The sequence below is a fragment of the Zea mays genome, chromosome 6 (genome assembly GCF_902167145.1).
Source record: "Zea mays cultivar B73 chromosome 6, Zm-B73-REFERENCE-NAM-5.0, whole genome shotgun sequence".
Classification (NCBI taxonomy): domain Eukaryota; kingdom Viridiplantae; phylum Streptophyta; class Magnoliopsida; order Poales; family Poaceae; genus Zea; species Zea mays.
The window spans coordinates 79,905,652-79,977,740 of NC_050101.1; the positions used below are offsets into that span (position 1 = coordinate 79,905,652).

Consider the following 72,089-nt stretch of genomic DNA (forward strand, 5'->3'; position numbering starts at 1 on the left):
GGTACAAATGAGCATCATATGTTTCCCGAGAAGGGGTATGATGCAGCTTCATATCCTTAGAGGTATGAAGGCAGAAGTCATGTTGCATCTGTAGCCATGTGCATTCATGGGTGAAGTGTGGAACCTATTTTGGTGATGTGGATAAGGTGGATCTTTACTTTGTAATTCATCTTGGCATTGAGTAATTGATTACTTGCTTACTTGCTGCAAATTAATATTTAAGGAAGAAGTGGGGAACCATGTGGTTGCTTATGCACGGTTGGCTTGCATTGTCCAACTGTTGTTTGTTTTTTTTACTTGCTGAGATGTGTCATCTCACTCTTGCATTGTCTGATGCAGGCACCTGATCTTTGCTTTGGGGAAGAAGGGATGTAGCAGCACGGCCACCACACTTTTAAATAAAGGAATAACTGTTTATTAATGATGTTAAACAGGAAGGGTCAAGTCTAGGGAATTATTACATTCTAATCTTTCATGGTAGTTGAACTGTTTAGTTTGGTGGGCTGAGATGTCTATCTTTTGTCTGGTCATGAATGTTTTTCCTACCGTTGCATTTTGATTATACTATGGCAATTATCTTTCTTTTATATCCTGTATAAACTATATGCTTCCCTTGTTATGCTACTTTCAAGGGAGGTGCTGCCGGATTTTGCAGTACTTTCTTTCTCTATGTGTTGCATGAGTCTTGTAGAAAGGTTTTTTTTGGTATCATCCATTGTGTGGGATCAGTGGGGTGTTACATTTTGCTCTCGGGATAACCGGCAGGGTACAAAATGTAACCCTCGTTATCCTGAGGCATGGGAGCCTTGCCCTTTACAAAATTAGACAATCTTTTAGGAGGGGCATTAAGTTCGACATTGTCTCCCCTTTGGAAGCCTATGCCATCCTTGATGCCAGGGCGTCTCCCATTATAAAGCATACTTCTAGCAAATTTAAATTTTTCGTTCTCTAAGTTATGCTCGGCAATTTTAGCATCTAGTTTTGCTATATGATCATTTTGTTGTTTAATTAAAGTCATGTGATCATGAATAGCATTAACATCAATATCTCTACATCTAGTACAAATAGAAGTGTGCTCAACGTTAGATGTAGAGGGTTTGCAAGATTTTAATTCTACAACCTTAGCATGTAATATATCGTTTTCACTTCTAAGGTTAGAAATAGTAACATTGCAATCATCAAAATCTTTAGCCTTAGCAAGCAATTTTTCATTTTCATTTCTAAGGCTAGCAAGAGAAATGTTCAATTCTTCAATCCTAGCAAGTAAATCATCATTATCATCTCTAGAATTTGAAATTGAACCATTACAAGCATGAGAATCAACCTTAGATAATAAATTAGCATTTTCATTTCTAAGGTTGGCAATAGTGTCATGGCATGTGCCTAGCTCACTAGTTAATTTCTCACATTTTTCTACCTCTAGAGCATAAGCATTCTTAACCTTAACATGCTTTTTATTTTCCTTGATTAGGAAGTCCTCTTGGGAGTCCAAGAGATCATCCTTTTCATGGATGGCACTAATTAGCTCATTTAGTTTTTCTTTTTGTTCCATGTTAAGGTTGGCAAAAAGGATACACAAATTATCTTCCTCATCACTAGCATTGTCATCACTAGAGGACTCATATCTAGTGGAGGATTTAGATTTAACCTTCTTCCTTTTGTCGTCCTTTGCCATGAGGCACTTGTGGCCGACGTTGGGGAAGAGGAGTCCCTTGGTGACGGCGATGTTGGCGGCGTCCTCGTCGTCGGAGGAGTCGGTGGAGCTCTCGTCGGAGTCCCACTCGCGGCACACGTGGGCATCGCCGCCCCTCTTCTTGTGGTACCTCTTCTTTTCTCTCCTCTTGCCCTTCTTGTCGTTATCCCTGTCACTGTCACTTGATAATGGACATTTAGCAATAAAGTGACCGGGCTTACCACACTTGTAGCAAACCTTCTTGGAACGGGATTTGTAATCCTTCCCCTTCCGTTGCTTGAGGATTTGGCGAAAGCTTTTGATGATCAAGGCCATCTCCTCGTTGTCGAGCTTTGAAGCGTCGATTGGTTGTCTACTTGGTGTAGACTCCTCCTTCTTTTCCTTCGTTGCCTTGAAAGCCACTGGTTGTGCTTCGGATGTGGAGGGATCATCAAGCTCGTTGATCTTCTTTGAGCCCTTGATCATACATTCAAAGCTCACAAAATTCCCGATAACTTCCTCGGGGGTCATTAGTGTGTATCTAGGATTACCACGAATTAATTGAACTTGCGTAGGGTTAAGGAAAATAAGTGATCTCAAAATAACCTTAACCACCTCGTGGTCATCCCATTTCTTGCTCCCGAGGTTGCGCACTTGGTTCACCAAGGTTTTGAGCCAGTTGTACATATCTTGTGGCTCCTCACCTTGGCGAAGACGAAAACGACCGAGCTCCCCTTCGATCGTTTCCCGCCTGGTGATCTTAGTGAGTTCATCACCCTCGTGCGCGGTCTTGAGTAGGTCCCAAATTTCCTTTGCATTCTTCAACCCTTGCACCTTGTTGTATTCCTCCTTGCTTAGAGAGGCGAGGAGTATGGTTGTAGCTTGGGAGTTGAAGTGCTCGATTTGGGCCACTTCGTCCGTATCATAGTCTTCATCCCCTACGGATGGTACCTGTGCTCCAAACTCAACAACATTCCATATACTTTTGTGGAGTGAGGTTAGATGAAATTTCATTAAATCACTCCACCTAGCATAATCTTCGCCATCAAAGGTTGGCGGTTTGCCTAATGGAACGGAAAGTAATGGAGTAGGTCTAGATGTACGAGGATAGTGTAAGGGGATCTTACTAAACTTCTTGCGCTCTTGGCGCTTAGAAGTTACGGACGGCGCATCGGAGTCGGAGGTCGATGTTGATGAAGTGTCGGTCTCGTAGTAGACCACTTTCCTCATCCTCTTGTGCTTGTCGCCTTTCCGATGCGACTTGTGGGAAGAAGATTTTTCCTTCTTCTCTTTGTGGTGTGAAGAAGATCTCTTCTCCTTCCCTTTGGAGGAGTCCTTCTTCTTCTCCTTCCTCTTGGTGCGGGATGCTTCCGATGAAGTGCTCCCTTGGCTTGTAGTGGGCTTTTCGCCGGTCTCCATCTCCTTCTTGGCATGATCTCCCGACATCACTTCGAGCGGTTAGGCTCTAATGAAGCACCGGGCTCTGATACCAATTGAAAGTCGCCTAGAGGGGGGGGGGGTGAATAGGGCGAAACTGAAATTCTTAAAAATAATCACAACTACAAGCCGGGTTAGCGTTAGAAATATAATGGAGTCCGCGAGAGAGGGTGCAAAACAAATCGCAAGCGAATAATGAAGTGAGACACGTGGATTTGTTTTACCGAGGTTCGGTTCTCTCAAACCTACTCCCCGTTGAGGAGGCCACAAAGGCCGGGTCTCTTTCAACCCTTACCCTCTCTCAAACGGTCACTCAGACCGAGTGAGCTTTCTCTTCTCAATCACTTGGAACACAAAGTTCCTACAAGGACCACCACAAGATTGGTGTCTCTTGCCTCAATTACAAGTGAGTTTTTGATCGCAATGAAGATTGAAAGAAGGCACGATTGCAAAAACCAAGCGACAAGAGCGACAAATAACACACAGATCACTTTCTCTCTCAAGTCACTAATCACTAATGATCTCTTTTCTCAATTGTGAAACTTGGAGAGATGGAGGCTTTGAATGTGTCTTGGAATGGATTGCTAGCTCTTGTATTGAATGTTGAAGGTTGGAATGCTTGGGTGTAGTGAATGGAGGTGGTTGGGGTTGTATTTATAGCCACCAACCACTTCCTAGCCGTTACTCCATTCTGCTGAGCACGGACGGTCCGCCCGCCAGGTCCGGACGGTCCGCCCCTGTAGATCAACGGCTGAAAATGCAACGGTCAGCAGTAACGGCTATATCAACGGCTATATTGCATTTAATGCGTCGTCAGATGTCAGACAGACCCAGTCGCGGACGGTCCGGTCGTGCACCCCGGACGGTCCGCGAGCCCACTATAATTCATTCTTCCGAACCCGTCACCTTCGGGTTTTTCGGATCCTTGCCTACCGGACGGTCCGCGCCTGAGGCCGGACGGTCCGAGCGAGGTCTCAGACGGTCCGCGCTTATCCTCCGGACGGTCCATAGTGCAGACTCGGATTTTTGCATTGGTTCTGTCCGAGGGTCATCCTTGTGTCGCGGACGGTCCGCCGCAAGGGCCCGGACGGTCCGCGCTTGGCCTGTTTTTCCAAAAAGCTTCTTTTGTCCGGAATAATCTACGGTATTCCGGACAGTCGATTTAGTATAGTTGTAGATGAACCTTTGACACCTGTAGAACATATAATCTAGAGCAAACTAGTTAGTCCAATTATTTGTGTTGGGCAATTCAACCACCAAAATCAATTAGGAAGTAGGTGTAAGCCTAATTCCCTTTCAAGCGGCCAAAGGTCGGCCGCGCAATCCACGGGCGACGCGTGGCCCGCAGCAACGGTCGGTTGGGCACACCGGACTGTTCGTGTGCACCGTACAGTGTCCGGTGCGCCAACCGATCCCGAGCACCAACGGTCGGATGCACCAGATATGGAAGGAGATCGCGCACCGGACTGCTACAGTGACTGTCCGGTGGTGCACTACTCGACAGAAGACAAGATTGACCTTCCAAGTTGGCCTCTAACGGCTCCTAGCTGCCTTGGGGCTATAAAAGAGACCCCTAGGCACATGGAGGAGGACACCAAGCTATTAAGAAACATTCTAAGACTTCCAGACTCCGAGTCCACGCATTTGATTCTCTGTGTTAGTGATTTGAGCTCCATTTGAGTTGCAAACTCCGTGTGTTGTGTTTCGAGCTCAAGTCGTGACTTGTGTGCGTGGTTGTGCTGCGGATTTAAGTCTTGCGTGTGTTGCTCTCCCCAACCTTACTCTGTGCTTTCTTTGTGATCTCTATTGTAAGGGCGAGAGACTCCAAACTGTGGAGATTCCTCGCACACGGGAAAATAATCTAAAGGAAAAGACCGTGGTATTCAAGTTGATAATCGGATCACTTGAAAGGGGTTGAGTGCAAACCTCGTCCATTGGGACGCCACAACGTGGAAGTAGGCAAGTGTTACCTGGCCGAACCACGGGATAAAAATCGCGTGTCTCTTGTGTTGCTTTTTCTATGATTGTTGTATTCACAAGAACTCGCTTCAAAGCTACTTAGTCATACTAACACTTTAAACTAAGTTTTGTGGCCATTTAGTGTTTGATTTTACAGGATCACCTATTCACCCCCCTCTAGGTGCTCTCAATTGATATCAGAGCCGTACACTTCATCTAAGGGACTAACCGCCCGAAGAGATGGATCCTAAACGTAAGGGGATGCTGGTCAACGATAAGGAGGAGTCCCTCCTCAACGAGCCAAGAGACGACAAGCCCACTGACTCAGGCTCGAGTCGCAAGAAGAGGGACGGGAAGAAGAAGAGACGCATCAAGAAGATCATCTACTACGACAGTGATGCATCACCCTCTTCACCAAGAGACAACGATGACGACGACTCTTCGTCGAAAAAGAAAACGGTTAATCAGAACTACTCTTTTGACTATTCTCGCATGCCATACAATACAAATGCGCATTTACTATTGATTCCCTTTGGAAAACCTCCACACTTTGATGGAGAAGACTATTCATTTTGGAGCCATAAATTGAAAGGGAAATATGCCCTTAGGCAATTTCTGTAAGTATTTTGGTGATTAGATGCCCAACACATTATTTGAGTACTAATGTGCTAAATGTGTGAAATGTGCAAATCAAAGTAAAAGGTACACTTCTAGACTTAGTACATTGTTTTTGTGAACTAACATTGTTTGTCTAAGTACTAGAAATAGTGCTGAAAAGACAGGAATCAGATTGCAAAAGACTTGGCTGTGAGCAGCCAAACTTTAGCTCGGACTGGCACACCGGACTGTCCGGTGCGCCAAGCTGGTCTCTGGTGAAAAGGCCGCTCTCGGGAGTTGACGACGGTGTATGGCTATAATTCACCGGAATGTCCGGTGGTGCACCGGACTGTTCGGTGAGTCATCCGTGGCGAACTTGTCGCTCTCGGGAAATGGAAAAGGCGATGTGGTTATAATTCACCGGACTGTCCGGTGGTGCACCGGACTGTCCGGTGAGCCAACAGTCACCAGCGGCAACGGCCGGCCGCGAAATCTGCGGGCGACGCGTGGCAGCTCCAACGGTCGGCAGGGGCACCGGACTGTCCGGTGCGCCAACGGGCCCAGAGCTACAATGGTCGACTGTGCCCGATTTGGAAGGAAATCGCGCACCGGACAGGCTACAGTGGTTGTCCGGTGGCGCACCGGACTGTCCGGTGCGCCACTCGACAGAAGGCAGGAATTGCCTTCCAAGTTAGCCTCCAACGGTTCCTAGCTGCCTTGGGGCTATAAAATGGACCCCTAGGCGTATGGAGGAGTCACCTAAGCATTCACTAAGCATTCTAAGACTTCCACACTCCGCCACCGCGCATTTGATCAATTGTATTAGTGATTTGAGCTCCGTTCGAGTTGTGAACTTTATGTGCTTCGTTTCGAGCTCAAGTTTTGGCTTGTGTGTGCGTGTGCTATGGATTTGTGTCTTGTGTGTTGCTCTCGCAACCTTACTCTATGCTTTCTTTGTGATCTCTATTGTAAGGGCAGAGACTCCAAGTTGTGGAGATTCCTCGCAAATGGGAAAATACACTAAAGGAAAAGACCGTGGTATTCAAGTTGATCATCGGATCACTTGAAAGGGGTTTAGTGCAACCCTCATCCATTGGGACGCCACAACGTGGAAGTAGGCAAGTGTTACTTGGCCGAACCACGGGATAAAATCACGTGTCTCTTGTTATTGCTTTCTTTGTGATTGTTTTGTCCACAAGAACTCGCCTCAAAACTACTTAGTTGCACTAATACTTCTATAACTAAGTTTTGTGGCTATTTAGTGTTTAATTTTACAGGATCACCTATTCACCCCCACCCTCTAGGTGCTCTCAATTGGTATCAGAGTCGTACTTTTCATCTAAGGGACTAACCGCCTAAAGAGATGGATCCTAAGGGAAAGGGGATGGTGGTCAACGACAAGGAAAAGGAGTCCGTCTTCAACGAGCCAAGAGACGACAAGCCTACTGACTCAGGCTCGAGTCAAAAGAAGAAAGACGGGAAGAAGAAGAGGCGCATCAAGAAGATCATCTACTACGACAACGATGCCTCATCTTCTTCACCACACGACGAAGATGACGACTCTTCAAAAAGGAAAACGGTTAATCAAAACTATTAATTTGATTATTCCCGTGTTCCATTTGATTCAAATGCTCATTTGCTATCAATTCCACTTGGGAAACCTCCACACTTTGATGGAGAAGACTACTCTTTCTGGAGTCATAAAATGCGTAGTCATTTATTTTCTCTCCATCCTAGTATCTGGGAGATTGTTGAAAATGGAATGCATTTTGATAGTACTGACAATCCCGTTTTCATAAATGAGCAAATTCATAAAGATGCACAAACCACATGATGGGGGAGAAGAAAATGTTCACCTCCTACGTCAAGAACAAGGATTCCCAGGATGCGATTATCTTTGGAGATGGGAACCAAGGCAAAGTCAAAGGATTGGGAAAGATAGCCATTACATCCGAGCATTCTATCTCCAATGTGTTTTTAGTTGAATCACTCGGGTATAACTTATTGTCTGTAAGTCAATTATGTAACATGGGTTATAATTGTCTATTTACATATATAGATGTATATGTCTTTATAAGAAGTGATGGTTCATTAGCATTTAAGGGTGTATTAGATGGCAAACTCTATTTAGTAGATTTTTCGAAAGAGAATGTCGATCTAGATGCATGCTTAATGGCTAAGACTAATATGGGCTGGCTTTGGCATGGCCATCTAGCACATGTTGGGATGAAGAACCTTCATAAACTTCTAAAGGGAGATCATGTGTTAGGACTAACTGATGTCTGCTTTGAGAAAGACAGACCTTGTGCAGCATGTCAGGCAGGGAAACAGGTGGGAAGCACTCATCACAGCAAGAATGTGATGACAACATCAAGACCACTGGAGCTCCTCCACATGGACCTCTTTGGACCCATTGCCTATCTTAGCATCGGGGGAAGTAAGTATGGTCTTGTAATTGTTGATGATTTTTCCCGCTTCACTTGGGTGTTCTTTTTGTAGGATAAATCAGAAACCCAAGGGACCCTAAAGCGCTTTCTAAGGAGGGCTCAAAACGAATTTGAGCTAAAGGTGAAAAAGATAAGGAGTGACAACGGGTCCGAGTTCAAGAATCTGCAAGTTGAGGAGTATCTTGAGGAGGAAGGCGTCAAGCATGAGTTCTCCGCTCCCTACACACCACAGCAAAACGGTGTTGTAGAGAGGAAGAACATGACGCTTATTGACATGGCGAGAATGATGCTTGGAGAGTTCAAGACACTGAGCAGTTTTGGTCGGAAGCTGTGAACACAGCTTGCCACGCCATAAACCGACTCTATCTGCATCGCCTTCTCAAGAAGACCTCCTATGAACTCCTTACCGGTAACAAACCCAACGTCTCCTACTTTCATGTATTTGGAAGCAAATGTTACATTCTAGTGAAGAAAGGTAGACATTCTAAATTTGCTCCCAAGGCAGTAGAAGGGTTTTTACTAGGGTATGACTCAAATACCAAGGCATATAGAGTCTTCAACAAATCATCGAGTTTGGTTGAAGTCTCTAGCGACGTTGTATTTGATGAGACTAATGGCTCTCCAAGAGAGCAAGTTGATCTTGATGACATAGATGAAGATGATGTTCCAACGGCCGCAATGCGCATAATGGTGATTGGTGATGTGCGACCACAGGAACAACATGAGCAAGATCAGCCATCTTCCTCCACAATGGTGCATCCTCCAACTAAAGACGGTAAACAGGTACCTCAAGAAGAGGGACAGAATCATGGGGGAGCACAGGAAGAACAAGTGATGGAGGAAGAAGCACCACGTGCCCCTCCAACTCAAGTCCGAGCAACGATCCAACGACATCACCTCGTTGACCAGAATCTGGGTAACATAAGCAAAGGAGTAACTAATCGATCAAGATTAGCTAACTTTTGTGAGCATTACTCATTTGTCTCTTCTATTGAGCCTTTTAGGATAGAAGAGGCCTTGCAGGATCCGGATTGGGTGTTGGCCATGCAGGAAGAGCTCAACAACTTCAAGAGAAATGAAGTTTGGAGCCTGGTGCCACGTCCAAAGCAAAATGTTGTGGGAACCAAGTGGGTGTTCCGCAACAAGCGAGACGAAGCACGGGGTGGTGACAAGAAACAAGGCTCGACTTGTGGCAAAAGGTTATGCCCAAGTCGCAGGTTTGGATTTCGAGGAGACTTTTGCTCCTGTGGCTAGGCTAGAGTCTATTCGAATTTTATTAGCCTATGCCGCTCACCACTCTTTCAGGCTATTTCAAATGGACGTGAAGAGCACTTTCCTCAATGGGCCAATAAAGGAGGAGGTATACGTTGAACAACCCCCTAGCTTTGAGGATGACAGGTACCCCGACCATGTGTTCAAGCTCTCTAAGGCGCTCTATGGACTTAAGCAAGCCCTAAGAGCATGGTATGAATGCCTTAGAGATTTCTTAATTACTAATGCTTTCAAGGTTTGGAAAGCTGATCCCACTCTTTTTACAAAGACTTGTGATGGAGATCTCTTTGTGTGCCAAATTTATGTCGATGACATAATATTTGGTTCTACTAACCAAAAGTCTTGTGAGGAGTTTAGCAGGGTGATGATGCAGAAATTTGAAATGTCGATGATGGGCGAGTTAACATACTTCCTTGGGTTCCAAGTGAAGCAACTCAAGGACGACACCTTCATCTCCCAAACGAAGTACACACAAGATCTTCTCAAGCGGTTTGGGATCAAGGACGCCAAGCTCGCAAAGACACCTATGGGAACCGACGGGCATGTCGACCTCAACAAAGGAGGCAAGTCCGTTGATCAAAAGGCATACTGGTCCATGATAGATTCATTGCTTTATTTATGTGCTAGTAGACCGGACATTATGCTAAGTGTATGCATGTGTTCTAGATATCAATTCGACCCCAAGGAATGTCACCTTGTGGCCATTAAGCGAATTCTTAGATATTTAGTTTCTACGTCTTGCTTCGGGATTTGGTATCCAAAGGGGTTTACCTTTGACTTGATTGGATACTCAGACTCCGATTATGCCGGGTGCAAGGTTGATAGCACATCGGGGACATGCCAATTTCTAAGAAGGTCCCTGGTGTCCTGGAGTTCTAAGAAACAAATATCCGTTGCCCTATCCACCGCTGAGGCCGAGTATGTTGCTGCAGGACAGTGCTGCGCACAACTACTTTGGATGAGGCAAACCCTCCGGGACTTTGGCTACAATCTGAGCAAAGTCCCACTCCTATGTGACAATGAGAGTGCAATCCGCATGCATGGCGGATAATCCTGTTGAACACAGCCGCACTAAGCACATAGACATCCGGCATCACTTCCCGAGAGACCACCAGCAAAAGGGAGATATCGAGGTGTACCATATTAGCACCGAGAACCAACTAGCTGATATCTTCACTAAGCCTTTAGATGAGAAAAGGTTTTGGCAGGTTGCGTAGTGAGCTAAATGTCTTAGATTCACGTAACTTGGATTGATCTATAGCATACATGTGTTCTATGCCTTTGATCATGTTACTCTATGCATTTAAATCCATTATTGTTGTGCTCAAGTTGTACACGTGATCCCCGAACCTCACAAGTCCATTTGCAAGTGATGCACACATTAAGGGGGAGATGTGCTACAACTTGACCTTTTGAGACTAACCTGGTTGTTTGAGTATACTTGATGTAGTCTAAAAGGCGCATTGAAAGGGAAATGTGGACTTGGACGATGCAAAGACTTCCACTGCACTCCGGTATTAGTGGAATTAATTCCAAGTTCATTCTTATGCTCTAATTGCCTTTTGCTCTGAATTAACATTTTTGGTGAGGCAATGGGGTTACAGGGCCAACAATGATCCCATTTTTGGTGCTTAATGCCAAAGGGGGAGAAATTAAGGACAAAGCAAATGGAACAGCCAACCACTTGTGATTTTTGAAAATAATAGAGTTTTTTTATTTGTCCAAAATACTCTTATTGCAAAATTTGGTCTCTTGTGGGGGAGAATTTTGATTATGGGAAAAGGGGGAGTTTTTGGCACTTGATCAATTTTACTCTTGGAATAACTCTATATGTGCCCAAACAAGTGTGTTTGACTTAGAGATAGGAAAAAGAATTAGATTTGCAAAAACAAACCAAGTGGTGGCAAAGAGTGATCCAAATATGCCAAACCATAAGCAAAAACAATTTGGTCTTCAATTTCAATCGATATTGCACTTCTTTTGTTGTTTTTTGATGTGTTGGCATAAATCACCAAAAAGGGGGAGATTGGAAGGGAAATGTGCCCTTAGGAAATTTCTATAAGTATTTTGGTGATTAGATGCCCAACACATTATTTGAGTACTAATGTGCTAAATGTGTGAAAGGTGCAAATCAAAGTAAAAGGTACGTTTCTAGACTTAGTACATTGTTTTTATGAACTAACATTGTTTGTCTAAGTGCTAGAAATAGTGCCGAAAAGAGAGGAATCGGATTGCAAAAAACTTGGCTGTGAGCAGCCAAACTTCAGCTCGGACTAGCACACCGGACAGTGTCCGGTGCGCCAGGCTGGTCTCCGGTGAAAAGGCCGCTATCGGGAGTTGACGATGATGTACGTCTATAATTCATCGGACTGTCCGGTGGTGCACCGTACTGTCCGGTGAGTCATCCGCGGTGAACTCGTCGCTCTCGGGAAACGGAAAAGGCGACGTGGCTATAATTCACCGGACTGTCCGGTGGTGCACCGGACTGTCCAGTGAGCCAACGGTCACCAGCGCCAACGGTCGGCCGCGAAATCTGCGGGCGGCGCGTGGCAGCTCCAACGGTCGGCAGGGAGCACCAGACTGTCCGGTGTACACCGGACAGTGTCCGGTGCGCCAACGGGACCAGAGCTGCAACGGTCGACTGTGCCCGATTTGGAAGGAAATCGCGCACCGGACAGGCTAAAGTGGCTGTCCGGTGGCGCACCAGACTGTCCGGTGCGCCACTCGACAGAAGGCAGGAATTGCCTTCCAAGTTGGCCTCCAACGGCTCCTAGCTGCCTTGGAGCTATAAAAGGGACCCCTAGGCGTATGGAGGAGTCACCTAAGCATTCACTAAGCATTCTAAGACTTCCACACTCCGCCACCGCGCATTTGATCGATTGTGTTAGTGATTTGAGCTCCGTTCAAGTTGTGAACTCTCTGTGCTTCATTTCGAGCTCAAGTTTTGGTTTGTGTGTGTGTGTGTGTGTGCTGTGGATTTGTGTCTTGTATGTGTTGCTCTCCCAACCTTACTCTACGCTTTCTTTGTGATCTCTATTGTAAGGGCGAGAGACTCCAAGTTGTGGAGATTCCTCGCAAACGGGAAAATACACTAAAGGAAAAGACCGTGGTATTCAAGTTGATCATCGGATCACTTGAAAGGGGTTTAGTGCAACCCTCGTCCATTGGGACGCCACAACGTGGAAGTAGGCAAGTGTTACTTGGTCGAACCACAGGATAAAATCGCGTGTCTCTTGTGATTGCTTTCTCTGTGATTGTTTTGTCCACAAGAACTCGCCTTAAAACTACTTAGTTGCACTAACACTTCTATAACTAAGTTTTGTGGCTATTTAGTGTTTAATTTTACAGGATCACCTATTCACCCCCCTCTAGGTGCTCTCAAAAATGCGTAGTCATCTATTTTCTCTCCATCCTAGTATTTGGGAAATTGTAGAGAATGGGATGCATTTTGATAGTACTGATAACCCTATGATTATAAATGAACAAATTCACAAAAATGCCCAAGCCACTACTGTTTTGCTAGCATCTCTTTGCTGGGATGAATATAATAAGGTGAGCGGCTTGGACAACGCCAAGCAAATCTGGGACACCCTCAAGATATCTCATGAGGGAAACGACGCCACCATGATTACCAAAATGGAGCTGGTGGAAGGCGAGCTGGGGAGATTTGCAATGATCAGGGGAGAGGAGCCAACTCAGACCTACAACAGGCTCAAGACCCTAGTCAACAAGATCTGAAGCTACGGAAGCACAAGATGGACGGATCATGATGTCGTCTGACTCATGCTAAGGTCATTTACTGTAATTGACCCCCATCTTATCAATCTTATTCGTGAAAACCCCAGGTACACCAAGATGACGCCCGAGGAGATCCTTAGAAAATTTATGAGCGGGCATATGATGGTGAAGGAGGCTCGATATGTGGACGATGCACTAAACGGTCCACTTCCCGTCTACAAGCCACAACCCGTTGCTCTCAAAGCAACCAGCAGCACGGAGGCACTACCAAGCAAGGTGGCACAAGTAGAGGCTGCCAGGCTCAATGAAGATGAGATGGCGCTTATCATCAAGCGCTTCAAGACCACGCTTAAAGGACGCAAGGAGTACCCCAACAAGAACAAAACAAGGGGAAAGCGCTCCTGCTTCAAATGCGGTAAGACTAGTCATTTTATTGCTCAATGTCTCGATAATGAAAATGACCAGGCACAAGAAAGACATGGGAAGAAGGAGGAGAAGAAGAACTACAGGAAGGCGAAGGGCGAGGCGCATCTTGGAAAGGAATGGGACTCTAATTGCTCGTCATCAGACTCCGACGATGAAGGATTGGCTGCCTCGGCCTTCGACAAGTCTTCGCTCTTCCCCAACGAACGCCACACTTGCCTCATGGCCAAGGAGAAGAAGGTACGTATTCGAGATTCCCCTAAGTATTCTTCTTCTAGTGATGAGGAATCCTCTGATGATGAAGTAGATTACTCTGGTTTATTTAAAGGCTTAGATAGAGCCAAAGTAGAGAAAATTAATGAATTAATTGATGCTCTAAATGAAAAAGATAGACTGCTAGAAAAGCAAGAGGACATTTTGTATGAGGAACATGACAAATTTGTTATTGTACAAAAATCTCTTGCTTTAGAAACTAAGAGAAATGAAATGCTATCTTCTGAGTTATCTGCTTGCCATGAATCTATCTCTAGTTTAAAGAGTTTAAATGATGAATTAAATGCTAAACTAGAGGAAGTAAATAAAACTAGTTCATGTGTAGAGCATGCTAGTACTTGTAATAGATGTAAGAACTTTGATGTTAATGCCTGTAATGAACATCTTATTTCTATTACTAAATTAAATGATAAGGTGGCAAGTCTTAATGCTCAACTTAAGACTTGCAAAATTGATTTTGATAAACTAAAATTTGCTAGGGATGCTTACACTGTTGGTAGACACCCCTCAATTAAGGATGGACTTGGTTTTCGAAAGGAAACTAAGAACTTAACAAGCCAAAGGATTCCCGTTCTTGACAAGGAGAAATGGAAGGCCCCAATGGCTAGTAGTCCTCAAAGGAACCATGCCTTTATTTATGATAGGAAAACTGCTAGTCGTCCTCATTACAATAGGAGTTATGTTCATACTGCTTATAATGATTCACATGCTATGTTTGCATCTAGCTCTACTTTTGTTCATGGTAGAATTAGGCCTAGGAGAAATAATGTTGTGTCTCAGGTGCCTAGGAAAATGTGCAATGAATCTACTACTGTTTTTCATGCCTGCAACACTTCTTTTGTTCTTTCATGTAAAAATGCAAAAGTAGTTGCTAGGAAGTTGGGATCTAAATGCAAGGGAGACAAAACTTGCATATGGGTTCCAAAAACTATTTTGACTAACCTTGTAGGACCCAACAAGAGTTGGGTACCTAAAACCCATGCTTAAATTCCTTGCAGGTTTATGCATCCGGGGGCTCTAGCTGGATAATCGACAGCGGATGCACAAACCACATGACAGGGGAGAAGAAGATGTTCACCTCCTACGTCAAGAACAAGGATTTCCAAGATACAATCATCTTTGGAGATGGGAACCAAGGCAAGGTCAAAGGCTTGGGCAAGATAGCCATCACTAACGAGCACTCCATATCGAATGTATTTCTAGTAGAGTCGCTTGGGTACAACCTTCTGTCTCTAAGTCAATTATGTCACATGGGTTACGATTGTCTTTTTACAAACATTGATGTATCTGTCTTTAGAAGGAGTGATGGTTCATTAGCTTTTAAGGGTGTATTAGACGACAAACTCTACTTAGTTGATTTTTCGAAAGAGGAGGCCGATCTAGATGCATGCTTAATAGCTAAGACTAATATGGGCTGGCTTTGGCATCGCCGTCTAGCACATGTTGGGATGAAGAACCTTCATAAACTTCTAAAGGGAGATCATGTGTTAGGACTAACCAATGTCTGTTTTGAGAAAGACAGACCTTGTGCAGCATGTCAGGCAGGGAAACAGGTGGGAAGTACTCATCACAGCAACAATGTGATGACAACATCAAGACCACTGGAGCTTCTTCACATGGACCTCTTTGGAGCCATTGCCTACCTTAGCATCGGGGAAGTAAGTATGGTCTTGTAATTGTTGATGACTTTTCCCGCTTCACTTGGGTGTTCTTTTTGCAGGACAAATCAGAAACCCAAGGGACCCTAAAGCGCTTTCTAAGGAGGGCTCAAAATGAATTTGAGCTAAAGGTGAAGAAGATAAGGAGCGACAATGGGTCCAAGTTCAAGAATCTGCAAGTTGAAGAGTTTCTTGAGGAGAAGGCATCAAGCATGAGTTCTCCGCTCCCTACACACCACAGCAAAATGGTGTGGTAGAGAGGAAGAACAGGACGCTAATTGACATGGCGTGAACAATGCTTGGAGAGTACAAGACACCTGAGCGGTTTTGGTCGGAAGCTGTGAACACAACTTGCCACGCCATAAACCGGCTCTATCTGCATCGCCTCCTCAAGAAGACCTCCTACGAACTCCTTGCTGGTAACAAACCCAATGTCTCTTACTTTAGTGTATTTGGGAGCAAATGCTACATTCTGGTGAAGAAAGGTAGACACTCTAAATTTGCTCCCAAGACAGTAGAAGGGTTTTTACTAGGGTATGAATCAAATACAAAGGCGTATAGGGTCTTCAACAAATCATCAGGATTAGTTGAAGTCTCTAGCGACCTTGTATTTGATGAGACTAATGGCTCTCCAAGAGAGCAAGTTGATCTTGATGACATAGATGAGGATGAAGTTCCAATGGCCGCAATGCGCACAATGGCGATAGGTGATGTGCGACCACAGGAACAACAGGAGCAAGATCAACCATCTTTCTCTACAATGGTGTATCCCCCAACTCAAGATGATGGACAGGTACCTCAAGAAGAGGAGCGGTATCAAGGGGGAGCACAGGAAGATCAAGTGATGGAGGAAGAAGCACCATGGGTCCCTCCAACTCAAGCCCGAGCGTCGATCCAAAGACATCACCCCGTCGATAAAATTCTAGGTGACATCAGCAAGGGAGTAACCACTCGCTCACGCCTAGCTAATTTTTGTGAGCATTACTCGTTTGTCTCTTCTATTGAGCCTTTTAGGGTAGAAGAGGCCTTGTAGGATCCGGACTAGGTGTTGGCCATGCAGGAAGAGCTCAACAACTTCAAGAGAAACGAAGTCTGGAGCCTAGTGCCACGTCCAAAGCAAAACGTTGTGGGAACCAAGTGGGTGTTCCGCAACAAGCAAGATGAACATGGAGTGGCGACAAGAAACAAGGCTCGACTTGTGGCAAAAGGTTATGCCCAAGTCGCAGGTTTGGATTTCGAGGAGACTTTTGCTCCTGTGGCTAGGTTAGAGTCAATTCGAATTTTGTTAGCTTGTGCCGCTCACCATTCTTTTAGGCTGTTCCAAATGGACGTGAAGAGCGCTTTCCTCAACGGGCCAATCAAGGAGGTATACGTGGAACAACCCCCTGGCTTCAAGGACGACACGTATCCTAACCACGTGTATAAGCTATCTAAGGCGCTCTATGGACTTAAGCAAGCCCCAAGAGCATGGTATGAATGCCTTAGAGATTTCTTAACTGCTAATGCTTTCAAGGTTGGGAAAGCCGATCCCACTCTTTTTACAAAGACTTGTGATGGTGATCTCTTTGTGTGCCAAATTTATGTTGATGACATAATATTTGGTTCTACTAACCAAAAGTCTTGTGAGGAGTTTAGCAGGGTGATGATGCAAAAATTCGAAATGTCGATGATGGGCAAGTTGTCATACTTCCTTGGATTCTAAGTGAAGCAACTCGAGGATGACACTTTCCTCTCCCAAACGAAGTACACTCAGGATCTTCTCAAGAGGTTTGGGATGAAGGACGCCAAGCCCGCAAAGACACCAATAGGAACCGATGGGCATGTTGACCTCAACAAAGGAGGTAAGTCAGTTGATCAAAAGGCATACCGGTCCATGATAGGTTCATTACTTTATCTTTGTGCTAGTAGACCGAACATTATGCTTAGTGTATGCATGTGTGCTAGATATCAATCCGACACCAAGGAATGTCACCTTGTGGCCGTTAAGCGAATTCTTCGATATTTAGTTGCTACGCTGTGCTTCGGGATCTCGTATCCAAAGGGTTCTACCTTTGACTTAATTGGATACGCATACTCCGATTATGCCGGGTGCAAGGTTGATAGGAAGAGTACATTAGGGACGTGCCAATTTCTAGGAAGGTCCCTGGTGTCCTGGAGTTCCAAGAAATAGACATCCGTTGCCCTATCCACCGCTGTGGCCGAGTATGTTGCCACAGGACAGTGTTGCGCGCAACTACTTTGGATGAGGCAAACCCTCCAGGACTTTGGCTATAATCTGAGCAAAGTCCCACTCCTATGTGACAATGAGAGTGCAATCCGCTTGGTGGATAATCCTGTTGAAAATAGCCGCACTAAGCACATAGACATCCGGCATCACTTCCTGAGGGATCACCAACAAAAGGGAGATATCGATATTTATCATATTAGCACCGAGAACCAGCTAGCCGATATCTTCACCAAGCCGTTGGATGAGAAAACTCTTTGCAGGTTGCGTAGCGAGTTAAATGTCTTATATTCGTGTAACTTGGATTGATCTATAGCATACATGTGTTCTATGCTCTTGATCATGTTCGTTTGTGCATCATTGTTTATTTATGGTGCTCAAGTTGTACAAGTGATCCCTGGACCTCACAAGTCCATATGCAAATGATGCACATATTAAGGGGGAGAAGTGCTACAACTTGACCTTTTGAGACTAACGTATTTGTTTGAGTACACTTGAAGTAGCCTCAAAGGTGCATTGAAAGGGAAAAAGTGAACTTAGACGATGAAAAGACTTCCACTGCACTCCGGTATTTGTGTACTTACTTCCAAGTTCATACTTGCAATCTCATTGCATTTTTGCTCTTAATTGACATTTTTGGTGAGGCAATGGGGTTAAAGGGCCAAAAATGATCCCGTTTTGGTGCTTAATGCCAAAGGGGGATAAATTAAGGCCAAAGCAACTGGATCAGCAAACCACTTGAGAATTTTGAAAATAGTAGAGTTAGAATTTGTGATTTGTCCCAAATACTATTATTGCAAAATTTGGTCTCTTATGAGGGAGAATTTTGATTATGGGAAAAAGGGGGAGTTTATGTCACTTGATCAATTTTTCTCTTGGAATATCTCTCGATTTGCCCAAACAAGTGTGTTTGACTTAGAGATAGGAAAAAGAATTTGATTTGCAAAAACAAACCAAGTGGTGGCAAAGAGTGATCCAAATATGCCAAATCATAAGCAAAAATAATTTGGTCTTCAATTGCATTGATGTTGCACTTCATTTGGTTGCTTTTGGATGTGTTGGCATAAATCACCAAAAAGGGGGAGATTGAAAGGGAAATGTGTCCTTGGGCAATTTCTAGTATTTTGGTGATTACATGCCCAACACATTAATTGAATACTTATGTGCAAAATGGGTGAAGAGTGCAAATCAAAGTGTAAGGTATGTTTCTAGACTTAGTATATTATTTTGTATACTATTGTGTTTGTCTAAGTGCTAGAAACAGTGACAAAAGAATGAGAACAGAAATGGAAAAGAGTTGGCTCCAGCTCGGCCTGACACACCAGACTGTCCGGTGCGCCAGGCTGGCCGACGGAGAACCGGCTGCTCTCGGGAAAACGATAGAGGCGTGCAGCTCTAATTCACCGGACTGTCCGGTGGTGCACTGGACTGTCCGGTGAGCCTATGACGCCAGCGGCCAACGGTCGGCCGCGCAATCCGCGGGTGACGTGTGGCCCGCAGCAACGGTCGGTTGGGCACACCGGACTGTCCGGTGTGCACCGGACAGTGTCCGGTGTGCCAACCGATACCGAGGACCAACAGTCGGATGCGCCAGATATGGAAGGAGATCGCGCACCGGACTACTACAGTGACTGTCCGGTGGTGCACCGGACTGTCCGGTGCACCACTCGATAGAAGGCAAGATTGGCCTTCCACGTTGGCCTCCAACGACTCCTAGCTGCCTTGGGGCTATAAAAGAGACCCCTAGGCACATGGAGGAGGACACCAAGCTTTCAAGAAACATTCTAAGACTCCCAGACTCCGACTCCACGCATTTGATTCTCTGTGTTAGTGATTTGAGCTCCATTTGAGTTGCAAACTCCGTGTGTTGTGTTTCGAGCTCAAGTTGTGACTTGTGTGCATGGTTGTGCTGCGGATTTAAGTCTTGCGTGTGTTGCTCTCCCCAACCTTACTCTGTGCTTTCTTTGCGATCTCTATTGTAAGGGCGAGAGACTTCAAACTGTGGAGATTCCTCGCACATAGGAAAAGACTCTAAAGGAAAAGACCGTGGTATTCAAGTTGATCATCGGATCACTTGAAAGGGGTTGAGTGCAACCCTCGTTCATTGGGACACCACAACATGGAAGTAGACAAGTGTTACCTAGCCAAACCACGGGATAAAAATCACGTGTCTCTTGTGTTGCTTTTTCTGTGATTGTTGTGTTCACAAGAACTCGCTTCAAAGCTACTTAGTCATGCTAACACTTTAAACTAAGTTTTGTGGCCATTTAGTGTTTGATTTTATAGGATCACCTATTCACCCCCCTCTAGGTGCTCTCAATTGGTATCAGAGTCGTACTCTTCATCTAAGGGACTAACCGCCCGAAGAGATGGATCCTAAGGGTAAGGGGATGGTGGTTAACGATAAGGAGAAGGAGTCCCTCCTCAACGAGCCAAGTGACGACAAGTCCACTGACTCAGGCTCGAGTCACAAGAAGAGGGACGGGAAGAAGAAGAGACACATCAAGAAGATCATCTACTACGACAGTGATGCATCATCCTCTTCACTAAGAGACGACGACAACGACGACTCTTCGTCGAAAAAGAAAACGGTTAACCAAAACTACTCTTTTGACTATTCTCGCATGCCATACAATACAAATGTGCATTTACTATCAATTCCCCTTGGAAAACCTCCACACTTTGATGGAGAAGACTATTCATTTTGGAGCCATAAAATGAGTAGTCATCTATTTTCTCTCCATCCTAGTATTTGGGAAATTGTAGAGAATGGGATGCATTTTGATAGTACTGATAACCCTATGATTATAAATGAACAAATTCACAAAAATGCCCAAGCCACTACTGTTTTGCTAGCATCTCTTTGCATATAATAAGGTGAGCGGCTTGGACAACGCCAAGCAAATCTGGGACACCCTCCAAAAGCATAAAGAAATCCTCGAGGTCAAGCGCCAACGTGTCACCGTGCAGGCCAAGGTGCGTCAGATGATACAAGACGAGGAGCAGAGAGCTGGAAGCTAGAGCAAGAAATTGCGCTCATGCAGGGCGAGGGCCAGTACAATCCGCAGCATGGACTACCTCTCCAGCAGCGCGTCCAAGCCAGAGATCCATTCATACCACAACGTGGCCCCTTCATTCCGCACGCCGTAGCTTTCCAAGGGATCAACTACCTTGATGAGCGAAGCCCCTTGGCTTCGCAACTCCAAGCATCGCCTTGGCCCGCCAACTTCAGGGCTGGCACCTACCCCAAATACAACGGCAGTACCGACCCGACACAATACATCATGAGCTACCAGGTTGCCGTCGTATCGTCCGGAGGGGACGACGCCACAATGGCCAAATCTTTCATCATCGCGCTCGAAGGCCCGGCCTTGACTTGGTACACCAGGTTACCGCCACTGTCCATTGACTCCTGGAAAGAACTCCACGACAAGTTCCTGCTCAACTTCCAAGGGTACTGACCTGATACTGACGCCCTGGCTGAGTTATCCCTCTGCCAGCAGCAAGAGAAGGAAACCCTTCGCGAGTACTATAGAAAATTCCTGACGCTCAAGTCGCAACTACCATCAGTCGACGACCACATCGCGATCCATTACGCCATCAACAACATTCGGGCTGGCGTCCTGTACAGTCACTACATCAGGGACCCGCCCAAAAATCTACAAGAGCTATATCAACTATTCGAGAAGTATGCCAGGTCCGAAGAGCTGCATCAATGAAAGGTTGAATCTCAAAGGAAGCCTAAGGACCCTCCACAGTCCAACAGAACCTGGACCAGGCCTTCGTAGCCAGACTCCGGACGGGACAGCCGCAGTCACCAACAGGTGCACAACATAGCCAATCAGCACCTAGCCAGAGAAACTAATCGTCGTCAGGAATACCCCCCTCCAAGGACGTGGCAATGGCACCAGAGGGAGAGGCTGAGGACGGACACAGCAGTCACGCAGATTCTACTGTCTGTTTCATGGCGTGGACTACGCGCACCCAACAAGGGATTGTCCAGAAACAAAGGCCACCAGGGACAGAATGTCTAGAGCATAGCCAGCCGACAACCAGAGGGTCGTCGTGCACACATACCACCACCACCAACAAACAACCCTACAACAATGAGCAAGTCCAGCATCCACCCAACCACGCGTACCAGCACCGTCAAGAAGTGCAGGTTCTACCACCCAAATCCACAACACCATAACCACCCACAAGCACCCAAGCAGGAAGACTTCGCCGAACAACCATATCGTGGAGTCATCCACATGTTCACAGGAGGGTCCAGTGTGGACTTCGAAACGAAGCGGCAGAAAAGGGACAACTACCGAAGTGTGAACCATGTCGCCCTCACTGGCCCAGTGGTACAAACAAGGTGGTGTCATGTACCACTCACCTTCGACGCCAGAGACGTTGATTTGCGCAGTGCCCCTCACGTCGATGCTATGGTGATCAACTGCAGTGTAGCAGGCTAGGACCTACATAAAGTCCTGGTCGACAACGGCAGCCAAGCTGATATCATCTTCCTGCATGCCTTCGATCGCATGGGCATAAGCCATAGCTTACTCAAACCTTCGGACAACCCCCTATACGGCTTCGGCGGCAAGGGCACCTTCCCCGTCGGCAAGATAGAGCTACCCCTATCATTTGGTGTAGCACCCAATGCACGAAGTGAGCAGGTCACTTTCGACATCGCCGACATGGTATATCCATACAATGCCATAATGGGTCGGAGCTCCATCAACAAGTTTGAGGTGGCCATTCACAGACTCTACCTCTGCATGAAAATCCCAGGTCCGAAAGGCGTGATCACAGTTTATGGCAACCAGCAGACTGCGCGAAACATTGAGAGGGACTTCGTTCTAGGGCAATGAAAAGTACATTGCCTCACGGCACAACGCGAAGGTTTTGAAGGGACCCGCCCAGTCGCCAACGAAAAAGTGAAGGCACAGCTCCAAAGCAACAACGGAACAAAGGCGGTACCCCTTGACCCGGCTACTCCAAAGCGAATGGTCGTAATAAGTGAAGACCTGACCTCGTGGGGCGAGGAAAAACTCATCTCTTGTCTCTCCCAAAACAAGGATATCTTCGCTTGGTCCGCCCTCGATCTGGTCGGGATTAGCCGCACCATCATAGAGCATGGCCTGGGCATCGACCCTTCGGTGCGCCCAAAAAAGCAACGACTGCGCAAAATGTCCAATGAGAAGACTAAAGCCGCCAAGGCCGAGGTGCACCGCCTGTTGGAAGCCAACTTCATCGATCCAATTGCTTATCCTACATGGTTCGCCAACGTGGTCATGGTGCAAAAGAAAAGCAGCAAGTGGCGCATGTGCATAGACTTCACCAGCCTCAATAAGGCTTGTCCCAAGGACAACTTTCCCCTGACACGGATCGATGAAATAGTCGATAGCGCAGCAGGATGCGAAGTCATGTCCCTCCTCGATTGCTTCTCCGGTTACCACCAGATTTACATGAAAGAGGAAGACAAGGCTAGCACAAGCTTTATCACACCCTTCGGCACGTACTGCTTCATCAGGATGCCAGAAGGCCTAAAAAACGCCGGGTCAACCTTTTCTCGCCTCACCAAGAGGGTCCTCGAAAGTCAAGTCGACTACAACATTTTCACCTACGTAGACGACATCGTCGTCGCGAGCAAAAACAAAGAGGATCACCTGGCCAACCTCGTAGAAACATTTGCTAATATGCGTGATGCACGACTTTGGCTCAACCCTGAGAAGTGTGTCTTCGGAGTTCGCCAGGGGAAGATACTTGGTTACCTAGTGTCGCACCGAGAGATCGAGGCCAACCCAACCAAGATCCAAGCGATCATCAACATGACACCCCCACAGTCAGCCAGGGATGTCCAGCGACTGATAGGCAGATTGGCCGCCTTGAACAGATTCATCTCCAAATCCATAGAGCACAGTCTACCTTTCCTCAAGACATTGCGTGGTGCAAACGACTTCGCTTGGGGACTAGAGCAGCCGGCGGCCTTCGAGTCGCTCAAGCAACACATGTTCGACTTAGCAACCCTTGCTAGCCCCGACCCTTCGCTGCCTCTTCTTCTATACATTGTGGCCTCACCATGTGCAGTCAGCGCAGCGTTAATCCAAGAGCAGGACAGAGAGGGCACGACTCGGCAGTGCCCAGTGTACTATGTCTCCGAAGTCCTTATGGCTTCTAAGTGCAACATGACTGAGCTAGAAAAAATTTCATACGCAGTCGTCATGGCATCGCGCAAGCTGCGCCACTACTTCGAGGCATTCAAAGTACGGGTCACTTCAGACAGGGGTCTGGGAGAATTGTTTAGGAACCCGGAGGCATCCGTCCGAATCGCCAAATGGGAAGCCGAACCCTTCGGGTACCACATCACCTTCGAACCCAGAACAACGATTAAATCACAAGTCCTGGCAGACTTCATCGTTGACTAGACAGGACCAACATGGCAACAAGAAGAGTCCATAGAGAAAGTTTGGACCATCCACTGCGACGGCGTGTGGTGCAATGCGGGGGCAGGCGCCACGACGATTATAACATCACCCATAGGCGTCAAGTACAGATACGCAACACGCCTCAGCTTCGCCTTGGAGTCCGATAGATGCACCAACAATATAGCAGAGTATGAAGTCGTCATCCTTGGACTCCACAAATTATGAGCACTCGGTGTCACATGCATAATCAGGACAGACTCCAAAGTAGTCGCCGGCCAGGTTGAGAAGGAATACTCAGCAAAAGACCCCGCGCTCATGCAGTATCTCACAGTTGTCCGCAGCCTCAAGAGACAATTCAAGGGTATCACCCTGCAGCATGTCGACCGCCCCAAGAACGAAGAGGCTGACACATTGGCCAAAGCAGCGGGCAAGGGCGAGGCCTTGCCCTCCGACGTGTTCTACCACGTCATCGGCACACCAGCCGTCTGCAACCCCGAAGGTCTACAAATAACTCAGGACACCGAAGGCCACCGCATCGTCAACCTCATCATGGCCGAAGACTGGCGGGCCCCAATAACACTGTACCTGCAAGGCCACTACCATCCAAGCGATCACAATGAGGCCAAACAACTAAAGTACAGAAGCCGGGACCTCGCATTAGTCGAGGGTCAGTTGTACAAAAAGGGGGTCAGCCAGCGCATGCTGAAGTGCATAACTAAAACCGAATGCCTAAAAATCCTCCGCGAAGTCCACAGTGGAACTTGCGGCTCCCACTCAGGACCCAGGGCCCTCGCTGCCAAGGTGATTCGTAAGGGATTTTACTGGCCCGCAATAATTTGTACTGCCAATTGAGTCACAAGGTCACACGAAGCATGCCAAAAGTTCTCCCCTCGCTTAGGTAGCCCTTCGCAATTCACCAAGCTCATCGCCCATACATGGCCACTTCAACGTTGGGGCCTGGACATCGTTGGACCACTGCCTACAGCTCAAGGGAACCTCAAGTTCACCTTCGTCGCCGTCAAATATTTCACAAACTGGATTGAGGCCAGGGCAGTATCCACCATAACATCGAAGACCGCTCAAAAATTCTTCTAGCAAAACATTGTCTACCGCTTTGGAATCCCGTCCGAACTCACAGTCGACAACGACAAACAGTTCGACAGCCAAGACTTCAGGGATTTCTGCTTTTCCATCGGCACCAAGCTTGTCTTTGCCTCGGTGTACCACCCACAATCCAATGGTGTTGTTGAGCATGCCAATGGCAAGATTTTTAGTGCCATCAAGAAAAGGCTTCTTGATGACAAAAAGGGCAAATGGGCCGACCAATTACCTGAAGTGGTATGGGCCCTAAACACGACAGAGTGCCGAGCAGCCGGGTTCACACCCTTCCGCCTATTGTATGGATATGAGGCCATGACGCCGCAAGAGTTAATGCATGGGTCTCCCCAAACAAACAAATCAGCCGTCCCCGATGTCGAGGAACCAACTTCCAAAGACCTCATCGACGGAGACCGCGTCTTCGCCCTGTAGGCCCTCGACAAATATCAGGTTCAAACCAAGGCCTGGCGCGACAACGCAGTCATCCCAAGAGAATTCAACAAAGGGGACCTCGTACTCGTAACAACCAGCCGGACAGAGTCACAGGGCAAGCTAGAGCTGAAGTGGGAAGGTCCATTCATAGTCAAGACGAAGGCATTCCCTAGTGCTTACAGGCTGGCAACATCATCAAGTGAAGACTTAGAGCATTCCTGGAACATAGATAATCTCTGGAAATTTTTTGTTTAAGTCTCAAGGCCTACGTGCCTTTGTAATTCTGCAAACATGTTGTTCAGGCCTGCACTCTTTTCCTCCCGGGGGGTCAGGTTTTTAACGAGGCGGAGCCATGCAATATACCAGTGAAAAGCCCCCACAAAAATTTTCAAGTATCACCATGTCGAAAAAGACCGCTTCGACGGCCTTCGGCATTCGACCGATTTGAAGTCACCGCGATAGGTAGCGTAGACTACCCTCGCGTGCGACAAAATCCATGCAAAAGTCGCCTAAGGGTGCAGCCAGACAAGCACAACAAGTGCGCAATACGAAGTCTTTACTAAAAGACAAATCTGTGCAAAAGTCGCCTAAGGGTGCAGCCGGACAAGCACAACAAGTGTGTGATACGAAGTCTTTACTAAAAGAAAAATCCATGCAAAAGTCGCCTAAGGGTGCAGCCGGACAAGCACAACAAGTGCGCGATACGAAGTCTTTACTAAAAGACAAATCCGTGCAAAAGTCGCATAAGGGTGCAGCCGGACAAGCACAACAAGTGCGTGATACGAAGTCTTTACTAAAAGACAACGTGCAAAAGTCGCCTAAGGGTGCAGCTAGACAGTCACAAATTACAGCGAAGGGCCACCAGCCCCACCACACAAATAGATATCAACATTGCACCGGTAAGCGAAGGGTAACAGGCCACATTACATTACAAGTCACAAATTACATACACACAATGAAGGGCCACCAGCCCCACCGCACAAATAAATACAATCGCGCTCTCCCCTCCCTCTGTATTGCGAGCCGGGGGAGGGTAGCGTTTTCACTTACTACCGCACGACAAGTGAGGGCAACACACACACTACATCGGCTAAGCCTTCGGGATAATGCCCGCCTCCCGATAATTAAACATCATTTTCAATTCCTCACCCTCAAATAGATTCCGCAGATCCCCCTCACCAATACTCGTCCCAAACGACGAGGACAACAAATCACGTTGGCCACCCCGATCTACCCGAAGACGGGTTCGCTCTAGCCCCATCCGACGGCGCATACCACTTCGCGACATCTCGTCAACGCTATGCTTCGCCACCACTTTTCGTCGTTGGCGTTCGATCCTCGCGCTAGCCAGGTGTCACACCCGGGCTTTAAGGGACAAAGCCGGGTGCATCTCATACATGCACCAAAGAAGACAACATATATAATAACAGAGTGTATAGAGATAAATGTCACAATATAATCAGAGTATTTATTACATAGCGGAAGTCTTACAAAATAAAAAGATAAATATAAAAGGATCTAAAATCCATCCTTGGCGCGAGAAAGTCAACTGGGAAACGCCACCTAGATCGAATCGAACTCCTCGATACGTGGCTCCACTTGAACCACCTGTTCTTCTCCTGTGGGGGGGTGTGAGACAGCAAGGGTGAGCTCACACATGTTCATGGCTCAACAAGTTGTGGGGAATAATGTGGCATGAACTCACCAAAGGTGGGAGTTCATGTGATGTGTAAGGCTGATCAACAATAGGGGTTAAAGCTGAGCATTGCTTTTAATAAGTTGGTTAAAATTTTATTACCAATTACTAGATGTAAGTAAATACCAAACCATAATAAAATAATAGAACAAAATTAATAATAAACCCATGCAAATGCATATGACAATTTTAGTTTAGGTTCCATAATTTAATCATCAAAGAGTCCTGAGCTGCTCATGACTGTGACGAAACCTCCCAAGAAATTAGGCCCACCTACAATTGTCCTTGTCCAACGGACCTCAGACAACCCTGTAGGTGCCCCTGAATCACTTGACAAGTTTGGTATCTTCTTTCTTACCTTTCCAGGAACGTTTCACCCGTCTTGCAGACATTACAGATCATCGGAGATAAAGAAATGCGGAAGCGATTACATAAACTTACATTTATTTAGAAAGTAAGATCAAGTTACTTATTACAGACCAGAGTTATCCTAGGAGTGCAGAGTAATATTATTACATTACCAAGGGAGGTAAGAACTCCTCCCGATAAGTTCTTTCATAAAAGTTCTATATGGAGGACCAAGTCCTCCCGCGGCTTCACTCTTGTTTTTCTTCCTTGGGAACCACCTTGGAGCAGAAGCAACAAAAATTTGTCGCTTCCTCACCTAAAAACAACGGAGGGATAAACCCTGAGTATGGAATTACTCAGCAAGTCTTACCCGACTAAAGAAAAGACTCTCAAGGGTATGCTGGTTAAGGGAGTCAAGGTAGGGCTTTTCAATATTCAAAGACTCTGTTTTGCAGAAATGCTTACTAAAGTGGATCCTTAAAAATCCAGTTTTATTTGTCAAGTTGAGTAAAATTACCTGTACTAGAGTTCTTTCTACCCTAGTTCAATCACTTGACCTACACTAGCCAATTTCTTAACAAAACCATCATGTTTAGTGGATTGCTATGTATAGGGCAGTGACCAAGTCTTCATAACCGCGAAGGTACGGCGATTCGAATCGATTATACTCAGCTGAGGATCTCCAATCACACGACATATGTAGCACTTAACCCTTGCATATGTCAACCTGCCACCGGGGTTCATAAGACTAGATCTAGTTCACGCAAACCGAGAGCACAGATACACCACCGTCCAGCCTCTTGCCACGGAGGGTACACACTACTCCCGCCACCGCTCCACGCCCATTTCGTGTTATCTTATTCTGGTCTTAGTCTGCCCGAGGCAAGGCTTACCCATGACGAGGCATGTGACCAGTTAAAGGGTCCTCGGTCAGCAAGCCTACATCGACACGGTTCTTAATCGACTCAGACGGAGACACTACACCGAGACTCTCTTCTCGTGCAAGTCACCCGCCCGGTCTCAGCTTAATCATTAAACCCAAAAACTTGGTACCTGGCAGAGGTACATCTTTTCCGATGTTGAATCCATCACGGCCGTGATGGATTCACCATCAAGTTTTATTTTCAAAAACACCCTCCCACTTTGCCAAACATCTTTTTGTAAAACAAATCCTTTTGTTTTTCTAAAAGCAATACTAAGCCTAGAAAAACCTTTTTGTAAAAACAGGGTTTCAAGGAAGGTAATCAAGTTCAAGGAAGGTAATGCAGGAATTGTTTAAGCATTCAACTCCTATCACCTAATGCAGCAAGCAAGTGAGAAAGATTTTAAAGACATCAAGGAAGGTGGCAAATGCACCAGGGCTTGCCTTCGTTAGTAGGTGAGTCAGGCTCGGACCCGCAGATATCGAAGTAGAAACAATTGCCGGCCTGAGAATCCGAAGGTGGTGGTGTCTTTTCTTCGGTCACTTCAATCTCTTCTTCGTTTTCTAAATATAACCATATAGGTATATATAAGAATGAATGCCATGTAATGCTCATGAGAGTGCAAAGATAATAAAGATTTATTATCTAAGTCTTGAATACAACTTTCCTTCATGGAACTCCGAGAACTTAGGGTTTCTGGAGTCAGTAAAGGAGTTCAAAGGGCAGGGGGGTTTTAGGTTCTAAGTATCAAACAAGGTCCAAATCAACCCAAATTCTACCCAAGGCTTCTAAATAATGTATAGAACTCATATAAAAAGTTTGGACATTTTTGTAATTACTATATGTTTTCTAAAAATCCAGAACTAATACTTTAAACTACTTTAAATGCCTTAAAATTCCTTATTAAATCTAAAAATCATGAAACTATTTTTATTAAATTCTATGGAAAATAAGAAGCCTAGGAAAATTGGTTTCACAATTTTAGGATTTCTCTATAATTTTCCATAGATTTTCAAAGCTTTACTGAAAAAGAAAAAGGAAAAGGTTGAACAGGACTGGGCCAGTTCTAGCCCAGTCGGCCCAACCCAGAGGGGAAAGCGCGCGCGCGCCCGCGGGGCAGGTTTACGTAGAGGCCCTCAACGTTTTGGATAACTTGAAGTGGGTTCTGTTACTGTTTTCTTAAGTCGCTGACAGATTGCATAAAAGCCCTCAATCTTCTATTCCTTCGCGCGACGAGGTCCTCGACGGTGCTCCGCACGGGAGGCATAACTCCGGCGAGCTAGACCGGCCGGAGAAGACCAAGACCGATGCTCAGCTTCGGACTAAACCAAATCGATGACCTAAAGAGTATTTCCCCTAACTTAATTGCACTAATGACCAACTAATGAGCTCTGGCCACGGTGACCGAGAGCATGGTGGACGGATGAAGGTGTTCCTGGCGATCTAAGGCTACTCCGTGCAAATTGAGGGTTCGGTAAGCATCACAGAGCTGTGAGAGTGCTCAAACGAGGAAGTAGAGGACAGGGGCTGACCTGTGGAGGGCTGACCACGGTGAACTTAGTTTCACGGTGTTCTTCGACTGATTTGGGGGAAATCTTAAATTCGAGCTCACTGGTGGACGGTTGCTAGTGATTCTCGGTGGCTGGGTGGGTGGTGACCTTGCGGAGCTGGTGGGGGCTTCAATTTATAGGGAGAGCGAGCGGTGGCCGGGAATTTTAAGAAGGCGCGGCGGTCGGAGGTAGAAGAAGGCACTGGCGCACGTGAATCCGTGGCTAACGTCGTGGCAACCTCACCGGCGACGATGGGACGGCGGTAGGGAGTCACAGTGATGCGGTAGATGGACAGAGACACGTGGCGGGCTACGGTGAAGGTTTGACGACGGTGAGAACCTTATCCACGGGCGGTGAGCAAAGGGGAAGGGATTACGGCTGGCCGGAGTGGCTTCCAGGTCACCGGCGGCGAGGATCCCCTTACCCCACGATGCTATGAATCCGCCCTGAGCGTGAATCTTGACGCCGGCGACACGAATCACGGCGGGGAGTCACCGTCGGTGGGATTTTTCTGGCGCTGGCGATCTGATCCACAATAGTCACTGTACCATGGCGATGGTCATTCTGATGAACTGACAGAGCAAGTTTAGGTCACATTTTATCTTAATTTCAAATGGCAACTCATCCAGTGACCTGCAGCAATGTTGTAGAGCTACAATCAGCTATAACTTCGCTACAATGTGCTCCCACAAAAAGTCACTGGATCTTGCTTAAAGTTAAGCCCTAAGTTCATGTCATCCCACTGTTAATCTGAAATTCAGACTGAATCAGCCTGACAGCCTGACTTCAGGCTTAATTATCTCCAATATTTTCTTAACAACTATGCTCACACTCTTAAGCAAAGTTATTCTCCTTTGTTAGGTCTACAAGTTTGATGTGGTGACCTAGGGCAAATTCTTACTGATTTGGAAGTTAATAAGCTCCAAAGTTGAGCTTACAACACTGAAATTCACACTTAACATGAAATCTCAATTAGGGTCCTTTTTGCAAATGAGCCCAAAACTTAGGGTTTGGCTTGTAAATTCACATATGAGTGACCCAATTAACTTAAGATACTTATTTAACTTGGTTTTTGCAATTTAGTCCAAAAGTGGACTAATTTTGCACATAGGTCCCTAGGGTTTGGTTTTAGCGTTTTCCAGGGTTTTAATTAGGGTTTTTGGTATCCCAGGGGTATAAATGTGATTCAAGTTTATTTTTGGGAATATTTCATGATTATTTCTCAAAAGTTTTTGGTTTTTCTCAATTTGGGTTATGTCTTAACCCTTTAATCCCTATTGAGGGTTAAGTTCCCTACCCAGGGTTCTATTTGCAAAACACTAAAACAATACAACTTGTTTGAAATTTTTACCTACTGAATGCACTCTAGGTGTGTCAATCATATGCAATGCCAATGTTTATGATGCCATGCTCAAGTTTTTGTTACAGTAACACCAGGGGTGTTACATCCTTCCCCCCATAAAAGAATCTCGTCCCGAGATTAGAAGTCCTAGGGTAAGTAATGGAAAAGGAAATGTGTCACATTCTTATTTCCTTATTTCTGGTACAAGGCAGGGGTTGTTTGGGAATCACTCCTTTATTACAACAGCTATACATGCTTTACAAATTACAAGAGGCTAAAAAGCCTGGGAAATTTTTATCTAAAAAGTCTTGAGTTTCCCATGTAGCCTCATCTTCGGAATGTTGGTTCCACTGTATCTTGTAAAACTTGAGAGTTTTTCTTCGGGTAATCCTGTCCTTTTGGTCCAAGATTCGAACAGGGTGCTCGGAATATGTCAAGTCTGGTTCAAGGACAACATTTGTCACTTCAATGGTTCGATCGAGAACCCGAAGACACTTCCTCAATTGTGACACGTGGAACACATTATGCACAGCAGACAAAGTTTCGGGTAGTTGGAGTCGGTATGCCACTGGTCCACATTGCTCAAGTATAGGGAATGGACCAATGTACCTGGGTGCAAGCTTTCCTTTAACCCCGAAACGCGATACTCCCTTCATTGGTGAAACCTTCAGGTAGACATAGTCCCCTTCAAGAAAATATAAGGGCATTCGCCGTTTGTCTGCATAACTCTTTTGACGAGCTTGAGCTTTCTTCAAATTATGAATTATCCTTTGAACTCTTTCTTCAGTCTCTTTCACCATATCAGGCCTGAAGAAGTACCTTTCACCAGGTTCAGACTAATTTAGCAGAGTACGACATCGTCGTCCATATAAAGCTTCAAAGGGTGCCATCTTGATACTTTCTTGATAGCTATTATTATATGAAAATTCCGCTAATGGTAAACATTCATCCCATTTTTGTGGAAATTCCAGAACACATGCCCGCAGCATAGCTTCAAGTATTTGGTTCACTCTCTCAGTCTGTCCACTGGTTTGAGGATGATAGGCCGAACTGTGGAGAAGTTTAGTACCCAGGGATCTATGAAGTTCTTCCCAGAATTTGGATACAAATTGTGGTCCACGATCTGACACTATAGTCTTCGAAACACCATGCAAACTGAGAATACAGGCAATGTATAATGCTGCATAAGTGGCCACTGAATACTTTGCCTTAACAGGTAAAAAGTGGGCAATCTTTGTAAGTCGATCGATGATAACCCAAATGGAGTCAAAGCCTTTTGCTGTTCTGGGTAATCCCACAATGAAGTCCATACTAATATCTTCCCATTTCCATGTAGGGATCGGCAAAGATTGTAATGGACCAGCAGTCTTCATGTGTATGGCCTTGACACGTCTGCAAGCGTCACACTTAGCCACATAGCGTGCAATTTCAATCTTCATCTTCGTCCACCAGTAGTGCTGCTTTAGATCATGATACATCTTAGTGCTTCCCGGATGAATAGAATAGCGACTAAGATGTGCTTCATCTAAAATTTGCTGGCGGAGTTCTTCATTCTTCGGCACTACTATGCGGTTATTGAACCATATCACACCTTGATCGTCTTCTTTGAAACATTTGGCTGTTCTAGCCCTTATCTTCTCACGTATGTGCTTCATGCCCTCATCATCTTTTTGTGCGTCAATTATTCTTTGTAAGATGACTGACTCCAGCTTCAAATGATTTGAAGTCCCATGTTGAATCATTCCCAGGTTCAATTTCTCCATCTCCTGGCATAATGTAATGTTAGAAGTCCTCACTGTTAAACAATGGCAGGAAGCCTTGCGACTGAGCGCATCTGCCACTACATTTGCTTTTCCTGGGTGATAATGGATTTTTAATTCATAATCCTTGATCAGCTCGAGCAATCGCCTCTGTCTCATATTCAATTCTGACTGGGTGAAGATGTATTTCAAGCTTTTATGGTCTGTATAAATATGACAGACATTACCCAGTAAATAATGACGCCAGATCTTTAGGGCATGAACCACCGTAGCTAACTCTAGATCATGAGTAGGATAATGTTCCTCATGTCGGCGTAACTGCCTTGAAGCATATGCAATTACTTGGCCTTCTTGCATTAGCACACAGCCGAGGCCACTACCTGATGCATCACAATATACATCAAAGGGCTTATTAATATCCGGTTGAGCCAATACCGGAGCAGTGGTTAATAATGTCTTCAATTGTTCAAAAGCTTCATCACACTTTGAAGACCAATTGAATTTAATATCATTCTTCAATAAACTTGTGATTGGCTTCACAAGCTTAGAAAAATCTGGTATGAATCGGCGGTAATATCCAGCCAGTCCAAGGAAACTTAGGACCTGATGAACAGTGGTCGGGGCTTTCCATTCCAAAATGTCCTTGACTTTGTTGAGATCTACCGCAATCCCCCTGGCAGATAGTACATGTCCCAGAAACTGAATTTCCTCCGGCCAAAACGCGCATTTGCTGAACTTGGCATATAACTGATGTTCTCTCAAGCGCGTTAACACGATCCGTAAATGTTGGGCGTGCTCCTCTTCATTCTTGGAATATATTAAAATATCATCAATGAAGACCACCACAAACTTGTCCAACTCGGGCATGAATACCGAGTTCATCAAATACGTGAAGTAGGCAGGAGCATTTGTCAATCCGAAAGACATTACCAGATATTCAAATAATCCATACCGCGTAGTGAATGCGGTCTTTGGTATATCTTCGGGCCGAATACGGATCTGGTGATAGCCCGATCTGAGATCAATCTTGGAAAATACCCTTGCTCCAGTCAGTTGATCAAATAGAATGTCAATCCTTGGAAGAGGGTACTTGTTTTTGATGGTGACCTCATTCAGGGGTCGATAATCCACACACATCCGTAAAGTTTGATCCTTCTTTTTGACGAATATGGCTGGACAACCCCATGGCGACGAGCTTGGCCGGATAAATCCTTTCTCAAGTAGATCTTGTAATTGGATCTTCAATTTTGCCAACTCATTAGGAGGCATTCGATACGATCTTCTAGATACGGGAGCTGTACCGGGCTTCAACTCAATTACAAACTCTACCTCCCGTTCAGGTGGCAGTCCGGGCAAATCCTCGGGAAAGACCTCGGGAAACTCGCATACTACTGGAATATCCTTGATTTCCGGTATAATAGCTTCATAAGCTCTGCTAGTAGCTTTGGTTGGAATGGGGATAGGCAAAAGAATTTCTTCCTGGTTATGACTCAACCTGATAATTCTCTGATCAGTGTTGAGAGTTGCTTTATGTCTGGCTAACCAATTCATACCCAAAATGACATCTATATCTTGGCCTTTCAGAACGATCATATTAGTAGGAAAGTCTCGTCCGGCCAAAGTTACGGGCACTTGATAGGCCACTTCTCTAGTAAATATTTGTCCCCCTAGTGAGTGAATTTTAAACCCTTCTTTTGATTCATGGCATGATATGCAATGTTGCTCCACAAATTTCTTGCTGATGAATGTATGCGAAGCACCAGAATCAAAGAGAATAACTGCGGGATGATTGGCCACAAGAAACGTACCCATCATTACCAGCTCACCGTCCGGTGTAGTGGCCACTTGCGTATAATATATGCGTCCCGTCTTCTTTGTATTTTTGCCCTTAGTATTTCCCTTGGCTTGAGATGAATTCCCAGATCATTGCTGATTATTTGACTGGTTCTGCTTTGGATAAGGGCAATCCTTGATAAAATGCCCAGACTTCCCACAATTGAAACATCCAGTTGATGAGCTGGGCAAAGCAGGGAATCGAGTGCCTGGGGCACCCGGCTGATTTGATGCAGTGGGGGCATTATTGGGATGAATAAAGACTGGCTGCTTAAAAGGGAAGGAGGGTGGACGAGAGAAAGAACGATTCTGGTTGCAATGCCGGATGACGAACCGTTGCCTCTTCATCGGGCCCTGACTAGGCCGGTCACCTCCAAAACCCTTAGATTTTCCAGCGCCTGCATACTTTGCCTCTACTGCCAGTGCTGTACTGACAGCTCTTCCATAAGTAAGATCTATGCAGGTTACCATCTTTCTTTGCAGTCGATCATTTAAACCTCTCATAAAGCAATTCTTCTTCTTCAAATCTGTGTTCACTTGATCGATTGCATATTGCAACAAATGATTGAATTTATTGAGATACTGATTAACAGTATCCCCTCCTTGTTTTAGCTTCATAAATTCTTCCTGCTTCATGTGAAGAACACCATCTGGTATATAGTGTTCGCGGAAGGCCACCTTGAATTCTTCCTAAGTTATCTGATGATTGGCCGGTTGAACGGCCACAAAATTTCCCCACCAAGTGCTGGCAGGGCCGCACAGTTGCTGGGTTGCGAATAAAGGCTTCTGGGTTTCTGAACATCGCAACAGTCCGAACTTTTGCTCGATCACACGAAGCCATTCGTCTGCCTCTAACGGGTCTTCGGCTTTGACAAACAGCGGTGGTCGCGTCTCTGAGAAGTCCAAGTAAGAGGTTTCACTGGGGCCCTGTTGATAACCCCGCCCGCCTTGCTGTTGAAACTGTTGACCCGCCATCTCTCTCAGAAAACGGGTATTATCCACGGTTGCATTTACCAAGGCGGCAATCGCCTCGGCTAGTGTGGGAGGAATAGGAGGTGGATTTGGGGTAGACTCCCTCCCACTGGAAGTTCCAGCTGCATCCTGTGATCGGGTCTTGGACGGCATCTGTGGCAACAACATTTGGAAACAATATGATATGCCAAAGGAAAAACCATCCATTTTACATTACCAAAAAGAGTAATGTACAGACTCGGATTTTTACAATAGGATACATTACCTATTATACAAATACACTACCTATTATACAATAGTACAACCTGTTATACAATACACTACTTCTATTTCAACTACTACACCACTATTTCTGCTTTCCGTTGCTTTTGGCGGCCTCGTCGTCGGGTGTGGGAGACCATTCGTCGACCAGCCTCATAGAAGGAGGGGGCTGAAAAAGGTCTAACTCACCACCAAGCACGTGTCCCGCTACATGCGAGGGTCCGGCTTCCGACTCAACAGGATTCGTAGGCTCACTGGGATGCAGTTGCGAATATAATACATGAACTTCTTCATGTAAGGTATTGCAATATGTCTGCAGTTCATCAACGGCCAAGTTGAGCTCGGCTACTCGAGCTTGAGCTTTTTGCTCCTTGTCCCATGCAAGCGAACGAGATTGAACAACCCAGTCGAGTGCCAAATCCTGGTCCGCGAGCTGATCTCGCAGATGGTGGACATCTCTTCTTAACTCATTTATGCGGTCGCCATCTACGACCCATATAGCCGTCCTGCGGCGGAGTTCCGCTTGGAGCCGACTTACTTCAGCTTCGAGATCCCCTATAGGATCGTTGCTTCCGCTACTACTATTATCATGCCTTGGGGCCAGCTGGTGACTTGGCACACCAATCGGTCCAGTATGTTTGCGCGATGTTCTCCTTGTGCGCGGCGGCATTTTCTAAGGGGGAAAATTTGATTAGTACAGTTCTTAGCATGGTGCATGTATAATTACAGAATCAACCTTAGTTGATTCACACCTTCTATATGTTGCACTCTTACTACCTGGTCTTTAAGATAAACTCTTCAGAATACTTAGGTAAGAAGGGAAGAGAGTTTCTAGATAAGTCTTTTTAGGAAATCCTTTTGAAGATGCCTCATAATATCTGCAAAGAAGGGCTTCGCTCCGATACAACCTGTGACGGAACCTCCCAAGTAATTAGGCCCACCTACAGTTGTCCTTGTCCAACGGACCTCAGACAACCCTGTAGGTGCCCCTGAATCACTTGACAAGTTCGGTATCTTCTTTCTTACCTTTCCAGGAACGTTTCACCCGTCTTGCAGACATTACAGATCATCGGAGATAAAGAAATGCGGAAGCGATTACATAAACTTACATTTATTTAGAAAGTAAGATCAAGTTACTTATTACAGACCAGAGTTATCCTAGGAGTGCAGAGTAATATTATTACATTACCAAGGGAGGTAAAAACTCCTCCCGATAAGTTCTTTCATAAAAGTTCTATATGGAGGACCAAGTCCTCCCGCGGCTTCACTCTTGTTTTTCTTCCTTGGGAACCACCTTGGAGAAGAAGCAACAAAAATTTGTCGCTTCCTCACCTAAAAACAACGGAGGGATAAACCCTGAGTATGGAATTACTCATCAAGTCTTACCCGACTAAAGAAAAGACTCTCAAGGGTATGCTGGTTAAGGGAGTCAAGGTAGGGCTTTTCAATATTCAAAGACTCTGTTTTGCAGAAATGCTTACTAAAGTGGATCCTTAAAAATCCAGTTTTATTTGTCAAGTTGAGTAAAATTACCTGTACTAGAGTTCTTTCTACCCTAGTTCAATCACTTGACCTACACTAGCCAATTTCTTAACAAAACCATCATCTTTAGTGGATTGCTACGTATAGGGCAGTGACCAAGTCTTCATAACCACGAAGGTACGGCGATTCGAATCGATTATACTCAGCTGAGGATCTCCAATCACACGACATATGTAGCACTTAACCCTTGCATATGTCAACCCGCCACCAGGGTTCTTAAGACCAGATCAGGTTCACGCAAACCGAGAGCACAGATACACCACCGTCCAGCCTCTTGCCACGGAGGGTACACGCTACTCCCGCCACTGCTCCACGCCCATTTCGTGTTATCTTATTCTGGTCTTAGTCTGCCCGAGGCAAGGCTTACCCATGACGAGGCATGTGACTAGTTAAAGGGTCCTCGGTCAGCAAGCCTACATCGACACGGTCCTTAATCGACTCAGACGGGGACACTACACCAAGACTCTCTTCTCGTGCAAGTCACCCGCCCGGTCTCAGCTTAATCATTAAACCCAAAAACTTGGTACCTGGCAGAGGTACATCTTTTCCGATGTTGAATCCATCACGGTCGTGATGGATTCACCATCAAGTTTTATTTTCAAAAACACCCTCCCACTTTGCCAAACATCTTTTTGTAAAACAAATCCTTTTGTTTTTCTAAAAGCAATACTAAGCCTAGAAAAACCTTTTTGTAAAAATAGGGTTTCAAGGAAGGTAATCAAGTTCAAGGAAGGTAATGCAGGAATTGTTTAAGCATTCAACTCCTATCACCTAATGCAGCAAGCAAGTGAGAAAGATTTTAAAAACATCAAGGAAGGTGGCAAATGCACTGGGGCTTGCCTTCGTTAGTAGGTGAGTCAGGCTCGGACCCGCAGATATCGAAGTAGAAACAATTGCTAGCCTGAGAATCCGAAGGTGGTGGTGTCTTTTCTTCAGTCACTTCAATCTCTTCTTTGTTTTCTAAATATAACCATATAGGTATATATAAGAATGAATGCCATGTAATGCTCATGAGAGTGCAAAGATAATAAAGATTTATTATCTAAGTCTTGAATACAACTTTCCTTCACGGAACTCCGAGAACTTAGGGTTTCCGGAGTCAGTAAAGGAGTTCAAAGGGCAGGGGGTTTTAGGTTCTAAGTATCAAACAAGGTCCAAATCAACCCAAATTCTACCCAAGGCTTCTAAATAATGTATAGAACTCATATAAAAAGTTTGGACATTTTTGTAATTACTATATGTTTTCTAAAAATCCAGAACTAATACTTTAAACTACTTTAAATGCCTTAAAATTCCTTATTCAATCTAAAAATCATGAAACTATTTTTATTAAATTCTATGGAAAATAAGAAGCCTAGGAAAATTGGTTTCACAATTTTAGGATTTTTCTATAATTTTCCATAGATTTTCAAAGCTTTACTGAAAAAGAAAAAGGAAAAGGTTGAACAGGACTGGGCCAGTTCTAGCCCAGTCGGCCCAACCCAGAGGGGAAAGCGCGCGCGCGCCCGCGGGGCAGGTTTACGTAGAGGCCCTCAACGTTTTGGATAACTTGAAGTGGGTTCTGTTACTGTTTTCTTAAGTCGCTGACAGATTGCATAAAAGCCCTCAATCTTCTATTCCTTCGCGCGACGAGGTCCTCGACGGTGCTCCGCACGGGAGGCATAACTCCGGCGAGCTAGACCGGCCGGAGAAGACCAAGACCGATGCTCAGCTTCGGACTAAACCAAATCGATGACCTAAAGAGTATTTCCCCTAACTTAATTGCACTAATGACCAACTAATGAGCTCTGGCCACGGTGACCGAGAGCATGGTGGACGGATGAAGGTGTTCCTGGCGATCTAAGGCTACTCCGTGCAAATTGAGGGTTCGGTAAGCATCACAGAGCTGTGAGAGTGCTCAAACGAGGAAGCAGAGGACAGGGGCTGACCTGTGGAGGGCTGACCACGGTGAACTTAGTTTCACGGTGTTCTTCGACTGATTTGGGGGAAATCTTAAATTCGAGCTCACTGGTGGACGATTGCTAGTGATTCTCGATGGCTGGGTGGGTGATGACCTTGCGGAGCTGGTGGGGGCTTCAATTTATAGGGAGAGCGAGCGGTGGCCGGGAATTTTAAGAAGGACGCACTGGCGCACGTGAATCCGTGGCTAACGTCGTGGCAACCTCACCGGCGATGATGGGACGGCGGTAGGGAGTCACGGTGACGTGGTAGATGGACAGAGACACACGGCGGGCTACGGCGAAGGTTTGACGATGGTGAGAACCTTATCCACGGGCGGTGAGCAAAGGGGAAGGGATTACGGCTGGCCGGAGTGGCTTCTAGGTCACCGGCGGCGAGGATCCCCTTACCCCACGATGCTATCAATCCGCCCCGAGCGTGAATCTTGACGCCGGCGACACGAATCACGGTGGGGAGTCACCGGCGGTGGGATTTTTCTGGCGCTGGCGATCAGATCCACAATAGTCACTGTACCATGGCGATGGTCATTCTGATGAACTGACAGAGCAAGTTTAGGTCACATTTTCTCTTAATTTCAAATGGCAACTCATCCAGTGACCTGCAGTAATGTTGTAGTGGTACAATCCAGCTATAACATTGCTACAATGTGCTCCCACAAAAAGTCACTGGATCTTGCTTAAAATTAAGCCCTAAGTTCATGTCATCCCACTGTTAATCTGAAATTCAGACTGAATCAGCCTGACAGCCTGACTTCAGGCTTAATTATCTCCAATATTTTCTTAACAACTATGCTCACACTCTTAAGCAAAGTTATTCTCCTTTGTTAGGTCTACAAGTTTGATGTGGTGACCTAGGGCAAATTCTTACTGATTTGGAAGTTAATAAGCTCCAAAGTTGAGCTTACAACACTGAAATTCAGACTTAACATGAAATCTCAATTAGGGTCCTTTTTGCAAATGAGCCCAAAACTTAGGGTTTGGCTTGTAAATTCACATATGAGTGACCCAATTGACTTAGGATACTTATTTAACTTGGTTTTTCTACTTTAGTCCAAAAGTGGACTAATTTTGCACATAGGTCCCTAGGGTTTGGTTTTAGGGTTTTCCAGGGTTCCAATTAGGATTTTTGATATCCCAGGGGTATAAATGTGATTCAAGTTTATTTTTGGGAATATTTCATGATTATTTCTCAAAAGTTTTTGGGTTTTCTCAATTTGGGTTATGTCTTACCCCTTTAATCCCTATTTAGGGTTAAGTTCCCTACCCAGGGTTCTATTTGCAAAACACTAAAACAATACAACTTGTTTGAAATTTTTACCTAGTGAATGCACTCTAGGTGTGTCAATCATATGCAATGCCAATGTTTATTATGCCATGCTCAAGTTTTTGTTACAGTAACACCAGGGGTGTTACAATGACCGCGAGCATGGCTAGTATACCAGTTTTACACTCTACAGAGGTTGTACCCTATACCCACAAGTCGTGTATCCCATGTCGCCAGGGTTAGCTAGACCCTTAGACACTACCGAGGTGAATGGCTAGGGATCCACTACGAGGCCTTTACAAAGTTCCACTAGCTTCCGAAAACCCGCTACAGTTTATGGGAAGAGCACTTGCAAGAATCCCCCGTCTGACCGCCATTGCAGCAAAATCAACCCGAGAACCTCCGTGCATGCAATCCCCTACTGCCCTTGCCCCTTTCGGGTAAGGTAGTCTTCCACTAGCTTTCCTAGTTAGTTGGCCAAGGGCGACCCATTAAACCCTTGTGGTGGCACGTGTTTCTCAAGTTAAGCTATATGTTCCAATTAACATTAATGATCTTGACATGAACATAAACAGAATAACAAAAGAACTAGAACATGGATATAATGAAATATTAACCCAAAACCATGTAAAGCAATAGCATAACTACCCATATGATTCAGGGGTAAACAAGGTAAAGTGGATAAACAGATTAGGGTGACCTATTGGGTCCCATCAAAATTAAACCTATGCATGGTAAATGATTATAAAGAACATTATTGGGTAACAAAAGTGAATCAAGGAAACAACTTGCCTTGCACTTGAGATTCCAGTTACCAGGGTGATTCTTCAGATCCTCGTGACCTCACTGCTAATCGTAGCAATACAAACAAACACAGTATATAGAGAAAATTAACATCACACCAAACATGTAGACAAAATAAATAATAATAATCTACTCATTAAAATAAAATCCTTGGAACAGGAATCATAATTTTTGGAGTTATAGATCTTAAGATATGAATTTCCAAAGGTTTTATGCGCTTGAAATAGAATTAAATGAGAAATTATTTTTCCTACTGTTTTCATGACAAAACAGAGCCTCTATGTGATAGACAATAATATTACAAAATTTTAGAGACTGGAATGGATTAATTTGGAGTTCATATAAAGTTTCTATGGAATAAACAAGTTCTAGGAAATCTTTTTATACTAAAAATCAATTTCTGTATTTACTTACCTATTTTTATATGCTCTCGGGACTGGGCCTCAAATCCAAAGAAACCTAGGGGGTTCGGGGTAATCTTTCTAAAACACAGGGAACACTGCTAGTTGAACTGCGGGTTTTAATCTATAATTCCAGAGGGGCTCTTATGCAAGTTTTGCACAGCGAAAGGGTACGGGCAGTCATTGGCCATCCGATTAGAATTCGGCCGCCTAGATTAAATTGGTTGCGCGCATGGACCGGTACCGCGCCTCAGCCGTGTGATCGCAGATAAACGTACCAGATTTAAAACCCTCCAGATCTAACCTCGCCCGACCATATTCAGATCAACGCTCAAGTTCAACCTTGCCGAACCGTTACGCGCTAACTAATCACGGTCGCATATTAAAGATCCAATGGCCACAGTGTCTCCCTTCCCCAGCTCTAATCCTGGATGCCCATCGTCAATCGGGCGGCCCTAGTACATCGCCTACCTTCGAGTAGCAGACCACCGGAGCAGAGCCCCCCGCGGTGGTGCTCCGGCCGGAGCAATGTTTCCCCCACGACCGCAATCCATTCCATTGGCTACTGGCTAATGTACTCAACGAACCAGGTTAGAGAACCATACCGGTGAGCGAGGCGACAATGGAGCTTGCCCCCGGGAGTATGCGGATGTATGGCGGAGGAGGGATCGCGACACATCGTCCCGGGTCCGCCGGTCACCAATCCCGCCAGGCGGTTCCACGAAATCTTCCCAGACCTCCCGGTGGAGCCCCCCAGACCTTCCTCGAACGCAGGCGGCAATGAGCTCAAAAGAAAGCTCTGGCGGCTTGGTTCCCGTTGGTTAGGGCGAACGACGACGGCGCTAGCTGGTGTCGTGGTCGCGATGGCTGACGAGGGTGGTGCCAGATTTATACCCCGAAGCCGTCCAACCATATAGCGAGCGCACCGGGTCAGCGCCCGCGTAGTTTGCGCGTAATTCTTTTGTGGCGATTTCATTGTTGTGGACTTGGGGAAGAAGGCGAGTCCGACCGGTTGGGCCCACAGCACGGTGACTAAAGGAGGGCTTCCACGCGCGGTCGAAACCGACCAGAGGGTCCCATAGGACAGGGTGCCGGGTGCCAGTGCTCGTTCCTGAGACCGAGCAGTGGGCCCCGCTCCGCAGTGGCGGCACAAAGAATGGCTCAGGCGCGACTTGGGCTACGCGGCAGGTAAGGGGAACATGGCCTGAAATTGCGATTTTGGGCCCAACAGTGAGACTTCCCCTTTTTCTTTTTATATTTTTATTTTCCTTTTCATTTAAACCTCAAATTTAAATTTGAATCTTGTTATGAGTTTCTTTTTTGAGTAAATTACACAAATCAAACCCTATTTCAGGGATAATATATTTTTATTTTCTTATTTTTATATCCAATTCATACTTGTTTCTTCTCTTTTCTAAATTCCGGAGTTCCTTTTAGAATTTAAATTCCACTATGAGCTTTAATATTTCCTATCTTTTTATGTTGTCACAAAATGCACACAAAAACAAATCCCAGCATGATGCATGTATTATTTTTGGGTATCTCTTGTTAATTATGTGTTTGTGTAAGTAATGTGACCACATGTAATGATAAACATTGGTAACACTTATGGACATAGAGTAATATAATTTCTCTTTTTAGACCTTTCTTACAAAGTGGGTGTTACACCGGGGGATCAAACACTTCGCCCACCTCCAGCCGCGGCGAAGACTCCACCGCGACCACATCTAACGTGGCAAAATAATCCAAATCTTCATCCGAAGACTCTTTAGTCCATGAAAATGGGCTCTCGAACTCACCACCATCAGATGAAAAAGACCTAGATTCAAAACCAGACAAACTATCATTAGTAGGCACTGCGTTCGCGGCCGCCACAAAATTAGTACTATCAGTAGAGGTTGCTTGCATAGGCCCAGACGTCAGAACCTGCGCAGCAATCGATTTTCAGTATCACAAAAATAAAGCCCTACATCCAACGCCCCTAACTCTACCCCGCCACCTGCGAAGGGCCGGTCGGCGCTACAGGGTCTTCGGCAGCCGACGCGGCTGCCACCGAAATGTCTTCAGGCAACGCGACGGCTGCCACAGGGTCATCTTTGCTAGCACCAGTTGGCGGCACCGACTGCTCTCCAATCCCCACCCTCGAACCCTCCGCCAGCGGCACCGTGCTCTCCATGCCTCCCAAGTCGTCAACCTTCTCATCATTCGCCATCTACAATAATAGCACCAAATATATGTACACACTCTTAAAACCAAATAAAATAAAAAAAATTAATAATCATAAAATGAAATAAAATAATAACAATCCGTACCTGCTCCATCGCCCGGTCAGACCTTTCCCGGACAGTATCGTGGCCGTGAGGTCCCCACATCCTATCATAAAGCATCCCAGCAGACCGTTTTAGCACTGCGTCTTCTACCTAGAAGATTTCGTGGTCGAAGTCTTTGTCGGATCGATCAAAGACTTCGAAGTGCCTGCATCCCTCACGGGACAAGGCATTCGCGGCTCCCTCACAGGTGATGAGCAAGGCGAAGGACATGAGACCCGTCACGATCGACGGAAGCACCTCCAGTTCTTCCTGCAACCATCCGAGAAAGCAGATGCCCACCTCCTTACCGGACGCAGCAAAGGGGACCGTGCGCGCAACAAGCTGCCGGTACGCGTCCACGAGCAACGCACGTGCTTGGTCGACCTCTGTGCGGGTACAGGCCTCCGCCTTGTCCAGATAGCCGCGCAGGCTCCTGTGGCTCGCCTCCGCCTCCGTAGCACGTTGGAGAGTGAGGTTAGCCTCGGCACGCGCAAGCTTGGCATCGGCGCGCGCAGCCTAGGCCTCCGCGCAGGCCTTGTCAGCATCCTCCTTTTCCGCTGCCAACCGGCGGCCGAGTTCCTCTTTTTTGGCCTCTGCAGCCGACAGCTTATCCATCAGGTTGCGGCTCTTGTTCTCCGCGACCGACTTGTCCCGCACAGCCTCAGTGTGCTGCATCCAGAGGCGCTCAATCCTCCCCTCGAGTCGTCGCCTATTGGCAGCAAACTCCAAAGTCTGGGCTCCCGACGCAATCCGTTCGGCGAAGGCGGCCGCCTGGCATCAAACACCGTCAAATTCGAAGTCATATAAGAAGAACACACTGCCAAAGAATACTTACATGCTTTAGCTGCTGCGCAACTGAGCCTGCCACGTCCTTAGCGGCGGCGGCCGAAGCAATCTCACCTCTGGCGCAAAACTTGGACCATGGGTCCTGCGAAGACCCCTTCGCCCCAGCCGCCACCGGCGCCAGGACAACAGCCAGTTGCCCAGCCTCTGACCTTGCACCATAGTCTCGTCAAACACCCAGTCCAAAAAAACTCACCGACAGGTCCCCACCCTATATGGGCGTCGAACATCGCGATGCCGCCCACAATATAGTCCTCCACGGAAATATCCATGGAGACCTCGGCCCCACCCACCTTCGCCTCAGCAGTACGCGGCGGGGATGGAGGCCTTTGCTCCTGTGTGAGCACGGCAGGGAGCGGCTTGCTGGGGCCGAGGGCGGTGGACTTCGCGCCTAGCGGAGGCTTGCTGGTGCCGGGGGCGGTAGACTTTGTGGTCCCCTACGCCATCTTGACCTCGCGGCGCGGGTCCCCGACCCTCGCGAACGCCCGGCGTTTCTGCGACACGTCTTGGCGATCCTTTTCCATCACTGTCGATACAACAGCAGCAACATTCCGTCCGTAAGGAAAAATCCTCATCTCACGAGCTAATTGAGACGTACACATGTCCTCACCGGCCGCCTGGGGGATCGGAACATTCCTAGGCCAGCGACCCCCGGTAACCTTCAGCATTCGCGCGGAAGATTCCCGGAGCTCGGGCGAAGACATCCTCTCCCCGGGAGCCGCCCAAGTACCCAATAAATCCACAACAAAACGATCAAAAACCCCCAACCCTCTGCTGTTGTACCTAGTTTCCTCTTCTTAGCGGCCGCTGCCGACACTGCTCCCCGCGAAGGGCCTTCGTCAACCGCTGCCACCGCCCTTTTTCCCCGACGGTGACCAACAACGGCATCGTCGTCTCCTGGGTAGCCGACATATGGCGGATGGTTCAACTCAAAAACACGATTCAACCAAACATTCGAACCACGAATATCCTAGCTCCGCAAGGTCTCAGTCTTTGGCACATATCGCCCTACAATCTTTGCGGCCTCGGCCTCCACTTCACGCACAAACGCGGCCGGGTTCCAGCCCCGTAAATCCACAGCGAAGGAAGGACTTCGCACCAACTGATCGCTCAGGGCCGGCATCCGGCGGGGGCACAATATGCCAAGTACCCAGCCATGTGCCAAGGGCCACACTCCATAGCCGATGAATTCCTCAACCAAATCACGCTTGCTACTCATGCGGGCAGCGTACCGAAGGGCCCCTTCATCCTCATCATCCTCTGCCACCTCAAATCGAGGGAACTCCGCATAGCAGTGAGAGCACAGAATGGTCGGAGGGAGCCCAGACAGATCTTCGACTTCCCCACAAGAAACATAAAACCAAAAGTCCCACCAGTTGCCCCACTTGTTCCTGACACAAGGGACTATCCCCACAACTTCCGTCGAAGTCTTTCCAGTCCTCGGCGTAAAGGTGCACGATCCAAATTGTGCAATCTTATTTCCTATTTTCCTTTTTTTGCCAGTGCAGGCAATAGTTCTTGGCGAAGACCTCAACAGACGGTTGCCCGCCATACGAAGCAACCGCCCAAACATACTTCGCCAGCGCAACCACGACGTTCGGCGTCAACTGGTGGACCTGCACTTTGAATCTCCACAAAACCTCCGCCACAAATCGATGCGCCGGGAGACAAAGGTCAGCCAGGAAAAATGCCTCAAACACAATCAATTCGCCCTCAGGCTCAGGAATCTCCTCTGCACCCAAAACCTGCCCGACACGGTCACCAAAATATCCAAGCTGCTGCATCTCCTGCACATGAACCGAGGAAATCCTCGAAGTACCGAACTCCACGGTGTGGCCCGGTTGCAACTCCATCGCCACCAAATCACTCAAAGTAACCTCGGACGACGGATCGGCCGACAATGCACTCGCAGCAGACGAGGAAGAAGACATTGCTATGTACCGTCAGCGGCGACACGCGGTCTGCTTGACGTGGCCCAGATTTCCGAAACGGGAGAGCAAGGAGGGCAGGCGAGCGGTTTGCAAAAGCTAGGGTTTTCTACGATGCACGCAAGGGTAGGACGCGGCGCTTTGGGAAACACGCAGTCCAACAGTAACACGTCCATCAACGGTCACATTTCAAAAACCCCAGCGAGACCACTTCGAGCGAGAGCAGCGTCTTCCCCATCTAGCGGAGTCTTCGGCACCAGATGAATTAGTCGAACTGGTCCCTCGGAGGGCAAATGTTGGGGCAAAGGCGAACAAGCTACCCTTCGCTCGATGCCTTCGTCTCCTCATCACTCTGACGAAGGCTACATCCATAGAACACGTCCGAAAAAGCCAAAGGCGTTGATTGGATGAAGACCAGCACGGTCCCCCTTCGTCCTCTCTGTTGCAAGGCGAAGGCTCTGTCAAAGTCTATGAGTCTCCCACGTCGTCACCGCCCCGGGAGGCCCATGCGGGATTTGGCCCACGGTAACGGGCCCCGCGAGGATAAGCGCATTACGGGCCGCGTTTGTAATAACCTTTACTGTAATGACTGTCTGTAACCTCCCCTCGTGGGAATATTCTGGGGATAAGCCAGGTACTCGAGGGCATAAACGTCTTTGACAAGGGACGAGCGGCCACTCGAGTGCCTATAAATACCCCCGTACAGTGCCCTCACAGGGGTAGATTAACAAAGCTCTTGCCATCCCACGACAAACTTTGCAAATACTCTTTCCTCTTTCCCGTTGGATCAACTTGCCCGGTAGAGCAAGTTCCAACAGTATTGATCAATGTGGGTTATGGTTGTGATTTGACTTAAGACTATCTTAACAATTCTATGATTACTGTTCAAATGAACCATATCCGTGTGTTTGGTTGGACGTATGTTGGAAGGATGGCCCGCTGCATGTGTTGAATACACATCCGCGTGTGTTAGGTTGCCCTGCATACAAATATTTAGACCTCATGCACCAGTGCATCTCAGTCTTTGCGGGATCTTTTTACCTTGCCATGGTGGATACACATGGAAGTTGCTGGGCCAAGCTCGCGCGAGTCCGGCCGCACGTACCAAGGCATCCAATCACCGCCTGTGTGAATCCTCAAATTCATCACCCCTTGCCCTCCACTCATCTTTTGATGTTTGCTTGATCCAAAATGAGATGGGAGGGTTTTAGTGCATTTTCTTTGGAGTTTTTGCATCTAGCTAGTAGGACTAGTTCATCATCTGGGCTATGGATTTCTTCTTACTCTTGGTGGTTACCACCATCTAGATGGCTTGGAGCACTTGTGGTCATTGAGGAAGAGTTGGTTATTGTCCTTTGCCTCTGACTAGTGATATTGTGAGAGGTCATGATCCCACCTCACATATTGCAAAGGGATACTCTAGTGGAATGCTTGTAGCTACTTGGAGTGAACCATTTGATTGATTCTTGCAGCATCCAAGTTATGGGTCTAGCTTTTCATGCTAATTAGCATGTGAACCATCACTTAGAGACTCACTACAACGAGGACTTAGGTTTCCAGCAAGTAAACAAACCTTATAATATATCTTGTATGTATTCACTTGCCTAGTTTGGTATACCACTTCTACACCTTTTGTTTTCATACATATTACTTGTGTGGTATTTTCTTTTTTCTTGTGGTAGTAGCTAGACAGTGTACTTCATTGTACGTAGTTTTAGTAACCAACCTTAGCTACTCTATTTGGTAAGCTCTAGATCGTTCTTGTTAGTTGTACTTCTTGTGTAGTGCTTCTGGTCATAATAGGATTAAAAGCTACTAGAGTTGTGTAGCAACTTACTTGGGTGTTAGTATAGATGGAGCAAGTAGTGACTATTAGGATAATTTGTTATGCTAATTGGTTTGCTCTTGTGTTATGTTTTGTAGAATTTTTTATAGGCTATTCACCCCGTCTAGCCACCAAGATCCTATGAAGTGGTATTAGAGCAAATTTATCATCCTTTTGAAGCATAACATCCTATGGTGTAACAATGGCTACAAATCATGTTGGCAAGCCACCTCCCTTTGATGGGAAAAGTGACTATTAGAAGAAGAGTATGTGTCTCCATCTCAAGGAAATGAGTTAAAAGATATGGGGTGTTATGGAGGATGACTTTAGTGTGCTTAACATGAAAGACTCAAGACCAAGAGAAGAAAAGTTGCAATTGAATGATCAAGCTCTTAATGTGATATATGAGGCTCTCGATCCCAATGTATTTGAATCAATCAAGGATCTTGAGTTTGCATTCCATGTATGGATGGGACTTGAGGATTCATATGAGGGCACATTGGCAGTCAAAAAGACCAAGTTATAGATCTTTAAGGACAAGTACGCCAGATTTAAGATGTTGGAAGATGTGAGTGTGCCAGAAATGTTCCATGGGCTCAATGTTGTTATAAATGAGCTAACTTGGGGTACAAGGTTGATATGAGGATTTTTGTGTCTATCTTATGTTGTTATTAGTTATTTTCTATGATAGGGTGTGTGATGGGTTTGCCCTAGCACTGTTAAAGAAAAGTTTATAATAAAGTTTCTGGAAATGGATTATGTTAGACAAATTTTGCAAAAAGAGTAATGTTTGGAGAGTCTCTACATATGTTTATCCACAAGAAGGGGTGGGTTTTAGAGTGTAGAAAAGTAGGAAAGAATTTGCCACTTTTAGTAAGAGGGGTTCATGTGTGGTCCTTTGTCGCAACATAACTATAAGCAATAATCAGACCATGAGGAACCTTTGTGTCTGTTTGTTGGGTTCTTTTAGTTATTCTCTTTAACGAGGTGAGTGAAGAGTTTCACCCTACATTGTTATTAAAGAAAAGTTTGTATCGAAGTTTCTATGTAATAGGGAGAGAAATGTTACCAAAAAGAATAATGTTTGTAGTGTGGCTACATATGTTTACACATATGTGGGGGAGGGTTGCAAGGTGTGGGGAAGTTGGGAAGGTGTTTGTTGTCGGAGTAGGTGCATACATACCATACCATTTGTCGTAACATAACCATAAGTAGTAGTTAGTCTAGAGGCACCTTTTGTGCCTGTTTCATGTTCTTTTTGGTCATTTTCTTTTTCTTTGTTAATTCTTGAGGTGAGTGAAGGGTTCTTGCATTGTTAAATAAAAGTTCCTAAGAAAATTTCTAGAAATGGGTTACGTTATGAAGAAGAAACGTAAAAAAATAATCTTTGGAGCGAGGCTAGATATGTCTCCCACTTGTCGGGATGGGTGAGAGGTGTTGGGAAGCAGGGAAGGTATTTGTCGCTTGTTGTTGGGAAGGTGCATGTGTGGCCCTTTGTCGTAATATAACTATAAGCCAAATTAAAGTTGTTCATGAGGCACTTTTTGAGTCTGTTTCGTGTTCATTTTAGTTCATTTTGTTGTTTCCATCGTCTCATGATGGGAAGATTGATGGGTTTGCCTCTACGTCATTAAGGAAACGTTCCTATGGATATACATTATGTCATAAAGAAGAAACGTTACTAAAAAATATTAATGTTTTGAGGCGAGGCTACATACGACATTTCTACGCTTGCAGTTCAGGATGTGTTATAGAGAGTGTATCGAAGTAGGGAAGGTTTTTGTCGTTTGTTGTCGGGGCGGTCTAGGGTGGGTTATAGAGAGTGTACAGAAGGAGGGAAGGTTTTTGTCGCTTGTTGTCGGGGCGGTCTTCTAAGGTGGGTTATAGAGAGTGTACGGAAGGAGGGAAGGTTTTTGTCGCTTGTTGTCGGGGGTGGGTTCATATATGTCCTTTTGTTGTAAGTTCGTAACATAACAACATAACGGTAAGCAATAGATGTCCACACGAGGTATTTTTGTGTCTATTTCATGTTTTTCTTAATTATCTTCTGTGTCTTGTTACTTGATAAGGCGAGTGAAGGGTTTACCCTGAGTTAACAAAGTATTTGTTGTGCAAAAACTTTGGTCGGATGGAGTGTCGTTATTTTTATAGAAGTAGAGCAGTCGTTGAAAGAACGCTAGTTTTTTTTGGTCTGTTTGGTTCAGTTGTAGATTTTTAAAATGTCGATTTTAGTTTTGGCCTATCAGAAAGTTGTTGTGAGCTGATGGTTGTGGAAAGCTAAAATTTGTTTGGTTGAAACAACTGTCAACCGTAGAATCTGTAAGAGTAATGATACCTTGATAACATGGATAACAAGAATTTAGAAAATCTAGGGTAAGTGATTCTGAATTAAATTTAGAGGATTGTGTAAATTTTCATAGCGTTTGGTTGAGATTCCAGTTTTTCTGATTCAGAAAGATGAACCAAACACTTTGTTAGGTCGAGTTGATGTGGAACATGTTGGATGCGCTCGTTTCCAGTCATATAGCACAATAATGCTACATCGACCACACTGATCTGAAGAGGGAAAGGCCTTTTGCTGCCACCATGTTCTTTTTGCGTTCATATATATAGCACAAAGTCGTATGCTTAAACAGGAGGATGATATTATTATATGATAATGGAAGGTAGATACAGTAAACTGGAGCAGAGCACTAAGCCATTACAGTTTCTCCGAGCACATGCATGCACGGATCGCCGGTGCCTACTACTAGCTAGTACACTATATATATGCTAGCAGTAGTTGATATGATCTTGGACGACATGAATCGGCGGCCGCTGACGAACTAGTGCGTCCAGCTAGCTAGGGCGGTAGTTTGATGGTCTCTCGCTCAAGGCCTGAAGAACCCTGGGTGCGGACGGCCGGTGCCCTGGAAGGAGGTGTCCTTGAGGTGCTCCGGCGCGTTCTCGTACGAGTGCTGCCTCGCCAGCGAGAGGATCTTCTTGTCCGCCGCGATGAAGTACGCCATGCCAGCAACTGCACGACGACCCAGTTTTCGTGGAGCAAATTAAAGCAGGCATTCCGCCATTAGTTACACACAGAAAGACATGTGAAGGCATCTTGGTAGTAATAGCTAGCTAGGTCGTCGTAGAGGGATCAGGGAGAGATTCAGAGATCGACCTGTGGAGACGATGAGGGCCTGGCCAGCGGGGTTGATGTTGGCCTTGGCCCATGGCAGCATCCTGACGCTAACCAGCTGAAACAACAACAGGGGAGATCGATCGAATCACATACAGGCGACGAGGATTATTAGAGCGAGGTTTACATGCTGAGACAGATGAAGAACACTGACGGTGGGAACTGCAGAGGCGACGGTCGCGACAGCTGCTGCCTTGAACCCTGCGAGGGCGGCCTCTGCAGCAGGAAGACATGATTAATTATGTGCTCAAGCAAGCATCAGTAAACGGATCGATTGATCTGTATGTATACCTCGCGAGCATTGCTTGGCGAGCTCAAGGTTCTGGTCGAGGGACGCGGAGTTCACGGTGGACGGCATGGTGATCCGAATCCGATCCCTGGAGAGAGCTAGCTTTGTCGCTCTCAGTAGTGCGGATGGAGGAAGAAGATGAGATGCGGGAGACGCTGGCGGAGGGCTCTGCATTTATAGGAGGCGGCAGGGTCCGGCAAACTATCGGCGGGCACGGGAGCCCGTGGGCGCGCCGCCGCCGCGGCGGACGTGGTTTTGGGGCCCAGACGAAACGCGCGTCAGGATGGCCGGATCGCGGCCTGGGAAGGACGCTGGGCGTGAGCTGAGACCGGACGGGCGGCAGGGTTCGCGCGCGGTTCACGTCCCGCGCGCTGCACGCTTTCCTTCGCGCATGCATGCTGTTTGTTTGCATGCTCTGTCTCACACGAACACGAGATTGGTGCTGGGTTACCATTGGGACGGACGTGGTTTTGATTGGGAAAAGGGGAGGGGGTGATGGCGTGATGCTTCTGGGTTCGACCGGCATCTGTGTGCTACTGCTATAGTATCAGAAAAGATAAGCGACATGATCTGTGGGATGTGATAGATGTTACGATGCACGGAACGCCAGCGAGTTGATACTATCACATCCACATAAGCAAGTGAGGTTCGAACAAGCATAATACAGATATTATTACGAAAAAAAAATACAAAAATAAAACCGGACCGTATCATGTCTAGCTCGCCGCCATGCCATGTTTGGCACTGCTTAAAACTGTATCGTGCCACGGGTCATCCAACATGCCCAACCTGTTTTTGACATCTATATACATATAGGACATATTTATAGGTGTAAAATGTTATGGATATTATCCATCGGTGTTCTAATTCGATCCGTCTAAGGGGTATTTAAATGCACTAGAACTTATAATTAGTTGAATTAGCTAGCTAACAGATAACTACCTAACTATTAACTAATTTTCCAAAAATAACTAATAGCTGAACTATTAGATAGGGTGTTTGGATGTTTCAACTAATTTTAGCCACTAACTATTAGTTTTAGTGCATTCAAACACCCCCTAAAATAACTAAGATCCAATTTAATCTGAGTCTAGCTGGGTATTCAATATCCGATCTATATACGTATCCGTATATTCAAAGTTATATATTTAAGATGTCGATATACATTCAAAATCTTGTTCGGCACAACTCGATAATATCCGTATCCGAAGAGAAAAAAATATGAAAATAAACACAAAACAAGTAATATTCGTCCATCCGATTACATTCTAGGCGTAATGTAAAAAGTAAGTGCATGCAAATAAACGCCGTCGAATTATCATCCGCTGTAACTGAACTCATTGAACTGTATAAACAAATTAAACGTGATGAGCAGACTCAAATAATGGAAACGTAAAAAAACATACCCTCCGTTCTAATTTATAATTTATTTAACTTTTTTATCCCAAGTTTGATCGGCTCATCTTATTTTTTTTAAATAATTATTATTAATTTTTGCTACGATATTGTTTATCATATAATATATTTTAAATATGACTTTGAATTTTCCATTTTTTCTAAAAAAAGTTGAATAGGAAGCCAACTTAGACGTGTCAAAAAAAAGTCAAACAAATTATAATTTGAAACTAAGAGAGTATTATGTTTCTCCTGTTCCTTAATAGTAAAGAAACGTGCACTCTTTTTCTGCTGACAACCATTCTTCATATGACATGCACTAATGTCAAGTGATTACTGCTAAAAATATCTTTTCTGCACAAAAGATGAGATAATCCTAGAGCTTCCATGTGATGTGGAGGACTTGATTTTTACATGTAAATTTTCTATATATGTTTTGGATTTTTAGATGCATAAATTACCCTTGATCCGTCAAGGCTGCTATAGCGGTAAGTATTGCCAGCAGGGCATATATATGTTGCAGAAATAGCTTTTACAATAATGGAAAAAAAACTCTGTTATATGATTGATCACTAATAGCGACTTAACAAAGTCCCCAGATTCTGTTAGACACAAGCTAAAAATAAGACGACCCTTTGCCGTTTCATGTTAATTGTATATCACCCATTGTTTTCATTCACGACTTTGTGTCACACCATGATTTAAGCATAAATTTAGATATATCTTAAATATGTGCTACGATCAAGTCACACACATATGATGACTCATAGTACAGAAATCAATGTCACATCTCTATTATATAATAGGATTCCGTATATAAATAGCTAAGTAAAATACATCATATGAGGACAATGATTCTCTGCAAGTACTATAGTTGAGTGGTAGTTGAGTGGGAGATGACGATTTAAAACTCTCCGAACTCATCATAGCATCATTCATACACCTTATCTTACGGTACCTGTTCTTAACCTGGTGTGGTTATAGTAAGGATAAGCTCACATATGTTCATCGCTCAGCAAGTGTGGAGAATAATATGCATGAGATCACTCACCACTATCGGAATTCGGCTCTTTGTCGAGTGTTTTTTTTTTCGGGCACTCGACAAATAAGCTCTTTGCCGAGTGCCAAACAAAAAACCCTCGGTAAAAAAAAACACTCGGCAAAAAACCCTTTGTGGAGTGTTTTATATTTGACACTCGGCAAAGAGTTTCTTTGCCGATTGTTTTTTATGACACTCGGCAAAGAGTCTTTGCCGAGTGTTTTATTTTTGACACTCGGTGTTTATTTTGGACACTAGGCAAAGACAATTTAAAAATCATATTTTAAAAACAGTAAATTAATTCAAATGAAAAAGTTTTCAACTACAAATTTGTATTACTCATCAAGATGTACAATTTATATTTTGATCATTTCTTCATATGAAAAATAAAAATAAATTTGTTCATAAAACATATATCTCCCTCTCGTAGTTTATGAAACTACAAGAGAGATTTACAAGATTTTTGAATAATATTAGAACCATCATGTGAGATGAACAAATGACCAAACAACATAAATAAATTTTGTAGATCTTGAAAAGTTATAGAATTTTGTAGTTCGCAACATTTTCATTTGAAGTCATCTTGTCAACGAAAACTACGTCTGAATTTTAAAAAATTTAAATTTGAATTTTGAAAACGGCGTAGAATGGAAAAACCACCAACAGAAAAGTTGTAGGTCTTAAAAAGTTATGAAACTTTATAGTTGACAATGTTTTATTTTGAAATCATCTTGTCATTCAAAACTATGTTTGAATTTTAAATATTGAATTTTTTAAATTATCTCAGATGGATAAACCACAAAAATAAAAGTTGTAGGTCTTGAAATTTAATGAAACTTTGTAATTGACAATTTTTTGATTTGAAATCATCTTATCATTGATAAAATCATGTGAAGTTTTTCAAATTTGAAATTCAAATTTTGTAAACGACCTCGGATGTAGAAACTATCAAAATAGAACTTGTAGATCTTGAAAAGTTAACAATTTTATAGTCGGTCATATTTTCAAATGAATTCATATAGTCCCTCAAATAATCAAATTACTCTCGGTTTGTTATAATACATGGAGGAATGAAAACGTAATATAGACACAATTGATGTAGTAGTGTAGTGGTAGAGGAGGGTATGTGCGAGAGAGAGATTAAGAGTTTGAATCTCACCATTCACAAAACATGTAAATTTGATTCAAAATAATAGTGAAAATGATAGCCGATGGGTATGGTAATGGGTAGTGGTTGGAGAGTTGTTTCAATAATTTAAAAATGTTTTGGGGTTTTTGCGATTCTTAATTTGCCGAGTGCTTTTCGACACTCGCTAAGTCTTTGTCGAGTGTCCGAAAAAAGTACTCGGCAAAGAACCCTTTGCCGATAAAATGTTTGTCGAGTATTATTTGACGAGTGTAACACTTGGCAAAGGCTTTGCCGAGTGTAAAACGCGAGTCCGGTAGTGTACGGTGGGGACTCATGTGAAGTGTAAGGCTTACCAAGAAAATTGGTTAAGGTTGAGCATTGCTTTTAATAAGTTGGTCAAAAATTTATTAGCAATTGCTAAGTATAAGTGTATACCAACCCAAATAAATAATTGATCACAATTAATAATAAATCCTGCAATGCAATGCAAATGACAGATTAAATTTAATTCCATAATTAATCATGCGAGAGTCCGGGGTCGCTCTTGACCGTGAGCACAGCTGATATACCAGTTTTACATTCTAGAGGTCGTACCCTTTACTCACAAGTCATGTATCCCACCTAGCTAGGGTTTGCAAGGCTCTTAGACACTCCCTAGGTGAAAGGCTAGGGTCCACTATGGGACCTTTACAAAGTTCCACTAGCTTTATAAAACCTGCTATGATATCTGTGAGAATAGGGTGATATAAGAATCCCTCGTTCGAAAAGCCATCACAACATGATCGACCCGAGAACCTCCCTATACTGGCAGCTCCTCACACCACGGTTGCCCCTTTTAGGTAAGGTAGTCCTCCACTAGCTTTCCTGTTTAGTCAGCCAAGGGCGTCCCATTCCACCCTTGTGGTAGCACTGTTTTCTTAGGTTAAGCTCCATGTTCTAATTAACACAACAATCTTATCATGAACAATAAATAATCTAGCATGATCATAATTCAGATATAATATTAATCCCAAAACCCGGTAGAGCAATAGCAAGACTCCCCTATAATTCATTTATTTGCAAGGTGTAGGGTAAACAAATGTCACACCTGGGTTTTACGGGTCCAAAACTCGGGCGCAAAATAATCACCAGGTGTGCTGGGACCAAGTCTCACACATATGATGAATAGTGGTACAGAAACGAATGTCACATCTTTACTAAATAATAGGAGTCCTGTACAAAATGAATAAATAATTACATCATAAGGAGACAACGATCTAGCAACCCAAAGTTGACTGGGAGACAACGACCTAGACCTCTCACGAACTCGTCACAACATCCTCCATGCACCTCATCCTGCGGTACCTGTTCTTGACCTGTGGGGGGATGTGAGACAGTAAGAGTGAGCTCACATACATTCATCGCTCAACAAGTTGTGGGGAATAATGTGCAAGAACTCGCCAAAGGTGGGAGTTCAGGTGAAGTGTAGGGCTTACCAAAGAGGATGGTTAGAGCTGAGCATTGCTTTTAAAGTTGGTCAAAATTTTATTAGCAATTACTAAGTGTAAGTAAATACCAACCCAATTAAGTAGTAGAACAAAAGTAATAACAACACCTGCGATGCAATGCATATGACAAATTGAATTTAGTTCCATAAATTAATCATGTGAGTGTCCGAGCTGCTCATGACCGTGAGCACAGCTAGTATACCAGTTTTACACACTGCAGAGGTTGCACATCTTTACCCACAAGTCATGTTACCCATCTGCCACAGGGTTTTACAGGCCCCATACACCTCTACTAAGGAAGCGAGGCAGGGTAACACTACGAGGCCTTTACAAAGTTCCACTAGCTTCAGAAAACCCGCTACAGTTTCTAGGAAGCTCCAATGCAGGGACCCCTCGCCTGACTGCCATCGCAGCAAAATCAACCTAAGGGCCTCCCTACACTGACCACTCCCCTACTGCCCTTGCCCCTTTCGGGTAAGGTAGTCCTCCACTAGCTTTCCTAATTAGTCAGCCAAGGGCGTCCCATATTACCCTTGTGGTAGCACTGTTTTCCTCGGTGGTTCTCCATGTTCCAATTAACATAATGATCTTATCATGAACAGTAAATAACAAACTAATAATAAAGTGTGATCATAAATAATATATATCTCTATACCCAAAAGCACATAAAGCAATAGCATGTACTACCCAAAAATCCAGTGGTAAACAAGGTATAAAGATAGTCAAACTAGGGTAACCTATTAGGTCCCATCAAAATTAACCTATGCACATCATTATGATTAATAAGAACATGATTGGGTAAAAAGAAGTGATCAACGACACAACTTGCCTGGGACATGAGATTCCAGGTACCAACTTGCTCTTCAGGTGACTTGTAACCTCGCGCTAGTCGTAGCAATACAAACAAACATGGTATAGGCAAAGTTAACATCACACCAAACATAAGAACAAACTGCGTAATAATAATCTACGCGTCGCTACGAGATCGTGGGATCAAGAACCACTAAAATCGGAGTTATGGTTACTGAGTTACGATTTACGGAAGGTCTATGTGATTAAATATTAAACTATTGTATAAATTGGTTATTATACGCCATATGGGATAATATTTTATAAATAATTAACTCAACTTTAATCTAAATTATACCTTGACTAGAGGTCATATTTTTAATCAAATTATAATTATGGATAGGTTAACTTCGATTAGAGGAGTTAATCTATTAAACACAGGCTAAATAAATATCTAACTGTAAAATTATGAGATATGGTATAATCGATGTTGTTACTGCATAGTAAATATTTATATGAAACTAATGCAACTTGAACAGATCAATTTGGAATTAAAACAAGGAAGTTATGGATTTCCAAAGTTTTAATTAAGTGTTCGATAAGAAGAAACTAAGTGTATAATTTCTAATCTATGTTTCATGACTAAACAATGTTACCAGAAGATAAACAATATTAATGTGAGACTAATGCAGCTGGAATGGATTAATTGGGAGTTAAATATGAATTAAATAAGATTCTAGGTTTATTTTTATACTAGAAAACATTTTCTGAATTATTTTATTCCATTTAATCACTTCCTTGGCTGCGACAATGATTTCTGCGAAGCTCAGGGTTGTTTTTACAAAGAAATGGGCCTTTCTGCAACGATTCTTGAATGAGACACGAGTGTGGGTTGATTAATTAAGAAACCGGGGACTCTTTAGCAAAAGGACGCGACCGAAGGGTACGGATCAGTCCTGGCCATAGGATCGGAAATCTGCGGCGCAGATTAGTGCATGCGCTGACCAAAGCGGTATGTGACCCCAGCCGCCTGATCCGGGATCCACGATCCCGATTTTATGGTGGACAGAAGAGATCGCAAGCGCTCAACAGAAATTGAACGGCTCGGATCCAAAGAATGAAACATTTTCCCTCAATCTAATCCCATCCGACCAACGACGATCCAACGGTCATCGTTTCATCTTCTTCCTCCAAACCAACAAACACGATGGCGAGGAAGACCACCGCCGTGGCCACCATGACCGAGCACCTGCCTCGACACCACAGCTCCCCGTTCTTCGCACTGGAAGCATCTACTCACTGCATACGAATTAGTGAGTATCCAAGGAGCACTGTTGGTGGTGAAATCCACCGGCCGGGTGGCGGAACGCACCCGCCCTAAATCCTAAGATGAGGGGGGGGGGGCTAAGCGTTTTGCCTGTCTGCTAGGTGGTCGATGAACATGAGAGAACACGAGGATTTATAGTGGTTCAGGCCGCCGAAGCATAATACCCTACTCCACTGTCTGAGTGTTGTATTGAGTCTGTGAGCTTGAGAGAGCTTGTGAGCCTGTCTGAGGGTCTGTCTTGTAACGTTGTGTGCCTTCCCTTTTATAGCTCAAGGGGGGCACATACAAGGATGCTGAGCCCCGACATGTGGGCCCAGGAGCAAAACGGAAGGAATATATTATAGGAGGAACTGATGCAAGTAACGCCTGGGCAATCTCCGGGCGCCATGATGTCCGCAGTCCATGTAGTATTGATATGCGGCGGCTGCTTCCTTGGTAACGTGCGAGTAATGATGAGCGTAGTGCACGCGGCAGTATGGGCGTGTCGCCTGCCAATGGAATGGACAGGCACGCCGCCTGTGGAATGGACAGGTTCAATAAATGCAGAGGCGGCACACCGCCTGCCAGTGGAATGGACAAGTCGCTGCCTGCTAGCAGCATGGACATGTCTCAATAAATGCAGAGGCGGCACACCGCCTGCCAGTGGGATGGACAGGCGGCGTGCCTTATCCTCATTAAATGCAGAGGCCGCATAGCCCAGAGGCCTTACGTCAGGCTCCGCTCGTTGGCTTACGTCACGTGTAGTAGGCCACGCGGCAGCATCGGGTCTCCGCCTGGGCGGGGAGCAGAAGCGTATACGACATGGTCCAGACACATGTCGGCTCTGGACCCCCGCCTGGCCTTGATTAAGGTCTGGGTATTCTCTATCCTAGAATCCCGGGACCTTGCTGTGAGCGGCCCGGACCCCACACAGAGGGGTCTGGATCCCATACAGAGGGGTCTGGATCCTCTTTGTGCCCGTGGAGGTCCTGGACCTTACCCGGAGGCACGGTCTATACATACAGGGGTCCGGCACCTCCTCACGGGGGTCTGGGCCCGCTGGTGATGCCGCAGAGTGTGCAGCTCTCTGGACACTCGGCGGTACCGGACCTGCCTAGGTGGTGAGGTCGGTGCTGTTGCTGGCCCAGAGTAGTCGCCTGACGCTTGGGCGAGTCATGGCCTAGTCCCACGTACAACCTTTTTACCACGCGACTAAAGGTAGTCGCGTGGGTACTGCGTCTTCATACAGTAGTAAGGGGTACCCTAATTTTAGGGTACCGACAGTGGCCCCCGGGCCCACCTCAGGGGAGGATGCGAGCCTGTAAGTGGGGCCAAAGCTTGTACTTCGCCTCAACATGGCTTGTTTGGTGATTGGCGCGCCGATTGCCATATCTGTCCTCGCGGCTGACCGACCCGTGGCCCCCGCGCCTGGTGGTTTCGCCGAGCCACGCGTGGGGCGCCTCGATATCGTTGCATTGGTTTAAAAAATTTCCTTCTGTCTTCTGCCGCGGCCCCGAGGAGGCGCAGTACTGGCGCGAGCGGCGGTTCTCTCTTTCCGCACCCGGGATCCGGCACCCAAGGAGTATGACTCGTGGGCCTGCGCCCCCGTGTCATAGACTGGGTTGTTGTTTCTTGCAGTAGAGATGAAGAGGCGCGCTACCGCGGGCGGCGGTTCTCTCTTTGAGCACGCGCGGCAGTTCGCTTTTTCCGCACCCGAAGTTCAGCGCACAATGCATATGACTTGTGGACCCGGGCCACCGTGTCATAGACTGGGTTGCCTTGGTGCGCGTCGGGCGAGATTTTCTACGGCGATTGAGGAGCGCGCGGAAGGGTTTCCCTAACAAGGACTCTGGTTTCCTTGAAAAAGGATTCTCCTCCGCGTGCAGTAGCTACCTGAAAGGGAAATAGGCTTACACCTTTTCCTAATTGATTTTGGTGGTTGAATTGCCCAACACAAATAATTGCCCAACAACAAACCAATAAAAAGACCAAGAAAGGGTTCAAACAAAAAGAGCAAAAGACTACCGAAGTGTGCCCTGGTCTGGCGCACCGGACTGTCCGGTGCGCCACCGGACAGTGTCCGGTGCACCAGGGAACCCAACTCCGAACTTGCCACCTTCGGGAATTCTGGGAACCGCTCCGCTATAATTCACCGGACTGTCTAGTGTAGCACCGGACTGTCCGGTGCGCCAACGGAGTAACGGCTACACAGTGCCAACGGTCGTCTGCAACGAACAATAAATGCGCTACAGTGCACGCCTGCGCGCGCAGAAGTCAGGACAGGCGCCAGAAGGCGCACCAGACAGTGAACAGTAACTGTCTGGTGCACCACTGGACTGTCCGGTGGCCCTGCTGTCAGAAGCTCCAACGGTCAGAACCCAACGATCGGGTGACGTGGCTGGCGCACCAGACAGTGTCCGGTGGCGCACCGGACTGTCTGGTGCGCCATGCGACAGCAACCTTCACCAACGGCTATTTTAGTGGTTGGGGTTATAAATACCCCCAACCACCCACCATTCATTGTATCCAAGTTTTCAGCCTTCAAACCTCATACAAGAGCTATAGCATTCAATACAGGACACAAAACAAAGAGATCAAATCCTCTCCCAAGTACGGAATCACTCCAACTAAATTAGTGACTAGAGAGAGAGACATTTGTGTTCATTTGAGCTCTTGCGCTTGGATTGCTTTTCTTCTTCCTTCTTTCTTGTTTCCAACTCAATTGTAATCAAGGCAAGAGACACCAACTGTGTGGTGATCCTTGTGGGGACTTAGTGTCCCGATTGATTGAGAAGAGAAGCTCACTCGGTCTGGGTGATCGTTTGAGAGAGGGAAAGGGTTGAAAGAGACCCGGTCTTTGTGACCACCTCAACGGGGAGTAGGTTTGCAAGAACTGAACCTCGGTAAAACAAATCATCGTGTCATCCACCTTATTTGCTTGTGATTTGTTTTTCGCTCTCTCTTTTGGACTTGCATTTAATTCTAACGCTAACCCGGCTTGTAGTGTGTGCTTAAGTTTGTAAATTTCAGATTTGCCTATTCACCCCCCTCTAGGCGACTTTCATTACCCTTTCGCATTTTCTTCCAATCGACCGTGCCCTTTCACCTTCGTGCTCCTCTGCGCCCCTTTGCCTTCGCGCTCTCCTGCTTTGCACCGCCGTAGTTGCCATGGCTTCACTAGGTCATCCCGAGTTTTTCCAGTCTAAGGGGGCGCTCAACCTGGTGCGCAACCTGCTCGGATGGAGCGCGCCGGTGCTCGCCGAAAGGATCCGTGTCGGCGCCACTCCCCTAGGTGATCTCGTCGCCGGGGAGTTCGTGCTATTCGTCGCCTACCTCTCTTGCGGGTTGGCGCTGTCGATCTCGCCTTTCTTCTTGCTGCTGTTGGAGGAGTTTGGGCTCCAACTTCAGCACCTTACGCCCGACTCCATCCTCCAAGCGGCCATCTTCGTCCACCTCTGTGAGATGTTCGTGGGGGTGGCCCCCTGCACCTCCCTCTTCCACCATTTCTTCGTGTTGGTGAAGTCTGGGAAGGCTAAGGACCGCCTCGGCGCCTACTACTTCCAGACAAGGCCGGATTCGGCCGTAGCCTACATCTCCACCTTTGGCAGCGCAAGGTGGGAAAACTGGCGTGGCGACTGGGTGATCGCTAGCGTCGAGGCCAACGACCGCCTCATGCTGCCGAGCAACGGGTCATCCCTCAATCGCAAGCACTGGAGGACCAAGCCATCCCTGGTGCCGGAGTTCCTGCCCGTACTGGACAGGATCAAGACCTTGACAACCGGTGGTCTGACGTCGATGCACGTGGTCGGCGACTTCCTGAAGCGCCGGATCGTGTCGCTGCAGAGGAGGGCGTGCCTGTGTTGCTCGTTCACTGGCCCGAACGACATCAGCCGAATCCAGAGCGGGCCGGGTACCGACCTATCCTGGGAGGAGCTGGAACTCCTGGTGAAGGGGATTACTGGTGAGTCCTTCGTCCCTGAGTCCCTAATCCTCCCCAGAGCATCACTGCGCTCTGCGACGACCTAGGGTTGAGGACGGCGATCTTGGCCATGCTGCCAACCCAGGGTTGAGAGCGTCGTGGCGGTTCGCCAGACCGGCGGCCGGGACCCCCACTGCGGGATCCGGATCTCCGATGCGCTGGCTGTTGGCCCCTAGCCTGCTAGCGTGGCTCCCAGCGCCCCCACTGCGGCCCCCCGCCCGTTGGACAAGGGCAAAGGGGCTGCATGCAGTTCCTCTGCCTAGGTGGCCCGGGGGGTCGGAGGAAGAGAGGCGACGCCGGCTGTGCCGCGCTGACGAGTCATTTGTTTCGAACCCCCCAGAAGTGTCAGAGGACTGCTGGTGGGGCCGAGGAGTCCGGCTCCCAGGCTCAGGGCACACAGAGGCACTTTAGTCCTCCGCCACCACCACCATCGGGTCCGCCGCCACCACAACCACCACCACCATCGGTCCCGCTGCCACCACCACCTGGGGGTGATCTCCCCCAGGGGCACCACCAGCAGCAACAACAACAGCAGCAGCAGCAATAGCAGCGGTCGCCTCGCTTCTAGGGTCGCTGAAAAGTCCAGGGCCCCAAGTGAGTGTAACCCCTTTTTTCCATTAGTCTATTTATCATGCCAACGGGTCTTAACCCATCATTTGCTTGTCAGGGCTTCCTCCTCCTCTGCTGCCAAGGTCGCGCCTCCTCTGCCAGATACCATGTATGGCGGGTCTAGCTCTCAGCAGCAGGCGTCTGCTGGGAGTGGTGCCGGCGATCCGCCCCCGGCTGCTACAACTGTGCTGACGGCTACCGCAGCCTCAACGACGGCGATGCCGTCGAGTACACCATCGGCAGCGGCGGAGGAGGTCCCAACTTCGCCCACCCTTGCCATCGAGGGTGACGCGGGGGTGCGTCCAGCTCCATCCTGCCTCCCACTCTGGAGGAGATGGAGGTGGTTTTTGGGCGGCGGCTCCAGTCCGGCGCCGAGCCAGAAGCAGAGCCAGTTCCCCTCCCCCGGGTGCTATCTCGTGCCCATTAGGCTCTTCATGAAACTGAAGCGGCAATCCTGTGGGAGTGGGAGGCGCTTGAGGCCGAGCACCAGTGCCTCAGCGACTGGCGCACCCAGCTGGAGGAGCGCACCAAGGCGGCATCTCACCAGTTCGCCTCTGAGCGGTCCGAACTCGCGCGGGACCGCAAAGATTACAAAAGGGACCTCTAAAAGGTGTTCGCCAGGGAGCTGTAGGCATCGCGTCAGGAGAAGAGGCTGGCCAAGAGAGAGGAAGCCCTGAGCGAGAGGGAGGCCCTCACAATAGAGCTCTGGGCCAAGCTGAAGGCCCTGGACCAGACCCTGGAGGCCCAGCGGGTCCAACAAGTGGAGGCCATAGAGAAGATAAAAAATGGGAGCAGGAGCTGGAGGACAAGACCAGCAACATTGCCCTCACCAAGGAGAACCTCAAGGAGAAGGATGCGTCCCTAGATAGGCGGGAGAAGGATCTCGCCTTTAGGGAGGAAATGCTTGAAAAGCGGGAGATGTTGCTGGCCGAGCATGAGCTCTAGGCGGAGGAGAAGGAGCAGAAGCTGAAGGAGCGGGTCCGCCAGTTCGAAGAGGCGCAGGCGACGCTAGGTCCCTAGGCGGCGAAGGCCGCCAAGAAGGACCTGGAAGATCTCTAGGCAGAACACCGCGCTAGGGTCTAGCGGATAGCTGAGTGGGCCAGCGAGGCGAGCACGACGCTGGTGCAACTGGGGATAAGTCCCATCCCAGTGTCGGGGCCGCTAGTGTCGATCTCTGATGCCCTCCCGGTGCTGGACTCCGCCGCCGAATGCCTTTGTTGCCTAGACCAGATCCTCGGCACCCGCTTGAAGGCAGAGGGCAGCAGGCTCTGCCAGGCGGTGGTGGATTATGTGCTGACGTGCTTCCGGAGCCACGACCTGGCCATGTCCTTGGCGCTGGTGCTCGACGGTCCGGTGGCCGCCATAGAAGACGCCGTCCGGGAGAGTGTCCAAGACGTCATAGAGACGGTGGCCGCGCGCTTCCAGCGTGACCCTACCGATGCCGAGTAGTTCATACCTGCAGAAATGAGGCTATGGCTCTGCTTGAAGGCGGATGTAATAACTTTTGGTTTTATACAATACTCTTGAGAACTATTAATTAAACAACACTTATCTGTAAGCTATTTGTCCTCGCTGTGTGTAGCGTTACCAACTTCTCTCTGGTACTTGGCCCCCCTGGGATGTAGGCTCGACGTGTCGAGGCTGGATACCAGTATACCTAAGAAAGAATTGGTGACCCGGCCCCCAGGAGGCAGTCTGGACTGGGACCTAGACCTGTACACAACTTCGGCTAGGAAGTATTAGTAGCACACCCGTAGGACCCATCGTCTGGTATCTTCCATCCTTTGATTCTTGCAATAGGGCCTCCAGGATTTAGTCTGGGAAGCCAAGCCGTATGCATGGATCCCTTGGATCACAGTTACAAATATTAGGACGCCCGTCGCAGAGTGGTAGAGCGTGCAGGCTTAGGGTATGGGACCATGCTAAGCGGCTACACAGCTCTGGACCACCCCAGGAGACGTGTGTCCATTCTCTAGAACTGGACCCTAGGTTGCCAGACCCACATGACTATAGTTCCAAATACTAGGGTGCCCTTCCCAGAGCGGTGGAGCGTGCAGGCTTAGGATACGGAACCAAGCTAAGCGGCTACACAGCTCCAGACCACCCCAGGGAGCGAGCGCCCATTCTCTAGAACTGGCCCCTAGGCTGCCGGACCCCCTGCCTTTGTAGAGGGGTCCTAAACTGCAAACCTGGCTATTCAATTCGGATGTCATCATACCAACAAGGGTGGGAAACTGTATGGGTGGGTTAGATAAAAAGTAACGGTTGTGAACTGAAGCAGAATAAAACCATCACAAAAGCTCCTCTGGGGGTAAATTCTTTCCTTATAACTTGATATACGTGGGTGCAGGCCAACAGGCCGGGCTTACGAGGGCGGACCTCACTGGATTGACGTACACATATGCACAACCTAGTTACGAAGGAAGAAAACTCAACTCCCTAGTTTCACTTTTATGGGAAGAACTTACGGAGATGCTCTATGTTCCAGGGGTTGGGAAGAGGCACTCGTTCAGTTGTGGCAAGGCGGACACACCCGGGTCGGCATACTTCCGTCACCTTGAAGGGTCCTTCCCAACTGGGGGAGAGTTTGTGGAGCCCTTCTCGGTTCAGTACTCGCCTTAGGACTAGGTCCCCGACCCTGAGCTCCCTACTATGCACGAACCGTTGGTGGTAGCGCCTGAGCGCTTGGTTGTACCGTGCATTTCGGATCGCCGCTCGCCATCTGCGCTCGTCGATGAAGTCCACGACCTCACGTCATAGCTGTTCCTGCATAGACTCATCAAATGACTGAACCTATGGGGAGTCCATAATGATTTCCGGGGGAAGACAGGCTTCAGCCCTGTAGACCAGGAAGAACGGGGTCTCCCCGGTAGCTCGGCTGGGTGTGGTCCGGTTCCCCCATAGCACAGACGGAAGCTCGTTGACCCAATTTGCACCATGCTTTTTCAAGCAGTCATAGGTGCGTGTCTTAAGTCCCCTGAGGATTTCTGCATTTGCCCTCTCCGCCTGGCCGTTGCTCATGGGATGAGCCACAGACGCAAAGCAGAGCTAGGTGCCGTTGTCCGTAATGATATGGCTTGGGATCCCGAATCTGCAGACGATCGACTTGAGGAGGCAACAGCAGCACCCTGGGTGATGCTGACCACAGGGGTGGCCTCAGGCCACTTCGTGAACTTGTCGATGGCGACGAAGAGGAAACGATACCCGCCGACGACCCTGGGAATGGTCTATAATGCCCAAAATTTGTATCAGGAAAATATTAATAATAATAATGATAAATAATAATAATAATTATTATGTAGTGTTTTGGGATTATGGAACCATTGGAGATTATTGGTGTTCTTTTCTCTGTGCATACTCAATTATAGAAATCAAAGTAGTCAAATAGCAAGTAAATAAATATGGAATTATGCATAGCATGCTGAAGTTACTGTACTGTTGCACTTCGTATTCAAATTTGTGAGATAAGTTTAAATTCAGAAATTAGATTTTGAAAATGAAAATAGAAAATGGGAATTGGAAAAGAATATACATTACAAAAAAATAGATATAAATAATTATAATTCATCATGCTAGCACTTTATTTATGCACTTGATTTCTGTGACAAATTTGAATTCAAATATCAGATTTTGAAAACAAGAAAATAGAAACAATAAAAAAAAGAAAAGAAAAGAAAACCCCAAAACGCCTCTTGGGCCGAATTTTCCTTCTCAACCCACTTAACCCACGCCAGCGCTGCCCCTTCTCTTCCACTGCCGGGCCGACCCCACCCTTCAGCCAGCGCCATGCGCGTGCTCTGGTGTGTTGGGTCTCTTGCTCGTGGGACCCGCTCGTCAGGGGCGTTTCTTCCCCGCGGATCTCGCCCGCGTGACCCCGATCTCTGCAATGGCTGCGCGCCGCCGTATGACCCCGAAATCCGTTGCTAGCTCTCGGCGCGCATGCAAACCAGCTCCTCTTCCACTGGCATTGGACCACGGGTCTGCGCAGTCTTCTGGATGGCGTAACGGACTGGCGAGATCCCCGTGTTGCATGCCTCCTCGGTAGAATATGAAGACCAGCTCCTTCTCTCCTCCCTCGCCGACGAGCTCGCTGTATTCGACCACTAGTCTGCATCCGCGCCTCCGCGGCTCAAACTGTTAGCCCACTTCCATCGCCGAGCTCGGGAGCCCCCAGCTCGAGCTCTTCTTCACCAACGCTGGTGCCTTGGAGCTTTGAATCGGCCGGGAGCGCCGCCGTAGCCTCTGCGCTGTGTCTAGTGGTTTCGCCGATGCGCAGTGAAGGTGCTGGTGGCCTCGACGCGCGGGATTAGTGGACGGGGACCCCAGAATTGCTCACTGGAGGAAAAACACCACCGTGGACAGCACCTCGCCGTGGCCGTACCCCTGAACTCCATTCCCTCGGTAAGAAATCTGTCCCTCGTGTTCGTCTTGACTTCCACATGGTAAATCTCGATTCAATTTGATGCTTAGCGCCCAGGGAACACCGATTCGACCTCACCGGAGCTCGATTGAGTGAGAATCGAGGGCGGCACCGCCGTCTCGGTTGGTCGGAGGAAGGAGATAGGACGTGATCCATTGATTTATCAGTCAACAGCTCGGATTAGAAGCCAGCAAATAACCCTTCGCTTGAATAGATCCTAACCGTAGATCCTGGATCCGATGGTCTACGTAGTGTATCATTTATTTCCTATGCGCGATCTAATCCAAGCTGTTCAATTCGGATCCGGTGATCCAGATCTAGCCATACCCTTTCGCTGTGCAAAACTTACAAAAGAGACCCTCTGTTTTTATATAATCAACCCGCAGTACTGCAAATAGTGTTCTGAGTCTTGAAACAACTTGCACAGAGGCCCCAGTAGTTCCCTGGTTTATTGCGCCCAGTACAGAGCCTGTTTTAAATTGAATAATGAATTAGAAATTAGATTTTTATATGAAAATAAATGCTAGGAATTGTATAATCCATAGAAAATTCATATGGACTCCAAATTAATCCATTCCAGTCTCTAAAATTTTGTAATATTATTGTCTATCACATAGAGGCTCTGTTTTGTCATGCAAACAGTAAGAAAATTAATTCCTCACATAATCCTATTTTAAGCACAAAAAACTTTTGAAAATTCATATCTCAAAATCTATAACTCCAAAAATTATGATTCATGTTCCTAGGATTTTATTTTAATGTGTAGATTATTATTATGCATTTTGTTTACATGTTTGGTGTGATGTTAATTTTCTCTATATACTGTGCTTGTTTGTATTGTGGCGAGTAGAAGAACCTGTGACTGAGGATCCTGGTGACCAGCAGAAAGAAGTAGCTGAGCAGGAGCTCATTGAAGGCAAGTTATGACCTTGACCACTTTTGTTACCCAATAATGTTCTTTATAATCATTTACCATGCATAGGCTTAATTTTGATGGGACCCGATAGGTCACCCTAGATTGTTTATCTCTCTACCTTGTTATCCCTGAATCACTTGGGTAGTTTGCTATTGCTTTACATGGTTTTGGGATAATATTTTGTTATATCCATGTTCCATTTATTTTGTTATTCTATTTATGTTCATGTTTAGATCATTAAATGTTAATTGGAACATGGAGCTTAACTTGAGAAACACGTGCCACCAAAAGGGTTTAATGGGACGCCCTTGGCCAACTAACTAGGAAAGCTAGTGAAAGACTACCTTACCTGAAAGGGGCAAGGGCAGTAGGGGATTGCATGCAAGGAGGTTCTCAGGTTGATTTTGCTGCGATGGCGGTCAGACGGGGGATTCTTGCAAGTGCTCTTCCCATAAACTATAGCGGGTTTTCGGAAGCTAGTGGAACTTTGTAAAGGCCTCGTAGTGGATCCCTAGCCATTCACCTCGGTAGTGTCTAAGGGTCTAGCTAACCCTGGCGACATGGGATACATGACTTGTGGGTACAGGGTACAACCTCTGTAGAGTGTGGAACTGGTATACTAGCCGTGCTCGCGGTCATGAGCAGCTCAGGACTCTCTGATGATTAAATTATGGAACTTAAATTCAATTTTGTCATTTGCATTGCATGGGTGTATTATAAATTTTGTTCTACTTCTTTATTTAAGGTTTGGTATTTACTTATACTTAGTAACTGCTAATAAAAGTTTGACCTACTACTTAAAAGCAATGCTTAGCTTTAACCCCTGTCATTGATTAGCCTTACACATCACATGAACTCCCACCTTTGGTGAGTTCATGCCACATTATTCCCCACAACTTGTTGAGCGATGAACATGTGTGAGCTCACCCTTGCTGTCTCACACCCCCCTCAGGTGAAGATCAGGTGGTTCAGGAGGAGCCTCAAAGCGAGGAGCTCGATCTAATCTAGGTGGCGTTTCCCCAGTTGACTCTTGCGCCAAGGACGATCCTTAGTTCGTTTTATATTTATTCTTTTATTTTGTAATAAGACTTCCGCTATGTAATAATACTCTGTTGTTATTGTGACATTTATCTCTATACACTCTATTATTATATATGTTGTCTTCTTGGCGCATGTATGAGATGCACCTGGCTTTGTTCCTTAAAGCCGGGTGTGACAGAAGTGGTATCAGAGGAAATGTTGACTGTAGGATGAAACCTAGATAGAATTGAAAAAAACCTTACCTACTTATCTTACTCTCAATCATTCTATACTTACCTTACTCTGATTCATTCCATACTTACCTTATCTTGATCCTGTCTCACCTTCTACTGTTCTACTCTGATCATTCTTATCTTTTCTACTCTAAGATAAGATGGATTTCACACCTTGGAATCCTACATTTATAACCTTTTTAAGAGATAGGAGACCTAAAAAATTAAAAAAAATTATTTTCTCTATTAAAAATGTTGGTTGATTGTTCTGATGATCAATGCCTGATTTGTTCTTTGATTGATTGAAATAGTATAGACGGGCATCTTAGCATGTACCACCATAAGGTAATGAATTAGCTTTAGTAGGCGACACACTCAGCTAATAAATCCCCAAAGTAACATCCCTTGTAATTACTCGCCCTGTCTACAATCCTTTCTTTCTTACCCTGTGTTCCTAACCCAGATGGGCTACCCCTATAGTGTTAGAAGAGAGCACTATAGACGTGATCCTTGGTATGTCATGGTTAAGAAAGGCAAAGGCAGTATATACACTGTGCTAAGTGAACCGTAGAACTCACCAGTTCCAAAGGAGAAAGATTTGAAGTTGGAATTGCAGTAACTACCGCCACCAAACTAGCGGCATTCTTAGTCGATGGGAGGTTTGTTGGTGACAACATCCGTGTGGTTAGAGATTTTCCGGATGTCTTCCCAGAAGAGTTACCAGGGATGCCACCATATAGGGAAGTTGAGTTTGTCATTGATCCCTTACCTGGGCTGCCCCTACTTTCAAACGGCCATACAGGATGTCTGTAGAAGAGTTAAAGGGACTGAAGAAGCTGTTAACGGAATTACAAGAGGCTGAGTACATACGTCTGAGTTCCTCACCATGGGGGAGCACGAGTACTGTTTGTATAGAAGAAGAATGGATCGCAAAGGATGTGTGTGGATTATAGGTCCCTTAATGATGTTATCATGAAGAACAAGTATCCATTACCCCGCATTGAGGATTGATTTAATCAGATGAGAGGTGCAAGGGTATTCTCTAAGATTGATCTCTGATCGGGTTACCATCAAATGAAGATTAGGCCATCGGAT

At 46.3% G+C, this 72,089-nt stretch overlaps 1 protein-coding gene across 1 annotated transcript; it reads right to left on the reverse strand.

Moving 5' to 3' along the window:
• Positions 1 to 51,833: 51,833 nt before the first annotated feature.
• Positions 51,834 to 52,817, reverse strand: LOC100279040 (uncharacterized). Its single transcript, NM_001152103.1, is given in 4 exon segments — positions 51,834 to 52,221; positions 52,366 to 52,441; positions 52,538 to 52,599; positions 52,675 to 52,817. Coding segments are annotated over 4 exon segments (351 nt in total). The 5' UTR covers positions 52,742 to 52,817; the 3' UTR covers positions 51,834 to 52,075.
• Positions 52,818 to 72,089: the final 19,272 nt, after the last annotated feature.